Consider the following 67,570-nt stretch of genomic DNA (forward strand, 5'->3'; position numbering starts at 1 on the left):
GGAACAGTGAATGAGTGTTCCCATTTCTCCACATCCTCTCCAACACTTACAGTTTTCTCTTTAATAGTCGTCCCTTTAGTAGGTATGAAATGATATTTCATTGTGGTTTTGATTTGCATTTCCCTAACAGCTAGAGTTGTTGAACATCTTTTCATACACTTTTAGCCATTTGTATTTCCTTTTTGGAAAAATGTTCTATTCAAGTCTTTTGCCCGTTTTTAATTGGATGTTTGTTTTTTTATTGTTGAGTTGTAGGATTTCTTTATACATTCTGGATATTAAACCCTCATCGGATATGTGACTTCCAAATATTTTCTCCCATTGAGTAGGCTGCCTCTTCACCTTTTTGACAAACTCCTTTGCACAAAAGTATTTAATTTTGAGGAGGTCCTGTTTATTTTTTTCTTTTGTCACTTGTGCTTTGGGTGTCAAGGTTTAGAAACCTCCACCTACCACAAGATCTTGAAGGTGCTTCCCTACATTTTCTTCTAGGAGTTTTATGGTCCTGTCTCTTGTATTTAGGTCTTTAATCCATTTTGAGTTAATTTTTGGATAAGGTGTGAGATAGGGGTCCTCCTTCATTTTTGGGGTATGGAAATCCTGTTCTCCCAGCACCATTTGTTGAAGAGACTGTTCTATCCCAGTTGAGTGGACTTGGTTGCCTTGTCGAAAATCAATTGGACCATAAATGTGCAGCTCTATTTCTGAACTCATAGTTTGGTTCCATTGATCATTACTTCTATCTTTATGCAAGTACCATGCTGTTTTGACCACTGTGGCTTTGTAATATGCTTTAAAGTCAGGCAGTGTGAGTCTTCCAACTTCATTCTTCTTTTTCAAGATGTTTTTGGCTATTCCGGGTCCCCTGCCCTTCAAGATAAATTTGATGATTGGCTTTTCCATTTCTTCAAAGTAGGCCATTGGAATTTTGATTGGGATTGCATTGAATCTGTAAATCAATTTGGATAGAATTGACATCTTATATTCTTCCAATCCATGAACATGGAGTGTCCTTACATTTATTTAGGGCTTCTTTGATTTCTTTTAGCAATGTTTTGTAGTTTTCTGAATACAAGTCCTTTACATCCTTGGCTAAATTTATTCCTAGATATTTGATTCTCTTAATTGCTATTGTAAATGGATTTTTTCTTGATTCCCTCCTGAGTTTGCTCATTAATAGTGTATAGAAACACTATGGATTTTTGTATGTTGATCTTGTATCCTGTCACTTGGCTGAACTCATTTATTTAGTCTAGTAGCTTTGTGGTAGATTTTTTGGGACTTTATAAATACAGGCTCATGTCATCTTAAATAGTGAAAGTTTTACTTCTTCCTTTCCTATTTAAATGCCCTTTATTTCTTTTTCTTGCCTAATTGCTCTAGCTAGGACTTCTAGCATGATGTTGAATAAGAGTGGTGACAGTGGGCATCTTTGTCTTGTTCCTGATTTTAGAGGGAAAGCTTTCAGTCTCTCACCATTGAGTATGATGTTAGCTGTGGGTTTTTCATACATGCCCTTTATTCTGTTGAGGAAGTTTCCTTCTATTCCTATCTTTCAAAGTGTTTTTATTAAGGAAGAATGCTGGATTTTGTCAAATGCTTTTTCTGCATCAATCAATATGATCGTGTAGCTTTTCCCCTTTGATTTGTTAACGTGTTGTATTACATTAATTGATTTTCTTGTATTGAAACACCTTTGCATACCTGGAATAAAACCCACTTGATCATGGTGTATAGTTCTTTTAATGTGCTGTTGGATTCGATGTGCAAGTATTTCATTTAGGATTTTTGCATCTATGTTCATTAGAAAGACTGGTCTGAAATTTTCTTTTCTTGTAGTATCTTTATCTGGCTTTGGTATTAGGGTGATATTGACTTCTTAGAATGAGTTAGGGAGTGTTCCTTCCTCTTCAATTTTTTTGGAAGCATTTGAGCAGGATTGATATTAATTCTTTTTATATATATATATATTGTGGGACTTGATTTGGGTCAAATTCTTAGTACACAGCAACAATTAATTCCAAATACAATTTAAAAAATTAAAAAGTGAGTGTTTCCCCCACTGATATTAATTCTTCATGGAATGATTGGTAGAATTCACCTGTGAAACCATCTGGTCCTGGCCTTTTATTTATTGGGAGATTTTTGGTGACTAATTCAATCTCTTTACTTGTGATTGGCTTGTTGAGGTCTTCTGTTTCTTCCATAGACAGTGTAGGTTGTTCATGTGTTTCCAGAAAGTTGTCTGTTTCATCTAAGTTGTTGAATTTGTTGGCATATAGATATTCATGGTATCCTCTTGTGATCTTTTTTATTTCTGTGTAATGCCTCCCCCATTTCTGATTTTATTTATTTGCATCTTCTCTCTTTTTTACTTTGTCAGTCTAGCTAAGGGTTTGTCAATTTTATTGATCTCAAAGAACCACCTTTTGGTTTTGTTGATTCTCTCTTTTTTGTCAATTTCATTTCTTTATGCTCTGATGTTTGTTATTTCTTTCCCTCTGCTCACTTTGGGATTAGTTTGCTGTTCTTTCTCCAGGTGTTCAGTTAGTTCTTTGATTTTAGTGCTTGCTTTCTTTTTAAAGTGTTTAGTGCTATCAATTTCCCTTTCAGCACTGCCTTTGCTGCATCCTCTAGGTTTTGATATGTTGTTTACTCATTTTCATTTTTCTTAAGATATTTACCAATTTCTCTTGCAATTTATTCTTTGACTCACTGATTGAGTATTTTTAAACCTCCATATATCTGTGAATTTCCCCATTCTCTGCCTGTTATTGATTTCTAGCTTCATTCCATTATGATCAGAGAAAGTGCTTTGTATAATTTCAATCTTTTTAAATTTTTGAGGCTTATTTTGTTACCCAACATGTGGTCTATCCTAGAAAATGATCCATGAGCACTTGAGAAGAATGCATATGCTGCTCTTTTGGGGCGCAATGTTCTGTAAATGTCTGTTATTTCTAGTTCATGTATCATTTTATTCAAGTTCTCTGTTTCCTCATTGATCCTCTCTCTCTAGATGCTGTATCTACTGATGAGAATGGTCTATTGAAGTCTCCAACTATTATTGTATTAACATCTATTTCTTCCTTCAGTTTTGCCAGTGTGTGCCTCATGCATTTTGGGGCATCCTGATTAGGTGCATAAATATTTATGATTGTTATTTCTTCTTGGTGGATTGCCCCTTTTATTAATATCTGATATCCTTCCTTGTCTCTTATAACATTTTTGCATTTCAAGTTTGTTTTGTCTAAAATTAGTATAGCTACTCTAGCTCTTTTTTGGTCACTATTTGTGTGGAATATTGTTTTCTAGCCTTTCACTTCCAACCTACTTGTATCCTTGCGTCTAAGGTGAGTCTTTTGTAGACCCCATACAGATGGATCATGTATATTTTTTATCCATTCTGCCAATATGTGTCTTTTGATTGGAGAATTTAACCCATTAACATTCAGTGCAGTTACTGTTAAGGTAGTGTTTACTTCAACCATTTTATCCTTTGGCTTTTATAGGTCATTCTATTTTTGTCTCTCTTTTTATCCTTTCAATTACCCTTTCTGATAATCTACAAACTCCTCCAAGCCTCTCTCTCCTATCTTTTCAGCCTGCAGAACTCCCTTTAGTATTTCTTATAGGGCAAGACTCTTGTTAAAAAACTCTATCAGTTCTTGTTTATTTGTGAATATTTTAAACACTCCCTCATTTTTGAAGGACAGTTTTGCCAGGTAAAGAATTCTTGGCTGGCAGTTTTTCTCTTTTCCTACTTTAAATATACCATACTGCTGCCTTCTCACCTCCATGGTTTCTGATGAGAAACTGGCAATTAATCTTATTGTGGTTCCCTTTTATGTGATGGATAGCTTTTCTTCTACTGCTTTCAGAATTCTCTCTTATCTTTGGCAGTTGACATTCAGATTAGTAATGTGTCTTGGAATGGGTCTATTAAGGTTTATTCTGTTTGAAGTACATTGTGCTTCTTGGACTTGAATCCTTATATCTTTCATAAGAGTTCAGGAAATTTGGGGCCATTATTTCCTCAAATATTCCTTCTGCCCTTTTTCCCTTCTCTTCCTCTGCTGGGACACTCATGATGTGTATGTTTGTGTGCTTCATGTCATCATTCAATTTTCTGAGTCTCTGCTCAAATTTTTCCATTCTTCTCTATCTGCTGGTGACATCCAATGTCACCAGCCAGCAGTTGGATCAGAACCATGCTGCATCCTCCTCTGTACCTGGCGGGGAGGTCTCCCCTGACTCTCAGTAGCCCGCTGGGCAGGAACCCGGCTGACCAGAAGCTGTGACCCCAAGGGTGGGGAATGGGTGCCAGGAGCTGCGGCTGAGCAAGTCACTCTCTGCAGTCTCTCCATCTCTTCGTCCCGCTCGTCTCTGAGTGCTGCAGGTGCTCCCCTGGTCTCCCGGGCCCCAGGACAGCTGCTTTGGACAGTTTCTGCCTGTCCTCTAGGTGTTTTTGGTGGAGGAGTGAGCTCTGCCACTCCTCATTCCACCATCTTCCCAGAAGTTCTGGTGCCCTTCTGCTTCTTTTCTTGCCTTTAAAAAATATGAATGCATCAAAAGCTATTCAGTATAGCTCAGAGTGGATGAGGACAAGCAACAGCCAAAACTCTAACCTCTGCAAGTGGAAGTATAAATTGGTGCAATATTGGGGTATTCTCCAAAGATGGCTCCATTGACTCCCCCCTTCCTGTCTGTGCACACTGTGCCCATTAGGAAGTGAAGTCTGTTTCCCTCCCCTTAAGTCTCTGCTGACCTTGTGAGAATGAATAGACCAAGAGAATGAAGTAAAAGTGATCCTGTGCCAGTTCTGGGCCTGGTTTTTAAGAGGCCTAGCAGCTTCTACTTTCACTCTTCGGGAGTCAGTTGACCGGTATGAGGTTTGGCTGCCCTGGTGCCACCACACTATGAGGAAGCCCAAGCAGTCATGCAGAGAGGTGGATGCCTGGTCAACCCATAACTGTTCCAGTCAAATGAGAAATGATGCCTTTTCAGCAGGTGTTTATTGACCATCTCCTGAGTGCAAAAAAAATGGCCAGTCACTGATCGCACGTATGTGCCTGCGCATTAAAAAAAAAGAAAAGACATTGGGAGAACAGTGATGTATCAGTCAGTTATTGCTAAATAATGCTGACTAACAAACAACCCCAGAGCCAAATTGCTTACAACCACCACCTTTTATGTTCTCGCTCACAGGTCTGAAAAGGCAGTTAACTCTCAGTTGGTTTGTGAAGGTTCTCCAAGTCCTGTTTGGGAGATCCAAGTGAAGTCAGAGGTGTCATCCCTTAACTGACCTGTTTCTTTACTCTAATTGCTGCAAGTGGAAGTATAAATTGGTATGACACTGGGGTAGTCTCCAAAGATGGAGAGGTCAAACCAAGCCTCAAAGCACATTTAAGACCTCTGCTCTGATGTTTGCTGATATCCCATTGGCCAGAGCAAGTAACACGGCCCAACCTAATATCAGTGATGGAACACTGGGCTCCACCTGCTCAAGGTCAGTGCCCCAGGAGAAAGTGAAGAATTGAGAGCCATAAACATCCCACCTCCAGCGGTCTAAGACCCACCCAAGGCCTGTGGGGAATCCCTCGTAGCCTTGCTGCCCAGGTCACCAGAGATGGACCCCCCCCCGCCATTGTGGCCTGGGAATTCCCTGGGCAGCAGCAGGTGGGGGCACTTTCCCCAAGCCACACAGCTGGACGGGCCTGGATTTTGACACTGGAGACCCATAGAAGAGAGCCCTGGTTTTCAGGAGGGCTAGACTTACCTTTCCCGGTCTGTGGGACCAGAAGGTGATGAAGATGGCGAGAGCAAGCCCTAACTTCTGTGGGTTCCTGTACACACCACACTGCCTTTGCCCATACTTGGGTCTTCTTCCTGGGGCAACCCCAGAATCATCCACTTCTTCCCAGACCCTCAGGTGACCCCAGAATCCATGTCCTCCTGGACCCTCAGGTGACCCCAGAATCCATAACCTTCCAGACCCTCATGTGACCCCAGAATCTACAACCTTCTGGAACCTCAGGTGACCCCAGAATCTGTATCCTCGTGGACCCTCAGATGACCCCAGAATCCACAACCTTCTGGACCTTTAGGTGACCCCAGCATCCACAACCTTATGAAATCTCAGGTGCGACCCCAAATCTACACCCCCCGTGGACCCTCAGGTGACCCCCAAATCCATGTCCTCCAGAACCTCAGGGCGGCCCCAGAACCACGTCTCCAGAACCTCAGGCATGACCTGATTTGGAAACAGGCTCTTGGCATACATAACCAGTTAAAGATCTCGAGATGAACTCTGCCTGGATGAGGGTGGGATCTAGACCCCATGACTGGTATCTGTAGCAGGAGGCAGTTTGGACGCACAGACACGGAGAGGATGGCCAGGGAAGCTGAGGCAGTGACTGGGTTACGCTGCCGCAAGCCAGGGTGCGTCCGGGGCCCAGAGGCAGGAGGAGGGAAGGGGGTTCTGCAGCCTGCCCACAGCTTGAACTGGATTGTGGCCTCCAGAACTGTAGGGGAATAAGTTCCTGTTGTTTTGAGCCCCTAGTTTGTGGTGCTCGGTTTCGGCAGTGCCAGGACACCGGGGCAGCTGGGTGAGGGATTGAGTTGGGGTTCTGGGGATTTGAACCCGGGTTTACTACCTCGGGGTGGATGTAGGTGTCCCGAGTCCCTTGATGCTAAACCCCCCTAAGAAAGGAGCACTCTGTGCAGAGCTCCCCTCCCTCTTCAGATAGCCCCGGGCTGTCTCAGGGAGCTCAGGGGCCACAGAAGGGCTGGGCCTGGCTCGGGGGACTCGGACGCCCCAGCTGACAAAGCAAGGGTCCGAGCAGCGGTGCCCAGGGGTGGAGGGGCGTCCGGCAGGGCCCTGACCCCACTGCTCAGGCCTCCTGTGCTTGGCAGCAGGACAGCCAGCCACGGACGGCGGGACCATGGGGTTGTGCCGGGTTTTCCTTTGCAATTCCGGGCACGGTCCTGTTAGCCGTGGCGGAGGCCCACAGCGCTGTCTGCCAGCAAGCAGGTGGGCCGGGGCCAGCGTCACTGGGCCGTCCTGGTGACCCAAGAGAGAGATGTATTTAGATGCCAGATTCTAAATACATCCCCTGAGACCATGTGGCCGTGTCGGCAAAACTTGAGAAACAGCCTTTTAATTCCTTGCGTCCATTCATGGATTCTATCAAATATTTATGGATCATAATAAAATTCCTGCAATCAAGGGAAGTGCAGTTGGCAAGGGGACCCTTTCAGAGTGTCCCTCCCCGAGCAGAGGGAGACAGTGGGGCACGCTGCAGAGTGGGTTCCGAGAGAGGAGAAACCCCACAAGGCCTAAAGCAGGACTCAAGGGGAAATGCAGCAAATACGTCTTTAAAACAACACGTTAGCTGCGCCGGGAAGAACCGGACCTGTGTGGACGTCGTGGACATCCGGAGAGCCAGTAACCTGCTTCCCCTGCGCCGTCCACGTGACCGCGGCCACACGGCCACCCAGCCCGGGCCAGAATCCCGGTGGCTGGGACGACAGCCGAGAACCGGTCCCGTGTCACACGCACAGGCAAGCACACACATCCCACACACGTGTGCACACACCCTGGCATCCTCGTGTTGTGGATTTGTGGTGTGGTCTTGGTTCTGCACCCTCAGTTCCAGGTCTTGAACCTTTGGAACACACCCGCTACCCCCATTCCTCTCCGCCAGCACCCTCTTCCAGGCCGCCCTTCTGCCCACACACAAATCCTTTGCCAGAGAGCGGATTCCAATGTGGGGACTGGAAAACATAGGATCCTAATTACTAATGCAGGCGGCACGCAAAGTCACGGTAGCGCTGCATACTGATTTACAGAAATCAATTTATAAAATGATCCCCCGGTTAGAAAAACAACTAGAAGGACATTTGCCAAGTTGTTAACCATTGAGCTGTCTCTGGAGGTGAGGATCATAGGTGATCAATATCCTCATTATCCCATTCCTATCTTTCCAGAATTTTCTAGGAGGAGCCTCTTAGATTTATAATCAGAAAAAATATTATCAAAGCTTAGGCTTGAGCTACAGATCAGCTAGAATTGTCCCTTCCCCCCACCAAGAAGGTGCCGGCCTGCTCCTGGTGGTCTCTGTGTTTGCTTCAAATCAGGAGGCAGATGAGGAAAGCCAGGGCAGGCTGTGGCGGGTGTGAAGGCCAGTGGCCCCGGGAGAGGAGCAGTGAGATAGCCTCAAACTGTCCCAGGCTGGCTCTCACCCCGCCCGGCTGAACCCAGACCTTGGGGTGTGAGTTATCCCCGCAGAGCTCAGCCAGGCTTGCTCGAACCCCCTGGTGACAAAGGCTTCACCACCCACTGGCATTGCCCGTTCTTTTCTTTCTTTTAAATTGAAGTGCAATTCACCTAACATGAAATGAGCCATTTAGTGGCTAATAAATTGACGCTGGAGTGGCACTCAGTGCGTTCACATGCTGTGCAATCACCACCTCTCTCCAGCTCCAGAACATTTTCATCACCCCCAAATCCAACTCCATTTAGCAGCCGCTCCCCCTTCTCCCTCCCCCGGCCCCTGGCAACCACCCGTCTGCCCTCCGTCTCGATGGATTTGCCGGTTCTGGGCTTTCACATAAAGGTGCCTATGTGGCCGGCTCCTTCCACTCGACGTGCGGCTCCAGGCTTCCTCCCTGTCAGTGCATCAGAACTTCCTGATGGTCACCTTCGCTGGACGGTGGTGGCTTCCGGCAAGGCGTTAGCCACACAGCTGTGGACACTGGCTTCTGAGTCTCCCTGGGGGTGGAATACGCCCTGGGGGTCTCTCTCCCGGGACTGGACGCCCACCTGCCTGACTTCCCGTCAGCTTTGGCCCGCACTTCTGGGCCCACACTTCGGAGTCCCTGTGCCACCCCCTCTGCTATTGCAAGGCTGAGGACTCACATCCCAGGAAAACCGTCTTGCTGGAGGGTTCCCAACCTGTCCAAAGAGAAAGGGGACAGCCCCTTGGAGGGCCAAAGCTGCGCCCTGCAGTCCCGGCTTCCCTCTGGCGGCAGGACCCTCGGCTCACTGCTGTAGCCTGGGAGCCGGAGTGGGGGGAGCTCTCGGCCCCTCTCCACCTCCAAAGCGGCCCTGGGGGGTCACAGCTGTAATGGCCGACCCGAGGCACAGACCCCAACATCGAGCTGGGCCAGAGTGGCACTTTGCCTGGTGACGGGGGCTTGAGTGGAGAGGCTCTGACCTGAGCCCTTCCCTCCCCCTAGCGATGACGTTTCTCTCTGCTCCCCAGGGCTGCGCGGGGCCCTTCTCCCCTCCCGGGCTCCAGTGGCCAGTGGACAGCTGGGGGCCTCTCCCCTGTCCCCTGGTTTCCTGGCACCAGCGTGTCCCCTCCCCTGCCATCAGCCCTGGCAATTGACCTGAGACCCTGCGACCCTGGGGGGCTTCCCAACAGGCCTTTGCCTCCTCATTGCTGCCTTTTGGGGGCTAAGTGGAAAGTGGGGGAGGGGGGTGCAGGCAGGGGCTCTTCCACCTGCCCAGACCCCCGGGGAAGGCAGACCCGGGGCTGTGCCATCGCGGGTTTCAGTTGAGCAGGGGCTGGCAAGGACAGGGAAGGGGGGCCCACCGGGGCAAGGAGGTGGCCTCAGAATCTTCCCTATTTAGAATCCCCTCTGCCCCCCTCAGGGTGGCCTGGCACCCCCTACCCAACTCTCTGGGTCCATGTCCTTCCAGGGATAATGGCACAGCCGTGTGCCCAGAAGCCCCCCACCCCCAGCAGGTGCTCGCACACAGGGGTGGGGGCCTGAGGCTCCACTGCAGTCCCCCACACGTTCCGGCTCCAGATTCAGCCCTCACTCAGCCCGTGTCCGACCGTGTGGGAGCAGCTGGGGAGAAGGGGGCCCTGAGTGGGCACGTCAGGGGCTGGGGCTGGGAAGTGCCACCTTGGGGTTGGCCAGGCCGGGCCCCCCACCCCGTGCCCTGCACCTGGCCCGGGCTGCACTGGGGGCTCCTGAGAGTCCAAGAGGAACACGGGATTGTCCACGGTGGCCTTGCACTGTGGGGCCAGGCTCATGGCCCAGGTGGCCGCAGCTTCTTGGCACATGCTGGACGAGGCAGAGCCGTCCTGTCAGGGCTGGCGGCATGTGCAGGGGATCAAGGACGGGACAGAACCCCACTCCGGGCCCGCCCCCCCCAGAACTGGAAGCAGGGGGGGGCCCAACCGATCCCCGGGGCCGGTGCTCATCGCTGCCGTATTCCCAGGAGCCGAAGGTGGACCCAACCCAGTGTCCATCACGGATGACGGACCCACAGGAAGGTCTGTCCACACCGGGGAGAGTTCCTTAGCCGCACCAGGAACCACGCTCTGATGCACGCTCGACGGGCGAAATAAGCCACAGAAGACAGACACTGCCCGCGTCCACTGGTTTGAAACGTCTAGAACAGGCAAATCTGTAGAGACAGAAAGTGGATCAGAGGTTCCGGGGCAGGGGAGGGGGAAGGGAGCTGGTGCTCCGTGGGTCGGAGTTTCTGTTTGAGTGACGGAAACGCTCAGGTCGTGGACATTGGTGACAGCAGCACAACATTGCAAACATGATCCGTGCCACTGAATTACACACTTAAAACTGGGTAAAATGGCAGTTTTTATGGAACATGTATAGCTATGTTAGCTCAATAAAAAACAAAACAGCCAACCAAGAAAGCCGGGGAGGATGATCCCTCTGGAAGCCCTGAGGCCCCCCGTGTCCCCGCGGACGGAGCCCCCTTCCGCCAGTGTCCACCCAAAGCCTCACACGGAGGGGCCTGGCACCCCCAGAGCCGAGGTGGAGCTCCGTCCTCTAGTTCCCGAGCCCCTGTTCTGGACACTGGCCGATTATTTTGTGAAAACCTGCCCCTCGTCTTCGCCCCCAGATTCAGAGGTGTTGAACGCTGAGTGCCAGGCCCCCCCTTTTCCGTCGGCTGCACCCCAGGACCTCAGTGAGGAGTAAAACGCTCTGCCTGCCCTGGAGAGGCCAGGAGGGCAGGAGGAGAGAGGGGCTGATCTAACCCCTCCTCAGCGGCAAGAGCAGAAAACTAAAAAGAACCAGAAAAGGTGTGCTCCGACCCGTGACGACGGAGCCTGTTCTAACAAACGGCAGCCACGCTGCTCCCCGACGGGGAAAACTTGAGGCGCTGTCGCCCCTCCCGGCCGAGGAAATAGCCCGGCTCTCGCTCGGGGTCTTGTGTCCCGTCGCTTGTTGGGCGGAGGACGCCTGCTGATGGCCAGGGCCGCGCGAATGACCCCGGCCAGGGAAGTGACCACCCGGCCGGGCAGTCCTGGGCGATGGCCAAGCTGTTCCCCAGGAGCCGGTCGTTAGGGCCGGACAGCAGCTCGTGGACCAGCCTCAAGGTCGCGCCCTGGAGAGCTCGGGGAGATGCGTCACCCCGAGAAGAGGCCACCAGCTGCCCCAGCCAGTGGTCGGGAGAATGAGGTGGTCAGGGTGGGCATGGATGGTGGGGACCCAAGGCAGGGTGAATCCCGGAGGTGGCCCAGCCCTGCCTCGCCCAGAGGTGCGGGGGAGCTGCGGGAGGAGAGGGAGGGAGGGGGCGGCTGTGCAGATGGGAGGGGGCTGCAGCAAATGAGATGCAGAGTTGCGGGGCTCAGCCACCTCACCCCACTTCCGAGGGATCCGGCCATGGCTCTGGCCGTCGGGGGGCTGTGTGTGCAGCTTTGGCCTCTCTCTGTCGGGGGTGGGGTGAGGTAGAAGCAACAGCAGCCTGGCTGGGGGCTCCGGAAGCCCCCCGGCCATCCCCTGCCCCCTTCTGTGGCCTGAGGCTGTAGCACCCCTGCCCTCCCCAGTGGCTTCAGACTTGACCGGGGGCTCGTCCCCCTCTTCCCTGTGCTCCGGACGCTTGACCTGCCCAAGGTCTCCCCGAGGGAGGCGCATTTTGTGAACAAACTATCCTGAAGCAATGGGATCGTGTCCACCACAGGAGACCTTTCCTTTATTTTAATTTTAATTACGACTTCCGGGGGGCTGGGCTGCAGAGCTCACTCCGCTGTCACAGGTGTTGCCGTGGGGGGAAATGGTCCTGGAATGAGCAGGAGCCTCCCCGTCTGCAGCTCCCCGGAACCCAGCGGCCCCGCTGCACCCCACAGGCCCAGGGTGGGCAGAGGGGCCGAGGGGGCCGAGGTGCCCCTCCCAGGGGCCTCAATGCTTGGTCCTCCTGAGGCGTCGCGCCCACCTGGAGCCTTCTGGTTGCGATGCTCCTGCCGCCTCCTTGTCACCTGCTTCTCATCTTCATCGTGGACGGTGCGGGAGCAGGCCGCGTGTGCTGCCCTCGCTGGGGACCCTCCCGGGAGGGTGACGGTCACTGTGAGGGGGGCAGGGGGGAGGGGGGAGGGGAGAGGCCGCTGCTCGGGGCCCCCACAGGCAGTGTCTTTGCTGGGAAGGGGGAGGCTGGGGTGGGACGAGGACGTGGCCCCGCTCAGGTCCCCCTGGGTTTCCCTGGCTCCTCCTGGCTTCACAGCGACCCCGACTCCCGTCGGCCCCTTGCCTGTCGGAGGGCCTGGGCTGAGCCGCCAGACCCGTCCTCCCTGGGCCCGGCAGCCGCCGCCCGCATGCCACGGGCTTCCACTTCCTAAGTGGTGCATCCGATCTCCCTCCTGGGAAGGGGGTCGTGGGGGACACAGAGCACCGGGCCAGGCAGCTGTGAGAAGATGAGCTCTCAAACCCGGGGGCACGGGGCGGTGGTGTCCTGGCAGTGCATGGCCCCGAGTGGCACCCTCTTCCTCCACTGTCCCCACGGGGACAAACACCCACAGAGACAAGCACGTATGGCTCCCACGAAGGAGCTGAACACAAAAGGCCACATCTCCCTCACCTAGCGGGGAACGTTCTTCCTGCATCTTAGAAAACAGGGCGATGTGGCCAGGAGGACTCAGGCTGCTTTCCTTTTGGGGGGGTCTTTCAGAGAGCTGTGGTGCTAAGTCCTGGGGCCTGCCTGCCTCCCCGTCTGTGGAGCCAGCCTGGCCTGCAGACAGACTTCCCCACAGAGAGGGGCCCAGCGCCCAGCGGCCAAGAGGCCAACAAGGAGACGGCCCACGGGTCCCTTGGCCAGGGTCTGAGAACAGAGCTGGGGCCTCGCGGGCCCGGCGGCCAGTCTCTCACGGCAACAAGCGAATCCGAGCGGATTCAAGGGCAAGAAGGAGCCGATGGAGCACGGCCGGCCCAGCCTCCTCCTGAAGCAGGCCCCGGGGAGCAGGGACGTGGGGCACACGGCAGGGACGGCAGGGACAGCAGGGACAGCAGGGGCAAGTGTCCGACAACCCTCACCTGCTGAGGGAAATCTTACCTTGAAGCATTCCAAGGAAGAGTGTGGCACTGCATTAACCGTTGTTCTAGTTTGCTAATGCTGCAGAATGCAAAACACCAGAGACGGATTGGCTTTTATAAAAAGGGGGTTTATTTGGCTACACAGTTACAGTCTTAAGGCCATAAAGTGTCCAAGGTAACACATCAGTGATCGGGTACCTTCACTGGAGGATGGCCAATGGCATCCGGAAAACCTCTGCTAGCTAGAAAGGCAGCTGGTGTCTGCTCCAAAGTTCTGGTTTCAAAATGGCTTTCTCCCAGGACGTTCCTCTCTAGCAAGCTTGCTCCTCCTCAAAACGTCACTCACGGCTGCACTGAGTTCCTTCTCTTTGAGTCAGCTCATTTATATGGCTCCACTGATCAAGGCCCACCCTGCATGGGCAGGGCCATGCCTCCATGGGAACATCTCATCAGAATCATCACCCACAGCTGGGTGGGGCACATTCCAAGCAAATCTAACCAGCACCAAAACTGCCCACAAGACTACATCAAAGATAATGGCGTTTGGGGGACACAATACATTCAAACTGGCACAACCGTAAACTACAAGACTTGTCTATTTTCAAATATCTTAGCTTTTTTTTTTTTTTATTTAGAAAAGAGCAGAGCAATTGTAGAACAGAAGAGCTTTTCATCCAACCATTTGTTAGATATAAACCGAGCGAGCGTGGAAGCTGGAGGATGAGTAAACTCAGTACAGGGTGAAGACAGCAGATGCTCGTACACGGTCTCTCCCTCCGTGGCCCTCCGCGGGCAGCTTGGGGAGTCTGCGTCTCCTCCCGCTGTCCGGGCCGCGGCCACCCTTTCACTAACTCCAGGCCGCTAGCTCCCTTCCAGGCGGGCACCCTCCGCCCGGGCACCTCCGTCAAACAAACCCCCACGGTGAGGCCACGTGAGCCGGGAGAGGTGGGCGAGCGCCCGGCCACGGATCCCAGGAACTGGGGTGAACCAAGTGCGAGACGGAGGCAATTTCTCCATCCGGTCCTTGGTCAGCTTTCCTGCCGGGGTTGCAATGGATGATGGGTGACCAGGAAAAAACTCCCAAGGGCGACTGCTGCTTATTTATTTTTGTTTTATTTTTGCAACATTTTTATTGTGATAAAATACATGTAACTCAACATTTGCCATTTTAGCCATTTTGAGCATACAGTTCAGTGGCATAAATTACATTCAGTTTGTTGTGCCACCAAAATTTTTCATCCCCACCCCCCAAACAGAAACTCTGCTCCAATTAAGCAAAACCTCCTCATTCCCCTTTCCCCCAGCCCCTGGGAACCTCTACTTTCTGTCTTTATGGATCTGCTTATTCTAGACAGTTCATACAAGTGGACTCCTGCAATGTTTGTCTTCTGTGTCTGGCTGGTTTCATGTGGTATAACGACTTCGAGTTTCATCCATGTTGTGGCGTGTGTCTGAAATGCACTCTTCATGGCTGGATTCCACTGTGCGGCCAGGCCACCGTTTGTTGATCCATTCATCCGTTTGCGGACACTCGGGTGGGCTCCCCTTCTGGCTGCTGTGAACCTCGGGGTGCAGCTGGGTGCCTGCCTGCAGTTCCTTTGGGCATATCCCTCGGAGCGGAATTGCTAGTTATGGTAACTCTAGGTTTCTCTCCGAGGAACAATCTGCTTTCACCAGCCCTCCAGGTGTTTCTGAAAGAAGTTCAAGTTTGGGAACAACTCTTGTCAGTTGTGTACCCTGTGTTTCTCTCGAGCAGGGAGAGCCAGAAGATTCTCCAAAGCCCACTCCCCAGTGCTCTCGGATGGAGAATTTCATTCAGAGCCGAGCACCAGGACAACATCTCCTCGCTCTTCCAGAGGGGCTCACGCGGCACCCCGTCTCCCAGGGGCAGCAGGTGCTGGTGCTCACCGAGGAGGTCACGTCTCGGGTGAGCCCTGGCCCTGGGGAGGCCCAGCTCCGTGGTCCCCAGGCCCGCAGCCCTCGGACGAGCTGGAGGTGCCACGCCTGCCGGCTGGGTGCAGGCCGCTCTATCGTCTTTAAAGGCTGAGCCGCAAAACACTGGCCGTGCCGGGCTGGGCTGCTGACCTCTCGGGGGCCTGCTGCCACGCGGAGCGGGTGGGAAAGGCCGCCGAGAACAGGGGCTCTGAGCCCATCCCGGGGGGGCAGGACTTGGAGGAGGGTCTCTAGGTGCGGGTCCCCAGAGGGCACTGGAGGAGTAGAGCCCCTTGGCCCAGTGGGGAGCACCGGGGCAGGACAGAGGCAGCTGTCAGGGCCCCTGTGGCCCCCGGGGCTGAGCCAGGGCCAGCAGGACACGGTGACAGACAGAAAGTTAGGCTCCATCTAGGGAGAAGTTCATTAGAGGAATTACAGAAAGAGCTGTGTGCTCCTTGTAGAAAACTGATTACACAGAGATGAAAACATTCCCAATCCTACTTCCCAGAATGGGTGGGGTTGGAATTCTGGGGCTGCCCTTGAAGTGGTGGGAAGCCCAGGGTGGGGGTGCTGAGGGGGCCGCAGCCCCGGGACGAGGCTCCCTCTGGCGAGAGAGGAAGTGGCTGTGTTGGCACGTGCGCCGCCCCGAACCCCAGCGGCTCCCTGCAGCCCCACTGTCCCCCACTGCGGGAGGCCCAGGCCTGCGCTGGCCCAGGAGGTGGGCCCTACCTGCCACCGAGCGGTCTCCCCAAGGGCGCGTCTGAAACGCTCACTTTAGGTTACTTCCAGACCTATTTCAGGGCACTTGTCTCTGAAAAGCTGCTTCAAACTAGACGGGGATTGGCGTTTACCACGTTCTTCTTGGGGTGCCCGTGCCTGTCGGCTGTGGCTCAGGGCCTGGGAGTGGGCACCCCCCACTCGGCAGTTGTGCTGCCCTCGGGGGGCTTCAGCCTGAACTCTGCCGTGTCCCAGGCTCAGGCCAAGGCGAGGCACCAAGTGCACCAGAGGAGGTCCGCAGAGAGGAAAACCTTTCCACCTGCAGGGGGACAAGAGGGCAGCTCAACCCCCGCACTGCCCTTCTCTCCAAGTCACCCTGCCTCATCCCTTGAGAAAAAGAGCTCAAGTGTATCATGTTAATCCCTTAAAAAATAACAGCAACCAAAAAAATAAAAGCCTCCTGCCCCTCAAAACACAGCAGCCAAAATCAGCACTCCGTGCATTTCCTGAAGAGTTAAATGGTGCCTCAATGGTTTCCTCCAACAGAATCGGGAGGGTGGCTAAGAAAAACAGGCGAGACCACAGCCGTCACCCGCCCTTCCGGCAGCTCCCCAGCTAATTGCCACCACACGTCCTGCTTCATGGGCAGAACATACAATCGTTCCTTGGCCTTTGCATTAAAGGAGAAAATTCTCCAACCTAAAGAGGGAACCACGTGATAAAGCAATTCAGTGTGTAGGACATACTGTTAAAAGAAGCTGCCAGCCTAGCACTGTACTGAAGTAATGGGCTAACCAGAAAATGATGCAGGTAGGATAAATCTGTCCCATCTCCACCCCGTTACAGGAAGGCTAACCATTCCCAACAGCAAAACCACTCGGCCTCGGGTACCAAGAGGTCCTACCTGCTGTATCCTACACACCCTGTGAGATTTCGATGCTTTACAGTCTTTCAGGTAAGAAAGAATTTTAAGTTCTAGTAGATGGAACTGTGGAATTTGTTTCCCAAGGGACAAAAGCCAATTCTAAATGAAAATGACAAATGCATTTATATATGGTACAAATTAAATGTACAGCCTGAGTAGGCAATGAATCAATGAAAAAAAAAAGAAAGAGTAACAACATGTTTAATTTCTTAATTCAGTTGAAAAATGCTAACAGCAATCAGATTTGGTACAGGGTGTGGTGGGTAAGCACAATTACCCGTGGTTTAGAGGCAGGCATGCGCGCGCGCACACACACACACACACACACACACACACACACACACACACACACCTGCCCTCCCTCTCCCCCCCTCCCCGATGTAGGATGCACCTGCACCAGGTGTAACAGCCTCACCTCAAAGGAAGGATAAAAAGCCACACATCTAAGTTACATCTTGGTGAAGAATGTAACTCTAGGGGTGAGAAGTCGAAGCAGGGCCTTTAAGCACTGAGCTTAAAAAGGCTCCATTTTTCCAAATTAAAGACTTTCCCTAGTCAGACACTGGGGAAGGACAAGCAGAGCTGGTCGTGCCTCAAAGTCCATATTTTTGGGGCTTCACAAAATCCAGAATGAAAAGGCCCAACGTGGGCCCAAGGACATTATAACCTGGGTAAGAACTAAACTGTACATCAGGAAAATCTGGCAAAGAACTATCCCTGTTTACCTTCAATAAGGAATACATTACAAATACAAAGTCAGGCTTCTGTGTAACGCACTCTTCCCCAACGGCCGTGCACCTGGACTGGGACGGCTACGGAGGACACCTGCAAGGTGGAGTATTTGGGTTTTCAGCCGCGAGTGGCAGAGACACATTTCAGACAAGTGCCCTGGCCCTCCCCCCGCTCCCCGCATGCTGGAGGGAGCCAGTCGCGTTGTGGCAGGGGGCACGGCTCTCGTGGTGTCTTCACGCCACCTCCATTATGAAAACCACAAGCACACAACAGGAATTAGCAAAGAGCACGCTTTTCCATCACCAACTGACCCATTTTCCTTAGCTGAGCTGTAGGAAACATCTCGAAGTCTTCTCTCCACGTAGCCCACTGTTGGCTGTTGAGGAGACAAACAGATTCTTCCTCTTCTCTTTTCCCCAAAGCAAACTGTGTTTAGGGCAGGTCTGCAGAACTCACTCCTCCGGGGCAGGGAGTGGCGCCCCAGACGGAGAGAAGCTGAGGAGGTGGGTTCCCTGCCCTTCTCCTGGGCAGGCGCCCATGGGAATGGGATGTCCTCCAGGACCTGGGGTATCCCTGGGTCTCTGTCGCAGCTCCCACAGCTGGCCGCCCCAGGCCCGCCTGGCACATAACGGCCACAGCGGGGGCTGGTGCCTTGGAGACGGTGCTTGCCCGACCCCACCACCTCATTCCTCTTGGTAGGAGCAACCGAAAAGGCAGGGAGCAAGGAGGTCTACACAGAAGCTCCAATATGAATCATACCTAGGAAGTGTTTGCCTTGTTCCCACCGAGCTTTGCTTTCAGGAATCAGACCTGCATAAAAACCCACCAGTTTAATTCCAGAGGTTTCCGATTTTAGCATTTATTGGGCGCCCACTGCAGCCAGGCCCCAATCTGGATCTCACAGCACATCTGATCACAGGAAACCTCACAACAGCCCTGGGAGGTAGGGGGCATTCTCGTTTCCCTTCCAGAAGGCCCCGGGGGGTCTGCCTGCAGTCAAGCAGCGAGGAAGGGAGTGGAGTCAGGGGCTGAATTCAGGCTTCTTGACTCCGGGTTCAGGCTGGCTCTTGGTTCACTCATTTTAGAAAATACAACAGGTTTGGTCCCAGTTCATGGCAGTGCATCAGTGCCAGGCCCCGGTTTCCCACCACCACCCGGATCTTTTCTGAAGTTTGGAAAGATCTGATACCGTCTGGAGCTGAGCACATAGTGCAAGTCTTCTGTTTGGTCAGTTAGGGCCCCTTTTCCTACAAATTCTCAGGTAGTAGGAGTTCTTCATAGAACTAAGGGCCCTGTTAACAATTTCAGTTTCTCTCCTGTCCTCTCCTCTCTTGTCTCTCCGGCCTTGGCCTCGGGCCTGCCAGGGAGGCTCCAACAGCGCCCACTGGGGGCAGAGGGAGAGGGGCTCCTGCAGTGCAACAGGTGAGGGAAAGCGGGACCATGGATAACCCTCTGGACGCTTAGTCAGCAAGCAGATGAGTCCACTTCCTTTTTCTCAACCGCGAACCCGCAGTTCTCCCTGTCTGGGGCGTAGCGGAGGCCAAAGCGGACCAGGCCAAGGCCTCCCAGGGGGCTGGTAAGGAAAGCACCTGCGCAGCCACCCGGGCCCACGGCCCTGCCGGGGCATCCGTGGAGGGGAAGGGACACCACAGGGCATTGCAGGACACCTTCGCTAACTGCCTTGGTTTCGGGTTGGGGAAACTGAGGCCCAAAGAGCAAAGTGAATTCCAAACATCTAGAACTACCAATCCCAAAGAAAGACGAAGACATACACCTTTGGCCGAAAGAAAATCTACTCCAGCCAAGTAGATTTGATTCCCCAAATCACTACAAGTGTGGACAAAGTTAACAAGCAGGCACCAAAATTAATTGCATTTTAACACAAAACATGAAATGGAGCCCCCTTTGGTAGTCAGGAAGCCCTAACTTGGGGGTCCACAACTGTCTACTTCCGACATCTTTCTCCATTACCACTCGCTGGCCAACTGCACCACTTCAGAGACAGAGCTCTAGAGAAAACTCTTGGAGTCCTCTGCTCCAAGATCCTGCCCGGGGTTAAGCCTGTTCTGCTGAGGCTCTTGGTTGTTCCAGAAAAGAAGCATCCTTGGACGGCACACCACAGACCCTTGGTCCCAGAGATTCTCATGATCATGTTTTGTCAAGGATCCAGGAGAGACTTGCTAGAGGTTTTAATTCAGAGTAAAGTCCAGTCCATTCCCTCCTTCCTCCTCTGCTGTGAATAACCAGCTCTTCTGGAGACGTCTGCAGCAGTCAGAGCGCATTCTAGACCCACGCGGCGACCAGGTTTCCCCTTGGGGCCGGCCACTTGAGAAGCGGGCCCCAGGCACAGGGAGGGAACTGGTCAGGGCACGTGGAGCAAGGCTGTCAGCTACAGTCACAGCTCCCCTTTCCCCTTCACGAGCTGCTTGACTCGTGACCTGAGAACAAGCATCTCCGCTCCCTCCTCTGGGCTGGAACCCTGGAAGGTGCAAAGGCAGGGAGAGTACATCATTTCTGCATTCGGGCTTCTGCCCTTAACTTTCACCCTTCCGAGGGATCTATCTTTCATGCCATTAGCTCCACTTCCATCCCCTTGCAAATTTACCTGCTGTGTGTCTTGGTTTGGAATGCAGAATTTGAGGTATTTGAGGTTGCTTTAATTCTATAAAAATGAAAAGGGAAGCTATGGAAATACTGAAACTTGTAACCACAATCCCTCATCACCTCGCTGAACAAATGTTTAAAGGTTAAGACAGAAAAGGCACACATCCTCCTGGCCAGGTAGGCAGGCGTTAGCTGCCAGCTCCGCTCCAGGTTCCCACCTGTCCCTGCCGTCCCTGTCACGTGTGAGAAGAGCCTCCGGGCAAGCTGGAGCCTGGGAAAGACGACAGCTCCAGCACCTGTCCCATGTGAGGCTGGGCTTTCTTGGACACAGGAGTAGCCACAAAATTTCCTAAAAAAAAATCACACAACTGTTCAACAGGAAGATGAAAGTAAAGGGACGGATGATTTAATTAGCAAACTAGATCATTTTCCTTCCTCCCAGGTATTTTTTCAAGTTCATTTGCTCTCAGGAGGAAAGGTTTTAAATGTCAAAAGTAACCACTCTCTCTTCCACGTGGAAAACAAGATCAGAAATAAAGTCCATTCTGGAAGAAACCCCAGAATTCTGAATCCAATCTGGAAGAAATTTAATTAACAAAACAAAAAGGGGAGAAGGGGTCCAGCGGGAGTCTATGGGGAGAGGCCTCTCCTCCCAGGGCCCCGGCACATGACAAGCCCTGCACCAGGAGACCCCGGCCCAGCAGAGGGGGACCCGCCCCACCCGACACCACATGGGCACATTCATTGCTATGTACAGACATTAAAAAACCAAGTGATGTCAGTTTGTGATAAAGCAGCTTCTCGCTCTCCAGGGCTGGCTTGGCACAGGACGCATGCAAAGCAAGGAGGTTTCAAGGACTTCACCAAACAGTTAATTTTGGCAAAAACAGAAAACAGAAAGCTAAAATGCATAAGCAGAATTAAAAGCCACTGAAGTGAAAACAATGTATTTCTCAACAGTATAGAATCTGACTACAGCTATAATCTTTTTTTTTTTTTTTTTTTTTTAAAGTCTCTGCCATCCTCTCCCCCAATTCAGGTCAAAGTTCACAGCAGCATAACACAAGGTCCTCCGGCAAGCCAATGCTCTCTGCTCAGGGGTTCACAGGCCAAGCTCAGTCCGTCCGAAGGACCATGGGCGGGTGCTCGCCGTCTTCATCCAATCGCAGGGCGCTGGCCTCGTCCTCCAGGCAGGCCCCGCCCACGGCTCCCAGCTCGCCCGGGCAGGCTGCGGAGAGACCAGCAGTGAGCCGGGCTGGGAGAGGGGCACACACACGGGCGGCTGGGCTGGGGAAACACCAGTCGGCGCTTATGAACTGCAGCCCATGCTAAGACATTCTGAGCTGTAACCTTTCTTCTGACTGACCAGATGGAGACATTTATTTTCCCAAACTGATAAAGGACAGACAGATGCCTGCCCAGGGAACAGAGCCTTCCTGAGGGACGGGCTGCAGCTTTTCCTTCGTGAACAAGGAGAATGAAAGCAATTCTCAAACGGGTTATGCAGCAAACAACGATCAGAGACACTCCGAGCGTCATTTAAATGAAAGGGCTGTTTAGAGCAATGGTGACAAGCCAAAGGTGCAGAGTCTGCAGCCTGCGTTCGAGGGGAAGCCTCGTGAAGGACGGCGGTGCCGGCATGGAATGGTCAGGGCCGAGATCACTCCGGCACCTAGGAGCCCAGTGTTCCCTGGCACCCGCCTGCAGGGGAGGAAGCACCACGGGTGCCGGGCCCGGGGCTCCGGCTCACAGCTGCAGCCCGACACCTGGAAGGGCACCTGGCGCAGAGCAGGTGTGTGGCCCTGGCTGCTGAGGGGCACTGAGGGTGGGAGGGCAAAAACCAGGACAAAGGCCCGGCACGTTTGGCTTCTGATGCGATTTCGGCTGGGACATGGTGAGCCTTGGGATGAATTAAGTTGCACCAAAGGAGCCTGAGCCATGAGGACCATTTTCTTCAAAAGTGAAAAAAATGAAATCAAGCCGTGAGAGGCCTTGAGAACACCCGTTTCCAAAGCTCGCCTGTGTTCTGGGTGGAAGCTGGGAGCGGGGCGGCTCTGGGCAGGGGCCGGCCTGGCGGAATTCACCCCCAGGGTGAGCCGCGGCCCTCACCAAGTCTGGTGGGAGACGGAGGCACGGCAGTACCTTTTGCTACTGCTGGGCTGTAGGTCTGAGTCACCAAGGGGCAGTCGTGAGACGCGGAGTCGAGGATCTCGTTGGTTGTCTCCATAGTGCCGTCCAGCCTGCAGCGGGGAGAGAAGCAGAACCAGGCTCAGTGTCTCCCATGGGAGGACCGGGGCCCACGTGTGCCCTGGCAGCAGACCCGCGGCAACGGGCGGCCCTTCGCTGGAGGCACACCCGCAGGTGCTTCCACAGGAGGGGCTTGGAAATAACCCCCCAGGCATCTTTTGCCCAGATTTTTACAGGGAAGGTCTGACTAAAAAAGACTTACCTAATGAGACAATTTTATTTCACATTTTAGGTTGATGATCATAAATAAAATTCCCTATAAAAAGACATCAACCCCACCTTCTCCCCAATTAGAACAGCATTATAGGATTGAGGAGGCCGATGGCCCATGCTCTCCCCCGTCTTGCCACAGGCAGGAACCTTGTAGCACCTGCCGCTTCTGTCATCCTGGCCCAGCCCATTAGACAGGAGCGCCGGCAGGCCGGTGGGGGAGAGCAGCAGCCGGCCGCCAGCAACAGCCTGTGCCTCCCTGTGCTGGCAGAACTGAACCTTGTCTGGGAAAGCGGAGCTCAGAAAGACAGCAGCAGTTGCCCTGGGTTCTCCTCCGTGCCTGACTCGCTGGGATGGGAAGAGATGAGTGAATGTGGTGTCCCAAAGGGCCAGCAGAGGGATGCAGGGGGCACAGGGAAGGCCCTGGCCCGGCCGGCAGACTCACTTGTGCTGCTTCATCAGGGTGCACTCGCCCCCCTCCTGGGGGTCCAGGTTGTACATGTACAGGTACCCGTCGGATGCGCCCACCAGTAACCGGGGAATCTTCTGAATTCTAGTGGGAGTAAAAGCCAGTCACACTCTGGGACCCCAACTTTCACAGAAAGTGCCTGATGAAACTAGCAGCTTCACCTCTGACTCAGCCAGGGAAGAGACCCCCACCCAAACGAGCACCCACTTAGCTCCGTGAGTCCGTGCTCACCATCCACGTCTAGGGGGATAAAGGCCTGCGCCACGTGCACTGGGCTTGGAGCTGCAGGCCGAGGGTGTGCCTGGTGACTCCACACCGAACCCCACGGGAGACGGCCACGGCCCACCAAGTGCCTGCTTCCTCTCTTCACCAAGGGGGCGACTTTCAGAAACCTTTTCAACTATGCTAGTCCGATAAAAAGGATGGAGAAGAACGTTTACAAGATTCCAGGCCATCTTTTCCCACGTGGTTCCACTTTGGACAGTCCCGACTGCTCTGCAGCTACGTCTGGGCTATCCTGAGGGCCTGGGCTCCGTGCAGGGGTTGTTTTTGTGGGCCAGAAATGCATCAGTTCTGGCAATCTCAGACGGCTCAGGCCTTTATCCCCCCAGACATGGATGATGAGCACGGACTCACGGAGCTAAGCGGGTGCTCGTTTGTATGGGGGTCTCTTCCCTGGCTGAGTCAAAGGTAAGTTTGCTAGTTTCATCAGGTTTTCATTAACAGTCTATTCACAACAAAAACAAAGAGGGAGAGTTTCTGGAATCAAACAGAATAGCACAGAGCACGTCCATGTCTCGTGGCAGCCCTGCTGCGCTTTATGGTCTCCTCCATGTCCACAAAACGCTTCCTTAAAGCAAAGTGCTGAGTGTGCCAGTTATTTCTGGGTCAGGAGGAGCAGGCCAGGGATCCCAAACCACCCCCTCTGGGGTCCTGGGGGCAGCCACGATGACACGGGGCAAAGGCAAGGTGAGGCAAGTGCCCCTCTCTACTCACGTCGCCAGTGAACAGATGTTTTTGTGGCCGCAGAAGGGCAGGCGGACGGTGGCAAAGGCTCTGCCCTGGTTGAACATCTCTGTCACCTGAGAGGGCAGGTAGCTGGTGGAGGCCATGAGCACTTTCCCGAAGTACCCGGTCCAGGTGGTGGGCTCCTCCTGAGGCCTGCGGGAAGGAGAGGTCATGCCGACACGGCAAGCCACATTCTTCACTGGGGGTCTCCCACAGGGGCCAAGATGGGCCTCGAGACTTCAAAGAGAAATTTACTATACTTCTTAAAAAAAAAAACAAAACACAACAGGTTGAAGGAAAACACCGATTCCTCAAGAGGCCTGGAAGCACATCACACAGCACGTCTTTTTGGGAAGGTGAGTGGAGAACGCCCGCGCAGCTTTCAGAAGCAAGAAGGAGCCAAGCGCCTGAGCAGCCACGTCGGACCGCGGCAAATGACGAAGCCCTCAACTCAGTAGCAGGTGTGAGAACACAGCCAGCCACATCTATGCCCCAGCCCTAGAGCTGTTTCTTTCCGAAAACTTGTTGTATACCTCATGAGGACAAATCTCATCCCGCAGCCCATTATTTCTTGTTGTTCGTCTTACACACATTTTGTAAGTTATCTTAAACACTTCTCTGAATAAGACAGACTATAAATAGACAATACTGATCCTAGTGGGATGTTCTTCTTTTCTAAAATTTGAGAAAAGATAAATGATTAATATAAACTGCTTCTAAAATGAAAAACTTCTCATCTCTTTTCTTATATACAGGCAGGTTTAAAGGAGACAACTATTCATTCCAATGGGTAGTCTAATCATAAATGCTTTTGTTGACAAGAAAAACATACAGGTGGGCATTTGTACTGACCAAAAGATATCCACCTTTAGCCTCAACTGCCTCAAGTTTCCCCACATTCTCTCTTGCATACTTCCCAAAGTAGAACATCATTTTAAACAGGAAAAAAAGAAACCGATTTTACTGCTGAGTCCAGATCTGGTGGCAAGCAGTGTCAAAAAGCAGGACAATTTCTGTGCGGACATTTCCATTCAGTCAGGATAACCAGGGACAAAGTGATTTTTAAAAAACACATTTTAAACCAACGTATTTTGGCAACTCACTTTTCTCTCACAGTCTCAAGTTTGAAGATGTGCACAGTCTCCGTGTTGCTGGATGCGGAGAGGAACAAGCCGTCCATGCTGAAGGCCAAGGAGCAGATGCTCACACACCTGGTGGAGAGAGGGTGAGTCACGGGGGCCTTCCGGGGCATGGCTGCGAGCTCCGCCCCAGGGACCTCAACCAGAGGGACGGGGAGAAGAATCCCATAATGGTGTGCTTGGGTCTACTGGTAGCTTTCCTGTTCCTTCCCATCCACCTACTCAAAACATTTCTTAAGACATGAAAATGTCTGAAAGTTAGTACTGAATAGGAACAATTCTTTAATATACCCATCAAAAGCCAATTTTCTTTGCAATTCCAAAAAATGAAAGGGAATCAGGACTTCATTAAACCATTTTTAGCTGAAATAGCATGGACTTACAGCCTTGAGGCTAGTAAAAGAAAATCCAATAATTTAAATTACAATTCTTAATATGCAAGAGGGTAAATCAGAAACCTTGATAATATTTAAGAATAAAGTAAAACTTCCAACATGCTAAATCTGCCTCTATAGTACATTTTAAAATGCCATGTAAAAATTCTAAAGCCATCAAGTTAATCCGAATTTACTCACAACCCTAGAAATGAAAGGTACTTTTAGGCCTGTCACAGTACGGAGTTTTAATCAATTCAGTAAAAATTTACGGAGTGTCAACAATGCACCCTGCACTGTCCCAAAGCTCGGGATAAATCAGACAGGCATGGCTCTCGCCTGGAGGAGCTTGTTCGGGTGGAGGTGCAGAAAGTCAATTGGCTATAAGCAAAAGAGTGATAAAAAATAAAGGTGGAAGGCACTAGAGAAGCAAGGAGCAGAGGATTTAACCATCTAACCATAAAGGAAAGGAAGGCTCAGCTCAGACTCAGGGGTTCTAACCGTTGACGGGTCACCAGGCAAGACAGCCAAGCACATGAGTGGCACGTGTGGGCCCAAGCGGAGAGAGAAGTCAGCTCTTCCAAGGAGCAGACCGAACGGCGAGGCTAGGAACAGGAATGATTGGGCAGAGGAACCAAAATATTGCAGGAAAAGAGAGGGCCCGACCTGGGAGGGCTGGTAAGCCGCGCTCAGGACACTGGACTGAGGGTTTTGATTACACTGACCCTTCAAAGGTTCAAGTGTGAAGAGTGGACTGAAGGGGCCACCAGCAGAACACAGGCGAGGACGAGGCTCCAGCAAGAGGCCAGAGGGTGACCGAGCTCAGGGCTACCAGTGGAGATGGGAAGGATGGTTGGCTCTGGGGACAACCAGCAGATCTTGGAAAGTAACTGGATGCAGGAAACAAGAGAAAGGAACTGATGCTGGGTCCCTCAGGCTCGGGCCCTGGGTGGACGGATGGTGATAAGCAGCTGGGGCGCCATCCAGGCCTGGGTGACTGGGAGGCACCCCTTGCCCCACGCACAGGGGAGACGTCTGGGCACGGCCCTCCCGGCCAGCCCTGTGCAGGAAGGGTGTGCGGGGAGGAGGAGAGGCTCCAGGGCAGAAGCTAGAGGAGGAGGAGGCAGCTGAGCAGGGGCGGCAGAAGAGAAAAGGCCAGGGAGGTGTGGCGTAAAGGTAATCAAGGGATGTTGCCTTTCAAGGGAGAGCCACAGCCATTTGCTGGGGCACTGGTCCTAGGTCCCCAGAGAGGGGAGACGAAGGGACACCCCTCAGGCTAACGGGAGTCGCTGAGCTGCAGCCCCAAGCCAGCTGGGGCGTGTGAAGGGGACTGCAGGGCTGGTGATGTGGGTCTGTCCAGCCCAGGCCCGCCGGGCCATCCTGCGTCCCTTCCCGTGCAGCCACAGACGAGCAAAACTCGAGTCTGCTTTTATAAACACTCCTTTCCCCTCTGTGACCTAACCATACCTCAATGGACAGCCCAGTCAGGCTGAAATCGAAAGGCTTGCGTGTTTAACTGGAATTTCCTCATTGTTTGGTGACAGATAATATATAACCAAAATCAAGATACAACCTTCAGGATCAATTCTGAAGATGTATATACTCTACCTCTTAACTCCTCTCCGGAATTCAAAGAGCTTTTGTCCCTCTGGAATGGAAAATACCCGAATCACGGTCCCCTGTGACAGGAGGGAAAAAAAGGATTTTAGCTAAGTAAAAAATAGACTCTTTCTATTTCTTTCACATCCAAATGAAATACGTGGTGCATTTTTCAGTGGCAGCTTTGCACGGGGCCGGGAAGGGTGTTTTGAGGCCCACTCCTCTGCTCCGAGTCTCCCAGTGGGCCTTCTGCACACTTTTTTTTTGACCAGGTAGTTTTTTTTATTGAAGTAAAATATACACAATATAAAACTCACCATCTCACCCACTTTAAAGCATACAGCTTCTCGGCTTCTAATGCATTCACACTGTTGTACAACCATTACCACCCTCTGATTTCAGAACATTTTCATCATCCCCCAAAGAAACTCCATATCCGTTAAGCAGCCACTCCTCTCTCCTCTCAGCCCCTGAGAACCTTTAATCTCTGTTTTGTTTCCATGGATTTGCCTATTCAGCACAGTTCATATAAATGGGATTTTACGTGACTTTCTGAATCAACCAGACAGATTTTAAAAAGAACCAAATAAAACTTTTAGAAATGAAAATGGATGCATTAAACAGCACATTATCGGACACAGTTGAAGGCAGAATCAATAACCAGAAAGACCAAACAGAAGTCAGAACACAATGCAGAGAGAGAGAAAAGTGTGGGAGGAGAGAAACATGGGAGGCTGAATGCAAAGACAGAAATGAGGTTAACTGGAGTTCCAGAGCAAGAAGACAGAGAGAATGGGGAGGGATGGTGTTTTAAAAGACAATGGCTGAGAGTATTCCAGAACATACATGGATTAAAGGGAGAATTCCATAGGATCATCCCAGCAGACATGAAAAAGCGCTTCACTTTTGCACACCACTCTTGTGCTTTTTGTCACTGGCACATTGGCACATTCCCCTTGTTCTATATTGTTTACTGCGTATTAAATCTTTTCCTTAAATTGGTCTACTTTTACCACTTATTCTAAACACTAATACCCATGAAGTCAAATGTGGAATATGAGTTCTATTTTTTTTCCTAAGTCATTTAAAGTTTAAACTATTAAAAATAAAACCAATTAATCATACACTACACATTGGGAACCACTACTTAACCTGTGTGATGAAATTTAAGTGCCCTGCTGAGGTTCTTTCCTGCCACTTTAAGTTATTGATCAAGAGAACTGATTAGCTGGAAAATGTCCTTAATTGCCTAAAAAGGAATTAATCCAAACTTACAAAATGGCAAGACCTATACTAAGAAAACTTTACTGAGACAAAAGAAAACATGAATAAATGGTGAGCTATAGCAAATCTTTTGAAGATGTCAGTTTCCCCCACTACTCACCCCTCCGCCCCAACCCCTAAGCGGGGGAGCTGGGACTTGAACATCTGGGAGAACAAGAGGATCGGCAAAAAAACAAAAATGCATAGGACTTTCAACTTCTTGATAGTAAAAGAATGTTATTAAGCTATAGTATGAAAATAGCACATAAAGTAGTAGACTGATAGAAGGTTCATACCATTAAATATAAAAATAAATGAATAAATAGGAAGAATTAAACAAAAAGAATCTTTTTTCAGAGAATGGGGTGACTTTTCACATAATGACAAAAGATGAACTACACAAAGACTACAAACTTCTGGCCATTGAAAAACAGGAAACTGAATTCAGTTTCTAGAAATATTTACAAAGGTCTACCCAAATTCTATCTTTAAAAATAACTGACATGTTTATAAATAGAGAGAAACCACAAACAACTTAAAACATAGCCCACCAAGGAAATGGTTAGATTACGGAAACTCACACCATGGGATGCCCTGCGCAGCCAGCACAAATCAGGCTGTAGATGTAACGGGATGAGAAAGCATCGTTTAAGGAGAGTGGATCTCTCTGAGTGTAAGGAACACCAACTATAAAGTATGGTATTACTTAGGAATTAGGGGGTAAAACATTTTATGCATATATATACAAAAATAACCAAAGCAGAAGTTTTGTTCTTCATGGCCTACACTTCTCGATTTATCTATAATTTTGACAACACACCTCCTGTGTCATTCTAATCAACAGCTGCCTCATCACAGTGTGACTGCCAGTCTGTGAACGCAATGGCCGAGGTGTGCAGCCCAGCATCTGGTACACAGCACCACTGGGGAGGCCACAGTGGGGCTAATTCCACAAACGCAGTGGATTCTGTTTAAAAGCAAACCAAATGTTTGCTCCTTATTGGCCCTGACATCCATAAAGTGCTTTGGCCTTTCCAAGACCTAATAAAAACATGATGGTAAGACTCTGCTTTCAACAAGGAGCAGCAGAACTGTGTGGCCATTTCGACTCCTGGAGGGGCGAGGAAAGGACAGGGTGGGTAATGTGGCTTGGAGTCCAATCCCTCTGTCACTGCCCAGCTGGGTGACCCTGGGCAGACTTCTCACCCTCTCTGAGCCTCTGATAAAAAATGGAGAAATGTTTGCCTTACAGAGCTGTGGAGGGGATCCAAGGTGAGCACGAACTGAAAGGAGCTCACACAGTCCATGATACAAATGGTGACTCGTGTCACACAGAGGCATGCTGCAAAGACCCCGAGGAAGGGAAAGTGGGCCGATCTGTACCGTGTCTGCCTGGGCTGGGTGGTTCGAAGGGGAGAGAGACCTGGGGAGGGGACTGTGCAGTGAGATGGCATCAAAGTAAAACGAGCCAGTGGGAAACTAAAGAGCATGATCGGAGCTCAGGAGAAATGCACAAAGACAGGAGGACAAGTTAGATCTCCAGGAGAAAGAGCAGAGGGCTGAACCTGTACGAGTAAGAGAGGAAGCGACATGGAGAAAGATGGAGCAGGGCAGGTGAGGAGCAAGGAGGCCACACCAGGCCAGGAGGCCCAAGTCAGAGGCCACCAAAGCAGCTTTCTCCTACATATGGGAGAGGGAGGGGTTAAAAAAGGCCATATCCTTTTAACCCAGAAATTCTTCTTAGTGGAATCTCTTAAGATAATAATCAGAGATGCACACACAAGATTTATATACGAGACTTAAAAACACACAAATTATTTACGATAGCAAAATGTTAAAAATGATAAAAATGTCCTAAAAGGTAATGTTTAAGTAAATAACAATAGAATACTGTACACCATTAAAAGTTTTTTAACTTAGGGAAATACAATATAATGTAGAGTTAAAAAAAATGATAAATGATGCATATAGCATGATCCCAATTTCGTTAAATGAACATAAAAGGAATGGCAGGAAATACACTGAAATGTATTTATATCAACTCTTTCTTATTCTTTTCAATATTTTCTAAGTTCTCTAACCATAAATGTGTTAGCTTCAGAGTTGGAAAAAAACACTGGGCAAGTGGCATGACTGGCAATGGCCTTTTCATAGCCTTTGTAAATGCCTATATTTTCTACGACAAACAATATTAGTTTTACTGTTAGAAAGGGCACAAAAAGTGTGTTTCTAACTCCTTCCAAGGCAGCACACTCTGGCCCGCGTGGACTTTCACTGGGCTCCTCTGTGATTTGGTGGCCACACACACTTGTTTGGTAACTTGGCTGTGTGAGGGGAGCAGAGAAGTCCGTGGAGCCTTAGAACTAGCTTCCCGCGGGGAGACAACAGAGCAGGCCTTACCTTCTCCGAGGCTGTGGCGAGTTTGGTACCACTTGCGTCGAAAGCCAAGGCCGCCAGAGGGCTGTCGTGAGCTGGGATCATGTTGGCAGCTCTCTGAAAAGGACGACAGCCCGCGTGAGAAGAAACTGCCAGGCGGCAGGAGACAGCCCCTGTGCTGCCATCTACTCAGGAGGCAGCAAATGCCAATTTGCTGTTACTAAAGTACCGGTTAATACAAACTGTGAATTCACTTGATTTAACGGGGTTGGGGTCCAAGGAAATGGTGCTCAAAACCTCAAGACAAAGCCAGGTAATTCAGCCATACAGTTTTCTGCAGTCCTGCCAACTCTCCCACTGCCTGAGCTCAACGCTGCGGGGTGGGAGGCCGAGTTTACCCGTCCCGCGCTGCCCTGAGAGGCGTGAGCGGGGACGACTGTGTAGGGAGCCCCCGGAACGAGGGTGGCAGGTGCCCTCCGTGCTGGCCTGAGGAGAAGCCTCACCAAGTTCATGGTGTCGAAGACCTGCACCTCCCCGATGGTGGCGCTGCCGGGGTACGCCAAGTAGCAGTTGTCGTTGCTGATGGACAGCGCGCACAGGCCTGTGGACACACGCGGGCGCGAGAGGCTGCTCAGGCCGAGGAGCCCCTTTTGGTCGTGAGACACAACTCAGCCCTGATTTAACCAAGACCCACAAATCAGAAATGGCTCGACACCGCCTGCTCACTGCATTTTGTCTTTCAAGTTCAAGACCCCAATCCGCCACCTTAGGTGATAGTGGAATTATAAACAGGTCAAGGACCTGAACTGTTGAGGGATCCCAGAGTTGGATGGGGCCACAGCAGTGACTTCGGATGGTCACCAGACCGGCCCGAGGAGGAAGGCAGTGTGGCCTAAGATCAGCGTGTTTCAAATCTGACTGCATCTGCAGAAGCTGTAAGGAGAGAAATCTCTCCCCTCTAGGCGGAATCGGAAACAGGGCTTCCCTCCTCCCAGGTGAATTTACCTGCGGGATTTGGGGGCGTCTCCCTGATCGTGTGTAGAACCTTCATGTCCCGGATGTTGTGGATGTACAGAGACTCCTCCAGGCACACGATCAACCTCTAGAAAAGAGAGGGGAGACACAGGCACTTGCAGCCAAGTCCCCCGACATGCACCCCCTTCCTTCCGGAGAGCCAGGCGGACGCTCGGCACGAGAACGCGGGCCACCGGCAGGGGCTCTCCTGTCCCACTGGGCGCGCTGCCCACCGACTCGGTGCTGTCTAAAGCCAGTTGGTCCCACGCTGTGTATGCCAGTGGTACTAGTCATACTAATTACGCGATTTAATTAAATATATCAACTGATAAACTATAGCTAAGAAAAGTGTGTGTTATTTATCTATGTTTTGGTTTCCCTCTCATCTCTCCCTCCCCCTAATGAAAACCAGGTTGAACACTTTGGAGAGATTTGGTAAGGCAGATTGTTTTAAAAAATTGCTGTTGAACGAGGCATGGGTAAGAGAAAAGTAAAAGTCTAGGGATTTAAAAATATACGTATATATAAATTTAGAAGGGTGCTGCACTCAGATTACTTTGCAACTGACCTGAAGTTCTCACTCCACTGAAAGAAAATGACCAGACTCGCAGGTGATGCTTTCTCGGGGGGAGAATTATGTGAGAGAGACCAGGAAAGCACCCGGTTCCCCAGGAGCTGCATGTGAATGTACCCCTAGGTTTTAATGGATAGTGGCCACTTCTAGTCTCCTGGGAGGCTTCTGCCATGGCGGCTTTATCCAGTGGCCACCGCAGCCCAGAAACCATGGGTCTCCGTAGTGGTCTATGTTCTTTATCTGGCTGCGTCGTGAGCCTTCCCTGCAGAGACACTTTGTTGTAAATAAAAAATGCTGAAGCATCTTAGGGCAGTGCTGTCAGGGGTAAGCAAAAGCCAAGAGATGGTTTCATACAATAAGCTCCAGGCCTAGTCCCCAGGCCCCTGCTCCACCCAAGAGGCGTGCTAGTTTGGGGGAAGGTACAAAAGGTAGTAGGTCCCTCATCTTAAATCAAAAGTTGAATTTATAGTTTAAAAGGGGAAGAAATTTTTTAAAATAACGTTTATAAAAGCAAAGAAAGGTGAGTGAGACACCATGCTGCAGCTCCGCAGACGAGTGGTGGATATGCAGAGAAACGGCCAGACTCGCCTCTTGAAGGATAAGCAACAGTAAGTCTGGCAAAGGGGAAGGGCCTTCCTCACGAAGGGAACGGTTTGAACCAAACTGCTGCAACAAGAAACACAGTGTGGCTGGAACGGAGACTCTGTCCTGGTCAGCAGGGTGAGGAAAGCCAGGTGGACGGCCCAGAGGGCAGAGGTGGCTGAATGGCAGGCCGGGACCACCTGCTCTATCCTGGAGGCACTGGGAAACTCTGGAACTGCCCCCAGAACTCAAAAGGCCAGGATGGAAATGCCAGCAGGTGGAAAAGCGCACAGGGCAGGGGGATTCCTACAGGACTGTCACTCACCTGCCTGTTCAACTTGACGGCCAGGATGGTGTTGGAGTAGCTGTAGTTGCAGATCTCGGTCCCCTTCTTAAAGTGGCAAACCTTTAGCTTCCTGGGCGCTTTGAGGCTCACAATAGCCACGAGGCTGCTCGAGAAGAGTCTCTCTACGATGCACACATCTTCTGTGTCGGCTGAAAGGAGAAGAAACGCAAGCATATTTATCCCCCTGACAATAGGCAAAATCTGCTCACAAAAACAAATCCATGCTTAAGTCACCTGAAAGCAGAGCCCCATGCGATCTTTGAACAGGCACGCTGTCACATGGCGGTGCCTGGGGATGACCCCACTGCTGCACGGATGTATAAAGAGGGGGAGCTGTGGAGCAGACACATGGGGGTAAACTCACCACGCCTCACCTGCTCTTAACATTCCACATGGCTGGCTCATGCCTCAGCTCACACGCCACCCTGGCACCCCATCAAAGGGAGGCCCTACCAGTTACTGGCTCTCGTATCATCCAAATCATTTCATCCCCGGCATGCACCTGGTAATTATCTTGTTTGTTCACTTCGCTCACTGTCTGCTCCTGATACACACTCGAGAAGGTTGTTCTACCAAGACAGAAACTTCATTTGTCCTGCTCACAGGTATACTGTGGCACTTAAAACAGTCCCTGACAGAGGACAGGCCCGCAAATGTTCTTTGAATGAACCACCTTTTCTGAGTTTCTGCACATGTTAAATGGGGGCGACAGCTACATTACTTCCTACAGTACTGTTAGGAAGAAATCACAGATACTCCCCCACCGTGCCCTGCCTCTCCCTTAAAGCAGGGACCACTGACTCAGAAGACCGGGTTAGAAAACACATGTACACAGCATCTTGCACAGGAAACAGCAGGTACAGATCTGAAGATCCGTAAGGAAAGAAGGAAAATGCAGCCCTCCACAGGCAGCTGTTCACATCTCCCACACGTACCCCAGTCTCGGCCCACTCCCCACCTTGTTCTATTAGTAGTTGCCTGGGCTGGGTTCAGATCCAGGGGCCAGGAGAATTCCAGAAGGTAGGAAAGCTCGGAGAGGCAAGGGTCTAGACTATGACTTCCACACGCAGCCTGCCCTTTTCTGTGCGAGAGGAAGCACAGGGTGCGGGGTTCAGGCATCCGCCCACCCGTGAATTCAAGTAAGGCCCTGCCTGGGCACCAGGACCAGGCGGGCCCAGGGCAGAGGTCAGCAGGCGGGTCAGCCGGTGGTTCTGCCCGTGCGGAGCCCGACCAAGGAAGCTCCCTGCAAGAAAATCCACACAGACAACCAACGGCACAACCACTTAAGAGGGCTTCTTTCAATAAGCTCTGTTGCTGGATTTAAATGATGTAACTTAACAACACCCATCAGTTAGTTTAGAAACTAAACTACTAGCTAAAACGGAATAAGATGTCTCATAAAGGATCCACTTTATGAGGACATAAGCTATTTCCAGGAAGACCTAGCGTCAATCGTTTTAATGTCTAACGAGGTACTGGCTTCCCCAGTGTCACCTCAAGTCACATCCCACGTGACATAACCCATACTCCTGGGAAAAAATTACAGGCAAGGACACCAGCTTTGCTGTTACTTAGGATGGAGCAGGCAGTAACATCAAGTACATGAGGCTGAGCGCTTTCTGGGATTTACTCACAGTCATTTTGACCGTGCCAGGTGCCCAGAACCATTCCCATTTCCCTTTCCTGCAGCAGCAGGCTCACCTTTCATAAAAAAGAGCAAAGGCAGGTGACTGCCGCAACTGGGGACATGCCAGATGGGAGGGGCCCAGGTAGGGGAGGCCGGGCAGCACACGGGGTGTTGCCGGCCCCTTCCTGACCCGACTCCCACCTGCGAGGCCCAGGTACGGGACCCTTCTCCGTTTTGATCGAATGATATGATCTCTAGGCTGCCATGTTCAAGCGCTTGTTGACAAGACAAGACTGATCCATAGCTAGAATGTCAATTTATGTGCAGGAAAAGCAACTTCCTTAAGGACCAGACACTTCTCTGACCTTAGGAAATAGACAAGGGTATTGTGACCACAGCGTGCTTGGCAAGCAGGGTCAGCAAGATGATCTGAATGGCTGGTGCCCTCCAGGCCGCCACGCTCAGCTCCCTGACAACAAGGTGGGCGGGGGGGGGGGGCGAGGCTCTTTCTCCGTCCCTACCCGATGTCTTACTCTTCAGGTGCCCCCTTCCCAGTTAACACACATTCTTCCTTCAAGGACTGCCACCTGTCAGGGGTTACACTTACTAAAGCTCACTCAGGCTGTGCCATCCTGGCCTGGCGGCGTTCCACCCTCTGTAGCAGTCGTCACAGCTACCATGAGTAACCCGTGCAGCTGCCATACAGCAGTGTCCCCAGCAAGGCCGAGCTTCACAAAGACAGGGGCTATGCCTCGCTTTTCACCGCTGTGTCTCCAGGTCTAACACTGCCCGGCACAGAACAGGAACTGAATGCACATGTGTTGGATGAACAAAAATGGACCTAATGATCAGATTTTTGGAACTCCTCAAAGTCTTCAAAACACTGGTTTTCAAAAACAACAGTCGCTTGAATTGGGTCATATTCAAAAAGGGGCTAATCTCATTCATTACATTTGGATTTAGCGGTGAAGTGCTATCACCTCCCTGCGCTGCGTCAGTGTGGTAAAGCTGTTCTTCATCAAGTTCGACTGTACGCACTCTCAGAGAAGCCTGGTCCTCTGCTCGGCCACCACATACCTTGGTGAGCACCACGGATACAATGGTGAGCGAGAGAGACTAGGCCCCTCAGAAAAATCAGAGGTTAAAAACCAGAGTCTAATCTTGATCTAGTTATAACCTTAATGGTGAAAAAAGAATTTACTTTCAGCTTTATTAATTCTAGGATTGAGCCACATTACAGGAGAACCTGGTATATGAAAAACTGATTTTAATGAAACAAGTACATTTTATTTAAACCCAATGGCCCCCAAATTAAATCAACAGTAAAAAAAAAAACAAAACTTAATTTCAAATATATTCTTCAAAGAATAGATTCTTACTGCTTTGCTTGATACAATTTTACGTACATACTTAATTCATTCCACACATAACACTGAGAAGCTAACGGGGGTGGTGTCCCAGGCATTGGGGGTGCACGCCCTGGTGAATAAGGCCATTGCAGAGCTCAGGCAGAAGAGACACGGCCCCTGTGTGGCCCTGAGATGGTGAAAGGTCAGGAGACTAAGTAGGAGAAGAGAAAAGCCATGAACATGTGTAACGAGGAAGCCTACAGAAGACGAAGCATCTGATGACACGGAGGTTATCTGGAGAACGGGACTAACTTTGGTGGGGGTTGGAGAGAGAATGCAGACTGGACGGGGCTGAAACACGACAGAGAGGAGAGAAGGAATGCAGGCACCTGCTGGAGAAGCTCTGGCCTGGAGAAAAGCAGAAAGGCAGGAAGGGCTGGGGGGACATGACCAGTCAAAGAAGTTTTTGTTTTGCAATACAGGAGCCACCAGGCATGTCGGTGGAGTGGCTGATAATGCAGCAGAGATGGGATAACTGGCGGAGCAAGCTGCTTAATAAACTGAAAGGCAATCAGATCCAGCAGGAGAGCTGGTTTTATATGACAGAATCCTTTCTTCCCTTTTTGAACATGAGGGAGATGAGAAGGTGGTTGGCCATTTAAAAGAGGACAGGTGAGGGAACTCCATGCTGATAGCATGTTTTCTCTCTAAAGCATGAGGAGTGGCTAGTAGTTTTGGAGGTATAGAGATGAGAGGTGTAAGGAGTGAAGATGGTATGAAAACGTCATCTCTGAGAGCAAATACAGTTACAAGGAAAACGAAGGATCAGTGGCAGGCTCTGACAAGTGCCCATTTGAGGTGTGTGGTAATAAATTCAAATCTAACCATCTGGAGAAAAACCTTATCAACTCAAAAGATGCAGAAAAAGTCTGACAAATTCAGCACTCTTTCATGTTGAAAGCTCCTAGAAACCTAGGAATGGGAAAAAACATCCTCAACTGATAAGGGGTAACAGCATCCTTAAGGGTGAAAATACTGAATGCTCTCCTCTAAGATTGGGAACAAGGCAAGGAGGTCCACTCTCCTCACTCCTAAGCAACACTGTGTTGGAAGTCCTACATACTGCAATAAGGCAAGAAATAGAAATAAAAGGCACAAAGATCAGAAAGGAAGAAGTAAAACTGTCTATTTTCAGTTGACAGGACTGTTTACATAGTAAATTATAAGGAATATACAAAGTAACTATTAAAACTAATAAATGAATTTGGCAAAGTCACAGGATACAAGGTTAATAAACAAAAATCAATTCTATTTTTATAGATCAGCAGCAAACAACTGAAAAATGAAGTGAAAAATACTCCATTTGCAATATCATCAAAAAATGAAATATTAAGAATAAATTTAACAAAAAATGTGGAAGACCTCCATACAGAAAACTGCAGAACATCACTAGAAGAAATGAAAGAAGCTCTAAATAAATGGAGAGATATACCATGTTCATGGATCAGAATAGCCAATATTGTTAAGATATCAATTCCCCTCAAATTCATCTCTAGATTCTAGTCCAATCATAATCCCAGCAAGCATCTTTGTAGACACTAACAAGCTGGCTTTAAAATTTGGAAATACAAAGGACCAAGGATATCCAAAGCTATCTTGAAAAAGAGCAAAGCTGAAGGACTTACACCACGTGACTTCAAGCCTTAAAGTAAAAAGCTACAGCACACCAGACAGTGTGGTATTGACACAGTGACAAATCAATCAGTGGAAGAGAATAAAGAACGCTGAGATAGACCCACATGCACACGACTGCTCTGAGGCACCGGAGCAATCCAGTGAAGGAAGAAAAAACTTTTTAACACATGGTGATGGAACATCTGTAATCCACAAGGAAAAAATTAACCTTGAACTAGCATCTCATACCACAACCGAAATTAATTCGAGATGGATCACTTATCTAAACATAAAACTGAAGCCATAAAACTTTCACAGAAAACACAGGAAAATATCTTCCTGATTTGGGGGTTTCTTGGGACACAGAAAGCAAAAACTATAAATGAGAAAAAACTGGTAAAGGAGACTTCATTAAAATAAAATACATTTGTTCAAAAGACACTATTAAGTAAATGGACAGACAAGTCACAGACTGGGAAGAAAATATTCACAGAACATATCTGACAAAGAACTGGTGTCCAGAATATCTAAAGGTCTCCTACAACTCAACAGTAAGACAAATAACCAAATTCTAAAAGGAGCAAAGGAGTTGAACAGACATTTCACAAAAGAAGATGTACAAACAGCCTAGAGGCTGAACGTCCTCAGTCATCACAGAAATTCACATTAAGGCCATAATGAAATATCACACACACCCAGCAGAACAGCTAAAATTAACCAGACAGACAAAGCCAAACCCTGATGGGGGTGTAGAGCAGCCGGAGCTCTCAGGCATCGCTGGTGAGGACCCAAAATGGCAAGGCCACTTAGGAGAAAGGCTGGGAGTTTCCTGTAAAGCTAACCCCTACCTATCCCACGTCCCAATGATTCTACTCCAAGGTATTTACCCAAGAGAAATAAAAGCATATGCCCACAAGAAGACTTGTAAAAGAATATTCATAGCAGCTTTTTTCATAACAGCTGAAAGCCGGGCAGAGCCCACAGATCCATCAAGGGCAGGATGGAGAAACTGTCATATAGCCATACAGTGGACAACTGAGACACACAACCATACGGATAAATCTCAAAAACATCATACTGAGCGAAAGGTCTTACTAAAAGAGCCCGCACTTCAAGATTCCATTTCTGTGAAGTTCCAGGCAAGACTGATCTCTAGTAGGAACTGCCCGAACACGGGTTGCCTCTTGCAGGGTTGGGGAGGGACCAGGGCTGATGAGGAGAGGGTGCCAGGGAACTTCCTGGAGGGGCGGTAAACCTTCACAGGGGCTTAGGCTAGAGATTTAGGCACCTGTGAAAACTCACAGTATGTTCACTTAAGATTTAACCGCAAATGGAGAAAAAATACTAAAATAGAGAACTCTGTAAGTTAGTAAGAGTCACACTGAAGTATTTAAGGAAACACGTACTTTGAAACGCACAAAAGATAAGAAGGATGAATGGAGGGCTATGTGATATAAGTATAATAAAATGTTAACAACAGCATCTGGGTAGTGGATACACGTTAATAATAAAATTCTCTCAACTCTTCTGTGTTTGAAAATTCCCATAATAAAATGTTGGAAAATGAAAAGGGAAAAAAATAATAGCTGGAATGAATTCAGTTGCTTAAAAGAGCTGCAGAAAAGGTAAAGAACTGATGGGTTAGGGTGTTTGCTTTTCCTTCCCACCCGACTATAAGCTTGAAATCATTTTTTTTTTTTTTAATTCAATGGAAAAAAGCATAGAAGCTTCTGGTTAGATTTTAAAAATGAGAGGGACGGTGAGGCAGAGGCAGGAAAGCTATTTTCAACTTCAAATAGTCATAAAAAGAGAGAAGAGTACAATGAACTCCCATATACCCAATACCTAGATTTAACAAATATATATATATATATATATATATATATATATACATATATATATAGTCATGTAGCTTTGCTGAAATTTCAAAGAGAAGTTTATAGTATTTTGACATTTTACTCCTAAATACTAAAGTATACCTTCTAAATAAATAAGGACATAGGAAAAATATCTTTTCCAGCTTATGAATAAAGTAGAAGATTCTTTGTATCAAAATAAATTCCAGGAGGAGATTATGTGTCAAGTATTTAATGTAAACCATGACATCAAAGTACTAGAAGAAACTGGAGAACGTGTATACAGCCCTGGAGTGGAAAAAGCCTTTATAGCACTCAGAAGCCTTCTAAGAAAATACATCTCAATATACAAAAGTTCAAGAGTTCAGAAGGGCAAAGAGAATCATAAACAAGGTCAAAAAGCAAATGACAATCCAGAAAAATATGTGCAATACACAAATGGCTAATTGTCTTTAAATTGGTAGGATAGAGACAAATATCCCAATAAAAAAATAGGCAAAAGAAGTTTTTTTTAAAAAAAGAGCATATATGAAGCCCGATACTGCAAAGGAGAGGCTAAACCTGCTTATAATTGTGCCTAAGAGTCTCCCCCTGAGTGCCTCTTTGTTGCTCAGATGTGGCCCTCTCTCTCTCTAACTGAGCCACCTCAGCAGGTGAAGTCACTGCCCTCCCCCATACGTGGGACCCGACTCCCAGGGGTGTAAATCTCCCTGGTAACGCAGGATGTGACTCCCAGGGATGAATGTAGACCTGGCATTGTGGGACTGAGAATATCTTCTTGACCAAAAGGGGGATGCAAAATGAGATGAAATAGTTTCAGTAGCTGAGAGATTTCAAATGGAGTCGAAAGGTCACTCTGGTGGACATTCTTATGCACTATACACCTCTTAGGTTTTAATGTATTGGAATAGCTAGAAGTAAATACCTGAAACTATCAAACGCCAACCCAGTAGTCTGGACTTCTGAAGACGACTGTATAACAATGTAGATTACAAGGAGTGACAGTGTGATTGTGAAAACCTTGTGGATCACACTCCCTTTATCTAGTGTGTGGATGGATGAGTAGAAAAATGGGGACAAAAACTAAATGAAAAATAGGGTGGGATGGGGGGATGATTTGGGTGTTCTTTTTTTACTTTTATTTTTTATTCTTATTCTGATTCTTTCTGATGTAAGGAAAATGTTCAAAAATAGATTGGGGTGATGAATGCATAAGTATATGATGGTACTGTGAACAGTTGATTGTACACCATGGATGATTGTATGATATATATTTCAATAAAACTGAATTTAATTTAAAAAAAAGAGAAAGCATATAACCATATGAAAGAGTTCAATTTCAGTTACTGTTTAAGAAATGGAAATAATTAAGGCAAATGGCCATATTTTAAATATTAAACTGTTTGATAATGCCTAGTGGTGGGGGTGTGGAAAACAGATACCCTCATATCCTGTTCACAGAAACACAAATTGGCATAATCCTTTTTAAGGGCAACCTGGCAATGTCTATCAGTTTCAAAATGTGCTTATCTGCTGATCCTACATTTCTAATTCTAGGAATTTATCTTCTAGCTACACTCACACCCAGGAACTCCACTCCTAGGTATCCAACTCAAGAGAAATGAAAACATATGTCCACACAAAAACTTGTACTTGAATGCTCCCACAACAGCATTCTTCATAATTGCCAAAAAAGAGAAATAATCCAAATGTCTTAACTGATGGATGGACAAACAAAACGTGGTATGCAAGCTTCTTTGGCAAGGAAAATAAATGAAGTTCTGATACATGCTACAACATGGATGAACATTAAAAACATTCTAAGGGAAGGAAGACAGACACAAAAAGCTACCATGTTATATCGTTCCATTTATCTGAAACGTCCAGGACAGCAAATCTATAGAGCCAGAAAGTAGATTAGTAGTTGCCTAGCACTGGCGGATTGGCGTGAAATGGGAGTGAACGCTAATGGGTTCGGAGTTTCTTCTGTGGAATGATAAAAATATTCTAAATTTAGATTATAGTAGGTTGGACAACTTCATAAACACACTAAAAACCACTGAATTGTACATTTCAAATGGGTAAATGTTATGATATATAAATTATATCCCCCAAAAGCTGTTTAAAAAAAAAAAAAAAAAAAACTTGGGTAGACTACTGCAGAAGTTTGAACTTTGGCTGGTAATACTAAGATCTTACTCAAGACGTCTATGACCGTAGGGAGATGTTAAACATCAAGCTAGGCCACCTCTGAGGAAACGGCAGGGGGTGGGGGACAGAGCTGAGGGCGTGGGCAACAGTCCACCGGGACACCCCGAGTCCGTGGATCCCTAACAGAGATACGGACGGGCTTCAAGTGGTCACAAGCCACTGAAATTACAGGCGAAATGTTGCTTTTCTGGGGGAAATACCTTCCATCAGCTTTTCAAAGGAATCAGTTACCAGAGAAAGTGTGAGGACCTTTACAACAGATGGCACACTGGTGACCCTGGAGTCAACACAAATTTTTGTTCACTGCTGAGTTTTGGTCACTGGATTGTATACTTAAAAATGGTTAAAATGGTTTTGTGGTTTATATTTTACCACAATAAGAAATGTATTTAAAAAAAAAAAAAAAAAAAAAAGAAGCAGCGATAACTACAACACAAAAGAATTCACTTCAGAGCTCCTTTAACTCCCAGCAACCAAACTGCTTAGCTCTTTTCAAGATACACCTTTCCAAAAGCAACTGATTTTTATATATTATTAGTGGCTTATGGTTTGTTATTTTTTCTACTGCATTGTTTCAAGAAGCTCTTTGAACATTTGTTTACTACATTTCATGCCCAATAAAACTTTTAAACATAAATATACCCAGAACCCGCCTAGCTACAGCAATCTCTTTCCATGAATTGAAGTGCAGACAGCTCAGCCTCCCAGGAAACAATGTACATGGTGAATCAGGCTGATACAAGGAGGACAGACGTTACAATCAAGAGAAGAACCAAAGAAACAAAGCAGCGCATTTGCAATTATTCAAGATGGCACTGTGCCAAGACAGCAGTGCCAGGAGGACCCATGGATGGCCACTAGGAGAGTCTGACTTCACCTGTCCACGGCCGTGCTTTGAGGGCTCACTCTAAGTGGCTTCTGCCAATTCAAGAAATTATTTACTTGAATAAGAAATAATATTGTTTTGCTTCTGTTGGCACTGTTTATAGTTGGCAGTGATAAAACTTTTCTAGTGGGAGAAAGGGAAGATTGAAGCCATAAATAACAGACACTATACACGCTGCACGGGGCCGTATGTCAGACAGATTCCCAGAGCAGTTCTAGAGCAAGGAAGAGATGTGAATTAAGAGCCCGATATTCCATTTCAACGGATTTAGGCAGAGAGGCTGCTAGGGTCTCTCCTATGCAACATCCATCACTGTAAATCTCACTTGAATTACTATCCTGACCAATGTAAGGTCTGTCAAATAGGAATGAGGCCAGAAGGCACCACTTCCCAAACCTTAGGATGCAGATGATGGTCTGGAAAGTCAATGTTGGTTAGTTTCTCAGCCAAGCAAGAAGGCTGATAAAAAGGTGTTAAATGTCTGTGAATGCACATCTGTAATCCAAATAGGCTCTAGTCACTTTTGCTGAGCTAAGAAACTGCTTATGTTGTTTCAGAACTCGATTCTTTCTGATGTACATTTTCTTAACTCAGAAACTTATAAAATGCAAAGAAAACACACAATTAGAATCCAAAAAGTCAATGCCTCCTTCTAAACTTCTGTGATATTTAAAAAAACAATATTCTATGTCCTTTATTTTGCCTAAGAGTGTGTAATATCAGAAGTATCTCAAGGAAGAGAGACCACATATTTGCACATTACATCCTCGAACAAACAAACAAAACACAGAGAGAAAGAGGGGGAAGAAAAACAAATGGGGCCTGCGTAAATGATGGGTATGGGGGGGGGGGACTCTTGCAATTTAGGAGTTTGAAATTACATCAAAATAAAAAGTAAAGAATCTTCAAATGGTGCCGGGCAATGGTTTATTTGTTTATTTTTAAAGGAAAGAACAAGTAGTTGTCAATCTTGTTTTCCCCAAGACCAGCTATGGCTCATTCTTTCTGTGATAGCAACAAAGACTGGGAACAAAGATCTAATTTTATGATAGACTGTTGGGAGTTAATGAGTAAACAAGCAAGACCGAGGCTGAACTGAATATGGAGACATGAAGTAATCGTCTTTGCTCTTGAACTACCTGTATGAATGTGCTAGAAAAGTCTTGACAGTCCTCTAGTAGCTAACCTGTTTTCTAGGAGACAACTACTTGGTAAAAGAGTATCAAAGACAAAAGATAATGTTTGAGGAACAAAAGAATTTATTAGTATCAAAACATTTTCTATGTCCATGTCACCCCTATTTTTAAGGGCCAAAGTTCACTAAGAAGAATGCAGAAACCTATGTACTGCCTTACCATGCTGGTCAGGAAATACCCACTTTAAAAGATGCTGTAAAGACATCACAGTTTGTTCTATCAAAAACCTTCAAAGAGAGAAGACTGTGGGAAGATGGCAGAGTAGTAAGCTCTAGGAGCCAGTCCCTTCACCCAAACAACCGCTGAACCGGCAGGGACTGTCTGTGTTTTGAAACTCTGGAGTCTGGGGGAGCACCACTGAGCAGCATCCGGGGTGGGGGGGAGGGGAGGAGGCAGTGGGAGGAGGAGGCTGGTAAACTGCCATAAACACCGGTGGGCTTCAACCTCGCTGCAGCGGCTGCCACCTCCCATCCCTCAGCCTCCAGGAGGGCAGCAGTGGGACCTGGAGCTCGGGCTTCCAGGAAGTCGCTTGGCTTGCTGGGTCCAGGGTGGACATGAAGACCGAGTTCCCCAACCTCCAGGGGCGTGAGGTCTGACCCCCGATCCCTGCCTTCCTTTGACCAGCTCCTTCAGGTAGCTGGGGGCTGGCCCTGGTTGGGCATCTCTGCTCCAACCTGCCTTGGCACAGGCAGAGGCACCTTTAAAACAGTGACCTCAAAACTACAGAAAACAGTGAAAGGGCTGCATTAACCCTGCAAATGCTGAACCAGAAAAAGGCAGCTTCAAATGCCACAGAAGAAGCTCCTGGTGCCCTGGCTGGCCCTGCTGCTACTCCTCCAAAACGGGTGTACCCAGCTCCCACTGGCTACAGACTTAACATACGTCTCATTCATGCATAAAAGCCCAGAGGAACCCTTTTCCCAGAAATGGGCTACCCTTCTTAGAAGATTCTCCCTGTCGGGAACAACCCCAGTGGGGCCAACTGAGAGGCAGCCAGCTTGGAGGGCTCCAGAGGCCCTGACTCTCCCCTGGGATAAGCCAGCACGCTGGTTCACACCAATGTTCTTACTGCGGCCACACCTTCCAGCCTCGTTAGAAAAGAGGCTTTTTTAGAAGCCTTGGTTAAGCATCAGAAGGCAAGTCTGAGGATAAATAAGGAGTAAAATCTAAGAAAGCCAGGCAGGGACTATGAGTCAGGGTCTCCCTGGAAAGGGTCTCAGGGCTTGCCTTTGGGGGCGGTGACTGCAAAGGGACTTGTTGGGAAGGGTCCCAACCCACTCTGCTGATGGGGGTGGGGGTGGAGGGAGCCCTGGAGCACCTGGAGGCTTTTGGGAAGAGCGGAGGAGCAAAGACCAAATGCCCGAGACCAGGGCGGGCCTGGGGGGAGCCTGAGAACTCCAGCATTTCCAGTGACCCACATAAAGAAAGACTTTTCTCCTGTATCTTCACCTTACGTGAACGGGGACCACGGCGACCGTTCGCTCACCACTGTGTCTGCAGCCTAACTTCTGACATACTTACTTGTCTATCATCTGTCTTCCTCCGCTGGGGTGCACGTGTCATGAGGGCAGGATTCAGTTGGCCCTGTGGCTCCAGCAGCCAGAGCAGGCCCTCAAGCAGAGCTCCCGGACGAGCAGAAACCAGGGTGAGAGGGAAATGGCCTTCCCACTGACTAGCCGAGCCTCCCCATCGTCCAAAGAGAGGAATGGGTAAAGTAGAATTCCCAAAGGAACACCAACCCATGGTGCAAGCAACACTGGGAATCCTGGAATACTCACGAAGGAAACACCGGAACTGTCAATAAAGAGAAAGCCCCGGTTGCCTTAAATTTTGTGCTCTACGTGTAGATAATTAAAATGGTGTCTCCCTGAACCCATATGCCATAATCATGTTACAAGGTTTATATTGCAAATACTGAACTCCTCAGTTGCCTCATACAAGGTTCTTACCCTTGTCAGGGCCATGGGTAGGCTTCAGGAAGTCTGCTCAAAATGTTGTTATGGGGGGAGAAAATATTTATAAACCAAATATCAGACAAAAATCAACAGTAAAAAATAAGCAAACCAAAAAGACATGGAGAGACATTTTGCCAAAGAGGATATACAGATGGCAAATAAGCATATGAGACAGGTTCAACATCATTAGCCATTAGGGAAAAGGAAATGAAAACCAGTGAGCTATCACTGCACACCTACCAGAACGGCTAAGATAAACAACAGTGATGATAGCAAATGCAGGCCAGGACGGAAAAGTGGCTCACGCTTAACACTGCTGGTGGGAATGGAAATGGTGCCACTACTCTGCAAAACAGTCTGACTATTTCTTTAAAAAGTAAACATGCAACTACCATAAACCCAGCAATTGTACTTCTGGGTGTTTATCCCAGAGAAATGAAGACTCACATCCACATCAAACCTGTATGTGAATGTTCGTAGTAGCTTTATTTATAACAGCCAAAACTGGAATCAGCCTGGATGTCCCTAAACAGTGAACTGTGAAATCTGGTACATATACCCCGCACAACAAGACTTGGCCATAAAAAGGAACAAACTGTCAACACATGCAAAATGTGGATGCATTTCCTGGGGGTGATGCAGAGTAAAAAAACCCAATCCCTAAAGGTTATATACGTCCATTTATGTAACATTTTTGAAATGACAAAATTTTAGAAACAGAGGAGGACAGACTAGTGGGTGCCAGTTTAGGGATGGGGGTTATGGGGTGGTGGGAGGGAGGCGGGTGTGGCTGTAGAAGGGCAACAGGAAGGACCCCTGTGGCATTGGGAGCATTCAATATCCTGACTCTAGTGGTGGACATGAGAATCTACATGGGCACCAAAACCATATAGTACTCAAGACACACCAGATGAAACCATGAAACTGACCAAGCCAGGTGGACTGAGTCCACGTCCATACCCCAGTTGTGATATCGTACCATTGTTTTGCAAAATGATACCGCTGTGGGGAACTGGAGGGAAGTGAAGCACACGTGTCTTTGCAATGATCTCAGTTGAAAGAACAGTTGTGTGCACGGAGCATCCGAAGCCTGCCCTCCTAGCCCGCGGTGGAGGGTCTGTACCACCACTATAATTCAGCAAGGACCAGGTATACATTTTATTCCTGTTTTTTTTCAAGAGAGAAACCAAGGCCAGAGGTGAAGTAATCCATCTCCAGTCCCACGAGTGTCAGAGCAAGAAGCCAAAGAACACGGTCCTTGTGCTCGTCCAGTTGCCTTGACAGGCAGGTGAACTGCAGGCCATGAAATGACAAGTGAAGGAAGCACATAATTTCCGCAGGGGCTGTATACTTCCCAATTTCTGGAAACCCCTCATAACAGAAAACTAAATGGTTTAAATGGCATTAAAAAGGGGGATAAATTATAGAATAATACATATGATACCGTGATTTAAAAGGACAATCCATAAAACAAAGCTATTTCCATATGGATATTTACCTGTATGCAAGTGCACAGAAAAAGGCCTGGAAGAATATATACAAATTGTTAACAGCCGTCACCCCCTGGTGAGATGAACATGAAAGATGAGTGTTGGTCAAGGGGTATTTAAACTTGAACCAGTATTTGAATTTAAGAATACATTCAAATTCAAGTATAAATTGTCTATTTTTTTTTTTAAGAAGGGAAAAAATAAAGCAAACACTTACTGCATTCATAGATCTGTTCCAGCTTATCCACAGAAGAAAGGGAGAAAAATTTATAACCGGACTTACTACCAACAGCTAGGGACCTGCAAAAAAAGCCAAATTCAGAAATAAGAGCTGATTATGTGTAGACAGTGGTAATGCACAAACCTGCTCCCACATTACCAAATAGTAACCACCATTTTCTACCACAAATTAACAGAGAAATAATTTCACATAGATTGTACCATCTGCATGGCAACCAAGTGGCAAAGAGGAAACAAGTGGCAGAGAAAGATGCCACAGCCCAGCCAGGAACACATGCATGTCAGTAGAGACTGACAAAGTGTTCTCACGTAAAACCTACAGAACTTTCAAGATGAGCTGGAGATGGAAGTGAAAGTAATCACCCTAAATTAGTAATCCTTTCAAAACCAATCGGGATTCCTGAGATGGTCTGATACGCGAATCTGGGAGGAAAGGCAAGTAAGCTAGCACTCCGATTCTAAACAAAGACGCTTGCAGCCCGGGAAGGATGACAGTAAGGCCTTTCACAATTATAGCTCAGTCCCTCGGGCTGGGTGTGTCTGCGCAGAGGGGGATGGACCCCACACAGCCCACGAAGCTGCTGGGGAACCTGGACTCAGAAGAGCCTGCAGTTAGCCAGGAAGGAAAAGGCGAAGGCCCCGGTTTGATGGCCGCATGTTTAGGGTTCTGTAGTCTTCACCCAACACCCCTGCTGGGGCCAAGAGGCCAGAGGCACCTCAGGAGCTGTCTCGATCCCCCTAGCCTGGGGGGGGGGGGGAGATCTGAGACTAAAGGAAGTCAAGACTTTCTTGATCAGAAGATCACTACTCTCAGAACGTCGGAATCCAAGAAAATAAAAACAAGAAGCAAGCAATGCAGAAAGCACCAGAAAGGATGAGAGAAGGAAGCAGGAAGCAGTGGGATATAAGACTCAAGTACTACATCATTTTTGCTTTTAAGATCTGGAAAAAATGAAAACAAGGGGAGGCAGAAGATAAACCCCAAGACAAGGAACAACGCCGATGGACTCATGGAGTATTTATACTCCGAGGTCAAAGGAGAGCTAACTTAATGGCCGTTGTATCTACTGAAAACTTGACATTTCCACCCTTTCATTCACACACGGAGAAGAAATATATTCTAAGAAGGGAGTTGCTATAGGCATGGTTAATTGTTGTAATTACATTGGGTATATCCATTTAATTATACCAATGAGTATAGCATGCATTGGTACCTGTAAGCATTTTGAAAAGTAATAAGAGAACCAACAAAAATACAAGAATATCCAGGAAGAATTAAAATAAAACCAAATCTCAGCAATCCCAAACCTTGGGAAATTGGTGTCCATGAAAACCTGTTATCCAGGTAGCTAAAGGGGTTGCTATTTTGAGCACCAAACCACCCCCCACACACACTATTTTGGATGAAAATTTATTCTTAAACTATATTCTTTCCTGTGTTCTTAAAACAAGAGGAAGGCAAATTCTAACATTATCATGAAACAACTTATTATACTGTCATAACACGGTGGTCCTCTCGGACTCCAACAAGGGGCAAAGGCTTTTGCCTGTTGGCTGAGTTTCTAAACTTATCCTCCCACCTTCTGTCTTGCTGATGGTTGTCACTTTTCCTTGTGACCATTCTACCCTTACTAACAGCCCCTTCTCCTCTCCCTTTCCAGTTTCGCATTGACTTGGAAACCAAACCACCAAGCTCATAGCATTAGGAATCAAATAAACTTAGGGCCTCTCTCCCAAGGGCAAAACGAAAGAGCTTTAGTACCTGATCCCCGAGGGGCAGACGCCCAGGTTCTCAGCTGTGCTCCCAACAGGTAGGAGCTATCAACTCCGGGCTTTGTCAACCAAGCTGCCATGCTCTTCAGAACCTGGTTTGGGATTATTAAATGCCTCAACTGGAATTTTAATCCTAGTTTCCAAAAACTGATTGTATATCCCTATCAGTAAAAAATGTAAGCACATACCCCCAATATTTTTGGATGTGGACATACAGGGTAGTATGAGTATATACTTTTATCAAAGGGAGCAATTTTACAAGGATGATATTAAATATAAATCGGTTTGATATTTTCATCTCAAACACCAATGCACAGGTCTTGCACGCCCCTCTTAGGAGACTCCAGTTTTAATCACATCTCATGATTATCTTGACAGGCATATTAGTGGGAAAGGGAGAGCAACATATATGAGATTTGCCCTCATAAATCATCTTATTCCCCAATAAATGTTTATAAATGTGGTAAGTTTCTTTTCTAAGAGACGTAAGTGAAAGTATAGTAAGATTTTGTATTGACAAAGGAAAACATGAGCAAACTGTAACAGAAAAAGGTCGATTTAACTCAATCACGGTTCCACCCTGCACAGAGGCCTAGTTCTGCCCTCTCTGGAGACAAGGTACAGGTCTTCTGCCAACACTTCCTAAACACACTTTCAACCAACCCTCTGTATGTCACCACACACCCTTTTCCCACTTCTAGAGCTTCTCTAGACTGCCAATTCCTGAGCCCTCTGGGGATTCCGCAGTTTAAACCAGGTTGGTTCTCTGCCACACACAATTTAGGATTTGGGTCTGCCAAGATCCCCAGGCCCCGGCCCTCCCTGTGGATGCCTCACCTGGGCGGCCCTGAGGCCTCTCACACTCAGTAACCGTCAGAGCAGAAGTCATCTTTCCCCCTAACCTGGAGCCCCTCTCATTTTTCACCCATAATGTTATCAATGCTCACCCAAAACCTAAGCCAGAAACTTGGGAGTCATCTTGACTTGTCCCTTGAATTCATCCTGCACATCCCATGGGTCGCACCAAGTCCTGATGTCTAATCAGTCCCCTCCTTTCCACTGGCCACCGCAGTGGGGCAATATCCTCCTAAGTGGCGTCTGCCCTGCTCAAAGGTATCCCCTGCACAGCAGGCAGAGTGACTAAAACTTCAAGGTTGAAGGAGACTTAAAAGCCATCTTCTCCCAAACCCCTCAATTTACAGATGAGAAAAAAGGAGAAGAGACCTTCCCAAAGTTGAAGAAAGCAATACATTCAAACAAGGTTTTCCTTACTGCCTCATACTCATTAGTTTTTCTGGACACTAATAACATTAATTCTGCAAAAAGAAGCCTTGGAAAACCAAGAGTCTCTCTTTAGACCCTTTAGGAAATGTAGTTTGAAACAGGCATTGCCAAATCACTGACTTCCCACAAACTGAGTGGTGTCTACTGGGAGAATCAAGTTTCTGATATTTCCATTTGAGATTCAACCAATACACTGCCCCTTAATAATTTGTTAACTTAAATGTCAAAAAGCCAAAAATTCCCCCCAGATAAGCCTTTGGAGATGTTTCTTTCAAAAACTGGGATTGGGATAAGCACAGATACCCCGGTCACCATTGCGATGGCCTGGGCCAGCTGTTCTGTGTGTTCTCTGCTCTAGTTGAGAGACACAAATAAAACTGTAGATGGCAGAAAGCAAATAGAACTTATTCACACTTTATGGAAAGAATCATGAAAAATACCACAATATTTGAAATCACACTGCCAGTACATGAAGAAAGGCAGGACAGATAAAGTTAGGTGTGCAATGCCTTTTCTGATGTTAGTGTTTGAAAGGCAAAAGAAAAAGTGAAATTCCTATATAGTATGCTCACATACTCAATGGCTTCCAAATTTTTCTTTGAATACAGTGAATGTGGATTCTAGATCAAGATTCCTTGTCTAGCTTAAAATTGTGATCCTATAGTAAAAGAAATTCTAGAGATGGGGAAGGAGAGAAGGGTGTAAACCATAAAGCCTTACTACTGGAACTGTTGTATTTCTTTCAAGTTTAAAACAGATTATGCTGTTCTTCTAATCTAATAATCTTATTTTCATTAAATCCCAACAATTCCTTACAATTTATATTCAAACTACATAAAGTCCTCTTTGGCAAGTCAGAATCATGACACAGAGATCTTCCCTCAAACTAATAATTTCAGGATTCATGGGGGACGGGGAAGCACATGATTTCCAAGTGTGAAAAGGTCTTTTTTCAGGCCAACCGAGGGGCACTCCTCTATGATACAGGAAACCTGGCCTATTTGAAACAGCAGAAAAAGAGAATGCTTTCCTATATTTGATTTCCTTCTGATAGAAATAACACCTAAGTAGTAGTAAAAACACGAAAGAGTAGTTTTGGAAAATGTTTTGGAAATTCTCTAATTTATACAAGCATAAAAAACGATAATACTACTCTTTTTTACCCATTTAAAAATACTAGGGGCTTAAAAATCAAATTATAGTTGTTTGAAATTCCTGATATTAATGTAATACAGTCTATCCCAATTATAACAATCTCCAACAGGTTGTCTGAATTGTTTTCGTTGTACTGGCTTTTGGCCATATAAAACACTACCGTATTTGATAGTTTTAATCTTTAAAGATTACTGTCATGATTATGATCTTGGAATCCACTGCCCTTAGACTTCGCACTAAAAGAGAACGCAGAAGTCCTAGATTCTAGTCCTGTCCCCACTCTACTCTGACCAACTATAAGATGCAGGCACAGCTCTGAAGCTTTCTGAACGTCGGTTTCCTCATCTGTGATTGGATTAGGAGATCTGCTCCCTTCCAACTCTCAGTCGTGCTCCACCGGGCTACTGTCTTCCCCGAGATTCTCAACTTTGGGAAGGTGCTGCATACCACCAACTTGCGTTGGCCATTCTACAATTAACTGATTCCATGCTGCCAGTTCAAAGGCAACCCAACCACCAACTGGTCTATATGAAGCCAAGGAGCTGCTCATCCTCCTCTTTCATCACTTCCTCTTACTCACTTCCCAAGATGGCTCTCCTCCCTCCCTGTCCCACAACTCATCCTTCCTTCTCAGCAAACCTCATCTATCAACAATCCTCACGGGTCATCAGAGGCAGCCTCGCAAGAACCGGCTTCGAACCCATCTCGTTTTGGGCAAGCAGCGTTCCAGATCCAGGGGCTGGCACCAAGGTCCTCTCTTTCCCTAAGGAGGGGCCAATCCCCCGAAGCACCAAGACTCCTCGCGCACTGCTTTGTAACATCCCCCTCGGCTCAGCGTCTCCCTGGGTCGCAGACCAGGGTTATTGCTAAGTGTGTCTCTTGCTAGGAGAAGACATCAAAGTTACCTGTCAAAAAGAACAGCGAGAAAAGGAGAAAAGGACATAGAAGCGGGGGAAGGGGCCCTAAGATGAGGAGGAAAGGAGCAGGGCCCGAAGAGGAGAGCGCGGGGGACACAGGGGAGGGGAGGCGGCCAGAAGGAAGCCACCTGCTCCCACCTCTCCAGGGGCGGCCAAGACGAGGCAAGCCGCAAAGCTCTGCCCCAACTTTGCAAGAAGTGAAGTCTGGAAAAAGAAATCCTCCCCGTAAGCGGATAAAACGTATACACGTGTCTCCACCACTCCCCTCGCCCAGCGCTCGCAGGGTCCCGGGCGCGGGTCCCGAGGCAGCGCGCCCCTCAGCCCGCCACGGCCCCGCGGGGAGGCCGGGCCTCCCACCCGCCCCGGCTCGCCCACCCGGCCCCGACCCCGGCCCCGGCCTCCGAACCCTGACCCCCGACCCCCGACCCCGGCCTTACGTGTTGTCCTGGTTGAAGTTGGCGAAGAGCAGCTGGCCGGAGCCGGCCTCGCCGCTCTGACTGGCCAGGTTCATGGCTGGGGTGCGCGGCGCGCGGATCGGGGCGGCCCGGCCGGGGGCGCACGCGCGGGAGGGCGGGGTGGGCCGCGCTCAGGGTCGGCGCCGGGCCCGGATCACCGCCTCGGTCGCCGCCTCTCGCTGCTCGGGGCTCATCCACCGCCTCATCCCGACCCCGCTCTTGTTTATTCTCCAGAGCCGGGGCTGCCTGTGCGCCTGCGCGGTCCCGTCCCCTCCGCGCCCGGCTCCCCAGTGCGCACGCGTGCTGCGGAGGTCCCGCCCCCGTCACCTCTGGCCTTGTCCAGGATTCCTGTCGAACACGCACGCGTGCGCACGCGCCGGGCACAGCTTGCAGGCGTGTTGGAGGGCCGCGCGTGCGCATGGGGAGGAGAGGCGGGCGCCTGCGCTCTGGGTACCTCTTGGGGTTTAGCCACACTAAAACATCCCTGAGTGGGGGCAGATATTTTAAAAAGTAGACCATTCCAAAGCCGGGGATACAATAAGAGCGGATAATGAGGTCATCTATACTAGATTTAGGGGACAGGGATTGCGCAGTCAGAGAAGGCTTCCTGGAGGAGAGGCCACCTGAATTTGGGTAGTAGGTAGCCAGCCTAAGGGGGTGGAAGCCAAGGTCTGTGGAGGACACCGCGACCTCCGAACACACTGGGGCGCAGAGTGGGTCCGCGGACACACAGGGTGCGGCCGGAGACACAGGAGGGGCCACACCTTGCTGGGTGTTGTCGAGGCACATTAAGCAATTAACTGAGCATTATCCTAAGAGCAATGGTCTGCTGTTGAAGATACTTAACACATGGGAAATCATCGAGGAAAGAAGGGGCTTTTCAATAAAAGGTGCCGGCTCACCTGCTACCATATGGGTGAAAAAGTCAATCTTAATCTCCTACCTCACACCACACTAGATGGACCGTAGACCTAAACGTGACAGGTAAAACAACAAAGCTTTCAGAAGAAAGCACAGGAGCATGCCTTCATGGCATTGGATAAGCAAAGCTTCTTCGAAAGTACTAACCACAAAATAGAAGATTGGGTTTCGTCAAAATCAAGAACATCTGCTCATCAAAAGAGACAGAATGGGAGAAGGAATTTGCAATACTTACATTTGACGATGGCTTATATTCAGAATAGTCTAAGAACTTCTGCAATTCAATATGGACAACTTGGACATCATTTTCTTAAAATGTGCAAAATATGTGAACACAAGCACTCTGCAGAAGAGGATATCAAATGGCCAATATAGCTCTTTAAAAAGCAGTCATTATTAATACTCATCAAGGAGATGGAAATTGAGAGCATAATGAGATACTGCTAAGCACCCACCTAGTTGGTTAAAATTAAAACAACTGACAATACCCAGTGTGGGCAACAATGTAGAGCAACTGGAACATTGATGCATTGTGGGTAAAAGTGTACATTGTTACAACCACCTTGGGAAACTATGTGGCAATATCTACTACAGTTAAACAGACTTACTACCTATGACTCAGCCATTTCACTTCTAGGTGTACACTCGACAGAAATTAGTGCATATTTCCACCAAAGGCACATGTAATAATGTTCATAGCTGCTTTGTTCATAATAACCCCAAACTGGAAACAACCCAAACATCCATCCACCAAAAATGAACAAGTAAATTGTGGTATAGTCATGCTGCACCACAAAGAAAAGAATACACACAACATAGACGAATCTCACGGACATAATGTTGAGTGAACAAAGTTAGACACTGAAGAGCACATACTATATGGATCCGTTTATATGAATTTCAAAAACAGGCAGTGTGGTGGTGAACTCAGGCGGGGTTATTTATTGGGAGGGAGTATGGGGGAGCCAGCTGGGGAGCTGGAGCTGTCCTATATCTTGATTGCAGTGGTTATATGGACATTGTGGTAGATTGAATTATGCACCCCAACTTAGGCATGTTCTTAAACCAAGTCCCCATTCCTGTGGGTATGAAGCAGTTGTAAATAGGACCTCTTGAAGATGGTACTTTTAGTCAAGGTGTGGCTCAACTGAATCAGGGTGGGTCTTAATCCATCTTACTGGAAGACTTATAAAGAGAAGAAACCAGAATCTACAAGTCAGAGAAGGCCACAGGGAGAAGCCAGAAGTCAGAGGAAACTGGAAGGGCCTATGGGAAGAGAGGACATCACCATGTGACAGAAGGCAGAGATACAAGTGAAGGAAACCCAAGGACTGCCAGCAGCCACCACGAGAATGCTACAGACTCCAGAAAAAAGTAAAGTCTGGATGATACCTTGATTTTGGACTTTAGCCTCTGTGCCGGTTTGAATGTATTATATACCCCAAAACACCATTCTCTTTGATGTAATCTTGTGTGGGCAGACGTATCAGTGTTGATTAGATTGTAATTCTTTCAGTGTTTCCATGGAGATGCGTCCCACCCAACTGTGGGTGATGACTCTGATTGGATAATTTCCATGGAGGTGTTACCCCACCCATTCAGTGTGGGTCTAAATTAAATCACTGGAGCCATATAAATGAGCTGACAAACAGAAGGAACTCAATGCAGCTGTGAATGACATTTTGAAGAGGGGCTACAGCCAAGAGGGACACTTTGAAGAATGCACAGAAGCTGAGAGAATAGCTGCAGATGAGAGACCGTTTGGAAGATGGCCGTTGAAAGCAGACTTTTGCTCCAGAGAAGCTAAGAGAGGACAAAAACCCCAAGAGCAACTAAGAGTGACATTTTTGAGGAACTGCAGCCTAGAGAGGAACGTCCTGGGAGAAAGCCATTTTGAAACCAGAACTTTTGGAGCAGATGCCAGCCACATGCCTCCCCAGCTAACAGAGGTTTTCTGGACGACATTGGCCATCCTCCAGTGAAGGTACCCAATTGCTGTATTACCTTGGACACTTTATGGCCTTAAGACTGTAACTGTGTAACCAAATAAACCCCCTTTTATAAAAGCCAATCCATCTCTGGTGTTTTGCATTCCGGCAGCATTAGCAAACTAGAACAGTCTCCAAAACCACGAGACAATCAATTCCCATTGTTTAAGCCAACTCATTGTATGGTATTTGTCATGGCAGTCTAGCAAACTAAGACAGACATATACACAGTGTATGTGTAAAAGTGTGTCAAGCTTTATTTAAGATTTGTGCAGCTTACTCTGAAAAGTTATAACTTCATAAAACAGAAAGAAAAAAATGGATTCGAAGGGGACAGATTGGTCCTGGGACACCTGTGAAGAAGCTGTTGCGAGCATCCAAGGGGAAGATGGTTCCAGTAGACTAGACAAGGGTAGTGACAACAGAGATGGCAAGAAATGGGAAAATTTGAGAAATTTTTAGAACGTAACATCCATATTACTTAGTGATTGACTGAATTTGGAGGTGAGGGAGGAGAGAAGCTGAGCCTTTCTTAGGAATCCACTTGAATCCTTTCGATGGGAATGGCATCATCAATAGTGATTTACTCACTCACTTAAAACATGTCCAGGGGAATACTAAAGAATCCTGAGATCCAACTTCTTGCCCTCATGTTCAGAATAATTTCACTGGAGGGTCAATATTCACACATTGATTCAACACACCTGTTTTCAGTGTATACTGTAGACATTGTCCCAGGCATTGAATCCTGCTGAGCATCTTCAGTTCACAAATGGGAGAGCCCAACAGCATTCCTTCAGCACACTTTCGGTGACTGCCTTTTAGATGCCCGGCACAGAGGATTCAGCAATGGACGAAGTGGAGACACGCCCTGTTCTTTGGAGCTTTCAGCCTACGGAGGGGCAGGCCTCCATCAAACCACCCCACACAAAAATGGATCATTACAGACCATGTTGAGTGCTGTGAAGGAGAAATTCAGAACTAGTTGGGGGAAGGGTTATGAGGAAGGTAGTCAGAGAGGGCTTCTTGGAGGAAGTGGCCTGGCACCAGGCCAAACACAGAGGTAGGGTAGAGATGGAGAGTTCTCTCAAAATGCTTCCATCAATTTGGTCATCTTGTTGCCCCTTCAGATCTCTTTCCAGATTCCATCTTCTGTCAGTGCCACTGGCAATTTCCCAGTCTCCTACTACAGACTTCTTGGAGTCCTTCATCCTGTCCCATTTGCTCCTGTGCTCAGAATCTCAGAGGACAGAGGACAGACATGCCACATGTGCTGTATTTATTCCTAAAGAGAACTTTTACCTGAAACCCTAGGCTTCCGTACGCACCCAGGGGAGATGGGCTGGATAACAAGAAACAGACCTAATGAGCTGTTTCCCCTTTCACTCTCCACCTTCTCCCTGGGTTGCTCCTCATCCACGCCTCAGTCTAACTGAAAACTTTCAAAAGGAGTTCCCCCTTGCCAAGGATTGTTAACGTTTTTCACAAAAGCACTCAATCCTTCAAGTGACTACAGCCAGAATGGTTGCATAAATGCAAATTTATCAGGTTAAACGTTTCCAATAACTTCTTGTATTGGTCAAGGTCCCAGCAGAAAAGAGCTGGTTCAGGCAATGGAACAACTGAAGAGAGTCTAGTGAGCTCTCAAACCTCAATGTGCATCAGAGTCACCTGGTGAGCTGATGGAGTAGGTCTGGGGTAGGGCCTGAGAATTTGCATTGTATCAAGTTCCAAGGTGATGGTGGGGATGATCTGGGGACCACACTTTGGGTTACAGGGACCAAGAAAGTATGTTGAGGCACCTTGGGGTTAGTAATGAAAGCTCTAACTACTCCTGGGCCTGAAGGGACAAGGAGAGGGACAATGTTATCTGAACCTAATGAGAGCTCTATCCATGAAAGGGGCCACTCAGCGGGAGCTGTGGCTGTAAAGGAACACAGCTACAGCTGAAACTGTGGCCCAGGGGGCAGGGAACTAGGGATCCAATGCTTTCCAGTCTCTTGCTGATGACTCACATTGACTGAACCAACCAGAATCCAGAGGACAGGTAAGCCTGGGTAATGAGGTCCATGGTGGCCAGTCTGGGGCAGGGTTGGGGCAGAAAAGGCAGGGAAGAGCAGAGAATGGATCTGAAGAGGCAAACAAAGTATCACAAATAGAGTCCACCCCTTTGGCCTCTGCATTCATCTTTGTGCTTTGCATGAAAAAATTCATGTCGCCATCGTAAAGGAAACACAAATTACAGCCAGCCATCAAGTGCTGTCATACTCCCACCTTGAACCTAAATTGTAACATTAGCCACCATTAGTGCATTTCATATAATTTGTAGGTCATGGAGATTAACATCAAGTTTAGCTGCTAACAGTCTCTGCTTCTAGACTTGAATACAAAGCCTAAGATGATAATCATAGCTTCCTTCTTTCCCCCACCCACTCCTTACTCTCTGCCCCTCTGCTAGCGCCTTGGCTGGTTGGGGTTTTTACATGGGGAGAGGCGTGTGACCACAGCCTTCATTTCTTCAGGAACAATGTCTTCAGTGGCCCTGTCTTTATCAGTCGCCACAGCTTCCCATGGGTCATTATTATTGAACTGAGGCATGTGTATTAGTTAGGGTTCTCTAGGGAAACAGAATCAACAAGAGATATCTCTCTATATAAGATTTATAGAAGTGTCTCACGCAACTGTGGGTATACACAAGTCCAAATTCCCTAGGGCAGGCAACAAACTGGCAATTCCAATGAAGGTGTTTGATGAACTCCTCAGGCAGCAAACTGGCAACTTTGATGAACGTGTTTGATGAACTCCTTGGGAAACACACTGGCAACTTCAAAGAAATCCTCAGGAAACGCTTTGCTGGTTAGCTGAAGAAGTGAAGATCCTCTATCTGTCTCGCTTAAAAGTCTTCAACTGATTGGATTAAATCCAGCTGATTGCATTCTCTCATTGTGGAAGACACGCCCTTCATTGACGTCATCAGTCACAGCTGCAGTCAACTGATGATTTACTAAACCAGCAGTATAGGTTAGGCCAGTGCTTGCTTGACCAGATACACCCAGGTACCATCACCTGGCCAAGTTGACACATGAACCTAACCAACCCAGCACTTAAAGAGGTGCCCAAGGGAATGTGTGGGTTCTAGATGTAGACCTCCTTGTTGCCATTTTGAGCAGCCACCCAATTTTCCTGTGTCAGTCAGAATCAATTATTCCAGCCAATATAGTAACTCCTTCCTGGCCAGGGGGTATTCTCAGTTTCCAATTTCCCAGAACCACGACCCCATTGCCTGGGGTAAAAGGGAACCCTTTGAGTACTAGGATGTCGAAATTCACTGAGCCCTAGGTTGTGGGGATAGAAAACAGAAATTTCCTAACTGGGTTATTAGATGTAACAGTGCAAGGACACACTATCCAATTTCCTCCTAGCATTCGGCATGTACTGCATGTTGTAGGACAACAACGCCAACCTCACAGGGTGTGGGCTCTCAGACGGTGCCTTTTGCCGTCTATCTGGGTTACAGGGTACACGAGGAGGGCGCTCAATTCTGTGGGCAGCAGCCCGCTGTTGAATTTCCTTCACCCTGATTTGAAGCAACGTTGTACAGGTTACCAGAGAATCCCTCCTGAAAATCACCTTTCCTGAAAAATCCTGTGGTAGATTGAATTATGCACCCCAGCCAGGACGTGCTGTTAGTCTCAGCGCACATTCCTGTAGGTGTGAAACCATTTGCAAATAGTATCTTTGAATATGTTAAGGTGAGTCAGGGTGTGGACTCATTTGTGAATAGGGTCTTTAAAAATTTTATTTAAGTATTGCCCAACAGAATCAAAAAGGATCTTAATGGTATTACTGGAGGCCTTACAGAGAGAAAGCCACCGGGCGAAGCCAGAAGCCAGTGGAAGCTGAAAGAGCGTACACGGGGAGAGAGATGGCCGTGTGACATGTGGCAGAGATGTAAGCCTGGAACCCAAGGATTGCGGCAAGTCATCACCAGAACACTACTGACCCTGGAAGAAAGCATGGCCTGTTGACACCTTGATTTGGGACCTCTAGCTTCCAAAGCCATGAGCCAATCCATGCCTGTTGTTTAAGTCAACCCATTGTATGGTGTCTGCACAGCTGCCTTCCAAACCAAGACTATTACCTCCCCTTAAAAACTACCACCACTACCCTTCTACATAGTCCCTGTCCCTTTCCTTAGTATACATTTCTATATAGCACTTGTCACCTTCCAATATACCATATAATGCCCTACCATCACCCTAGAATATCACCTCCATAAAGGCAGGAATTTTTACCCATATTATCCATTCTCTGTCTCCATTATCTACAATAGTGTCTGAATAACTGAATTAGGGACCTCCATAGTTCTGGTGGCTAGAATGAGCTGGTGCAGAGAGCTCTGCCTGTTTTATTTCACTGCTTTATCATCTGGGTGACATTGGGAACTGCAGAAGAGTTTTGGTGGCGAGCAGGCTGAATTTCTGCCAGAGAGCTTGACCTGCTCATGACTCAGGAACGCACCCTTGTGTCCCAGATCACCTGGGACAGCATGAGCTGACGTGCCTGGTGGCTGAGCAGGAGGGATGCTCGTGAGCGTCCATCATCACTGCTGGATCCCCCTAGGTGATTGGATGTTCGCCAGTCTCAGAGAACAGCTTCCCGCCTTCCCTCAACCTCAGAGCAGAACCATTATCACCTGCTGTTGCGTAGAACATTCCTCACATATTCTTCTTATGAGAAACATCCAAAGCTGAGTAATCCTCCCACAGGAAAGCGCCTAAATAAACTCATGGGACAAACAGATGGCATGGAGGGGGGAGCTAATGGCTGGGGGGCACCTGACATGAGATTAGACAGGGGGTAGGGGTTGGATGTGCAGAACAGTGAAATCAGACAGGCATATTGGGGCACAAATCCTGGCTCAGGTTCTCTAGAGGTGTGCAAGACACTGAGCACCAGTTTCCTCAATCACAACATGGACTGAAAGAAACTCACCTCCTGCAAGCTTTTAAGGGTAAATGGAGGAAAGGCAGCACTTATGGAATGGTGGAGTTAGGATCTCCAAAAATCTGCTCTCCAAAAAAGCAATGGGATCATGGATGAAAATTGTCAAAATCCACTTTTCCAGAACACTGGAAATTAACTGAAGGCTTGCACCAATCTGAGGATCCTTTATTCACGTCAAACAGCTGAATCCTGGTAAGGATAGGGAGCCTTGTGGCATTTTAAGTTGCCCTAATCCCATCTCTCTCTCCCAGATCCATGGTGGCCTTGGAAACCAGCAGCCTTGCAACCATCGTAGCTGTGAAAACAAGCAGCCTACCAGCCACAGGAAAGAGCAGAATGGGTTTGGAGCTCCTCCAAAGCCCCATCCCTGGAGAACTGTCAGTATTTGAGCTGTGTGGCAGCTTGCTAAAAAGTTCCATTCTTGTTGTGTTTATTTGACCTAATGCAGAGCTTGCCGGTGTCTGTGCATTTATCCCAAATAATAAGTGGCAATTGTCTATACTACAGTTGCCTGAGGGAGCTTTACCAGTTGAGGCTAACAAGAGGAAAAACTGGGGGAAGGGATGTCCATAGGGGGCTTTGAAAACCTCCTGACATACTTCTGGGAACCTAGAAGTCTACATATATGCTCAGGACCAGCCTAACAAGGCCCCCAAATCTCTCACCTCTGGCTGACCTTGAGGCTCTGGGCAGGCAGAAAGTGAAGGGTTGCCCAACACATGCACAGAGCCCCCCAGCGGGGTCTGGGAGGCATATGGGTTCAGGGAATTTAAGGAACTGTCAGTCCAGTCATTCACCAAGCAAAGCTGTCAGTGGTCACATAATAAAGGATACAGACTTGTCAGAATTAGTCCAGAAAAGTCACTAAACAAACAGCAACACCAACAACCACAAACTCTGGGGTGGGGAGGGGGAATGTGATATCCAGAGTTGCCATATTAAGTTATCTAAAATGTCTAGTTTTCCATAAAAAAATCTATGAGACACACAAATAGGAATGTATGGCCCATAAATAGGGGAAAAAAGCAGTCAATGGAGACTGTCCTTGGGAAAGCCCAGATGTTGGATTTACTAGACAAAGCCTTTAAATCAGCTGTTATAAATATGTTCAAAGAACTAAAGGAAACCACATCTAAAGAATGAAAGGAAAATAGGAGATCCATGTCTCACGAAGTAAAGAATATCAATAAAAGGACAGAAATAGTTAAAAAGAGATCCAAACAGAAATTCTGGGCTTGAAAAGCACAATAACCCAAATGAAAAATTCACTAGAGGGCCTCAGCAGCAGATTTGAAATGGCAGAAGAAAGAATTAGCTACTCAAAAATAGGTCAATTGTGAATATCCAGTCCGAGAAACAGATAGAAAAAAAATGGTGAAAAATGAACAGAGCCTTAGAGACCTATGGATGCTATCGAGCATACCAACATACCTGTAAAGAGAGTCCCAGCAGGAGAGCACAGAGGAAATGGGGCAGAAAGAATATTTGAACAAATTAAGGATGAAAACTTCCCAAATTTGAGGAAAAACACTAATGTGCATATTCAAGGCACTTGATGAACTCCAAGTAGGGTAAATACAAAGAGATCCACAACTAGACACATAATCATCAAACTGTTGAAAGACAGTCAAAGAATCATGCAAACAGTAAGAGAAAAGAGACATGTCACATACAATGGATCCTGAATAAAATCAGTAGTTGAGTTCTTACAGAAAATATGGAGACTGGGATGACATATTCAAATGGCTGAAAAAAAATGACTGCCAACAAAAAGTTCTATATCCAGCAAAACTATCTTTCAAGAAAGAAAAAAGTAAGAAAGAATGGAAGGAAGGAAGGAAGGAAGGAAAAGAAATCAAGACATTACCTGATAAACAAAAGCTGAGTGAACTCATTTGTTACCAGACTTGCCCTACAAGAAATACTGAAGGTCATCAGGCCAACTTAAAACGACAAGACAGTAACTCCAATCTGCACTAAGAAATAAAGAGAACAGGCAAAGGCACTACATAGTTAAATATGAAGAGAGTATACATGTATTTTGGGTAACTGTTCTCTTTCTATCTTATTTAAAAAACAACTGCATAAAGTAATAATTAGAAAACTGTCAATGGGATTATAATGAATTTAAAAATGTAATTTTTACAAAGATCTTTTAAAGTTTCTTTCAATAATGTTTTGTAGTTTTCAGTGTACAAGTCTTGCACATCTTTTGTTTAATTTAGTCCCATGTATTTTCTTAATGATGCTATTGTAAAAATGGAATTGTTTTCTTTCTTTCATTTTCAGATTGTTCATTGCTAGCGTCTAGACATACAATAGATTTTTGTTAATTGATCGTGTATCCTGCAACCTTGCTGAATTTATTTATTAGCGCTAACATTTTTTTGTGTGGGGATTCCTTAAGATTTTCTATATATGGGATCATGTCATCTGCAAATATAGATAGTCTTACTTCTTCCTTTCAGTCTCTGCCTTATATTTCTGTTTCTTGCCTAATTGCCCTGGCTAAAACCTCCAGTACAAGTGGCAAGAGAAGAAATCCTTATCTTGATCCTGAGCATTCTGTTAGTAGTTAAGTTTTTAGAAATAGAGATATAATTCACGTAACATAAAATCTACTCTTTCAAAAACACAATTCAAGGTTTTTAGTACATTCATAAGGTTGTGCAACCATAATTACTATCTAATCCCAGAATATTTTTATCACTTCCCCCCCCCCCAAAGAAATCACAAATCTATTGGCTATCAGTCTCCATTCCCCCCTTACCGCTGTCCCTGTCTCTATGGATTTTCCTATTCTGGCCATTTCATATAAATGGTATCATACACTATGTGCCCATTTGAGTCTGGCTTCTTTTACGAAGCATTAACGTTTCTGAGGTTCATTCACGTTGTAGTATGTATCAGTACATTGTTCCTTTAGATGGCTGGATAATACTCATTGTATGCAGAAACCACATTTTGTGGACCCATGGGTTTTTGGGTTATTTACACACCTTTTGGCTATTATGAATAATGCTGCTATGAAATTCATGTACAAGATTTTTAGTTCTCTTGGAATACACCTAGGAGTGGAATTTCTGGGCCATTTGGTAACTCAATGTTTAGCTTTTTGAGGAACTTCCAAAAGCATTCAGCTTTTCACCGTTAAATGTGAGGTGAGTTTGTGGGTTTTTCATAGATGCCCTTCTAGTTTGTTGAGTGCTTTTTTTATCATGAAAGGAAGTTGGATTTTGTCCAAAGCTTTTTCTGTGTGTGGGTTTTGTACTTTATTCTGTTAATGGGGTGTACTGTATTACAATGACTGATTTTCATAGCTGAATCAAGCTTGCATTCCTGGGATAAATCCCACCTGGTCGTGGTGTACAATCCTTTTTATATGCAGCTGGATTTGGTTTCTTAGTATTCTACTGAGGACTTTTGCATCTATGTTTATGAGCGATATTGACCTGTAGTTTTCTTTTCTTATGACATCTTTTGTCTGGTTTTGGAATCAGGATAATACCATTCTTATAGAATGAGTTGGGAAGTGTTCCCCTCCTTTTCTGTTTTTTTGTTTTTTTGTTTTTTTGTTTTTTTTTGGAAGAGTTTGTGAAGTATTGGTGTTAACTCTTCTTTAAATGTTTGGTGAAATTCACCAGTGAAGTCACCTGGCCCTGAGTTTTTCTTTATGGGAAGGTTTCTGATTACTAATTCAATCTCTTTACTTGCTATAGGTCTATTCAGATTTTCTAACTCTCCTTGAGTCAGTATTGGTAGTTTGTGTCTTCCTAGGAATTTTCAATTTCATCTAGGTTATCTAATTTGTTAGCATAGATTTGTTCATAGTCTTCCTTTGTAATCTTTTTTATTTCTGTAAGGTCAGTAATGATTTCTTCCCTTTCATTACTGATTTTAGTAGCATTTCTTCTCTCTTTACCTTTTAGTCCATCTGTCTTAAGTTTAGTCCATTTTGCTGTTTTTCCAAATAAACAACTTTTGTTTTATTGATTTTCTCTGTTGCTTTTCTATTCTCTGTTTCATTTATTTCCACTGCAGTATTTATTATTTCCTACCATCTGCTTCCTTTGGCTTTAGTTTGTTCTTCTTTTCTTCTCTCTTAAGGTGGAAAGTTTGGTTATTGATTTAGTAATCTTTCTTCTTTTTTAATATAAGCACCTACAGCTATAATTTCCCCCGTGAGAACTGCTTTAGCTGCATCCCACAGGCTCGGGGTGCTGTGTTTTTGTTTCCATTCATTTCAAAATATTTTCTAATTTCCATTGTGATTTCTTCTTTGACCCATTGGTTTTTTAGGTGTGTACTGTTTCATTTCTGAAATATCCTTCAGTTATGGATTTTTTTTATTTCATTCCCTTTTGGTCTGAGAATGTGCTTTGTGTGATTTTAATCCTTTCAAACTTATTGAGACTTGTTTTATTATCTAGCATTTTCTCCATCCTGGGGAGTGTTCTGTGTGCACTGGAGAAGAATGCTTTCTCTGGTGTTGGTTGGCGTGTTCTACTGATGAATATTGGATCTAGTTTTGTTCACATTTTTGTTCAGATATTCTATTTCCTTGTTGATCTTCTGCCTAGTTGGTATATCCATTATTTGAAAGCAGGGTATTAAAGTCTTCAATCATTATTGATGGATTGTCTATTCCTGCCTCAGTTTTGTCAGTTATTGCTCCATATATTTTCATGTTCTGTTGTGCATTCATCACTGTTATATCTAATGGTGGATTGATCCTTTCATTATTAGGAAATGTCCCTTTTTGTCTCCAGTAAGCTTATTTGTTTGAAGGCAATTTTTTCAGTGTTAGTATATAAGCCACTCCAGACTTTTTATGATTGTTGTTTATATGGTATATCTTTCCACTTTTTATTTTCAACCAAGTTGTACCTTTGAATTAAAAGTGTGTCTCTTATAGACAGCATATAGTTGGATCTTATTTTTTTTAAATCCATTCTGACTATCTCTGCCTTGCAATTGGATTGTTTAATATGTTCACATTTAATGTGATTATTGATATGATTGTAATTAGATCTGTCATTTCGATTTTTGTTTTCTATATGTCTTGAGTGTTTTTTGTTCTCTTCCTCCTTTATTGTCTTCTTTTGTATTAAGTGAATTTTTAGTGTAACATTTTAATTCCTTTAATGGTTTTAAAATTATATACACATATATAATTTAAAGAATATAATTAAATTTATATCAATTAAATAATTTAAATATATAATATATATAGTTATTTTCTTAGAGGTCAATCAAGGGCCTATAACATACATCTTATCAGAATCTGTTTCTGATTTATATTGACTTAGTTCCAGTGAACTATAAAAGCTCTATTCTTATATAGCTCCATTCCCTTGCCATCTTTTTTTGTTGTACACATGAAGTCTATATATTTTAGAAAACAAACAATACATTGTTATAATTATTACTTTATATAATTTTAGGTCTTTTAAAGAAACCAGGAGAGGAAGAGCAAGTATATATTTATAGGCTTTTTATATTAACCTTCTTATTTACCCTGTCTGGATCTCTTCATTTCTTCCTGTGGATTTGAGTTACCATTTGGTGTCATTTCCATATTCCAATAGCTTTGTTCCACCTGCCTCGTTTGTGCTGTTATCATCAAGTAAATCACAATTCTGTATATTTTAGGCCCAACAAAGCAATTATAGACATATTGCTGTACGCAATTGCATTCTAAATCAGTCAAGAGACGATGGGGAAGAAATATGCAATTACACTGTTTTTTTGTTCCTACCTACATATTTATCTTTACCAGCACTCTTTGTTTTTTTCACGGGACTTCAAATGTCAGTCTGATGTCACTTGCTTTCAACATGAAGAATGTCCTTTAGTACTTCTTGTAAGGCAGGTCTACTAGCAATGATTTTTTTCCATTTTTCTTTATCTGGAAATGACTTCATTTTTCCTTCATTTATGAAAGATAGTTTTACAGACCAAGATTCCAGATCATAGGGTTCCTTTGTATGCGATGAGTTGTTTTTCCCTTGCTCCTTCCAAGATTCTCTCTGTCTTTCGACATCTGGATTATGCCCCAGCCTTCTACACTGCAGGGATGACTGTGCTGTCATCTTAGCCCGGCTTCCTTGGAGTCACCTCTGGTCAGAGCAGCTCATTGTCAGTCAATGTTTGATCTGAGTTCTGTTAAGTCCCTTTCCCAGTGGGTG

General features: G+C 47.1%; 1 protein-coding gene across 2 annotated transcripts; it reads right to left on the minus strand.

Annotated features, from left to right (window-relative positions):
* Positions 1 to 20,581: 20,581 nt before the first annotated feature.
* Positions 20,582 to 53,703, minus strand: WIPI2 (WD repeat domain, phosphoinositide interacting 2). Of its 2 annotated transcripts, XM_037814390.1 has the most exons (12): positions 53,449 to 53,703; positions 47,860 to 47,942; positions 33,378 to 33,547; positions 31,888 to 31,984; positions 31,386 to 31,483; positions 30,907 to 30,999; positions 27,253 to 27,323; positions 25,235 to 25,342; positions 24,120 to 24,284; positions 23,100 to 23,207; positions 22,340 to 22,437; positions 20,582 to 21,425 (listed from the first exon to the last, which is right to left on the minus strand). In XM_037814390.1, the coding sequence occupies exons 1-12, from the start codon at positions 53,520 to 53,522 to the stop codon at positions 21,313 to 21,315; spliced, it is 1,278 nt and encodes a 425-aa protein (XP_037670318.1). In that variant the 5' UTR covers positions 53,523 to 53,703; the 3' UTR covers positions 20,582 to 21,312. The 2 variants fall into 2 exon arrangements, with proteins under 2 accessions (XP_037670318.1, XP_037670319.1); XM_037814391.1 differs by lacking the exon at positions 47,860 to 47,942 and having other exon boundaries at positions 53,449 to 53,700.
* Positions 53,704 to 67,570: the final 13,867 nt, after the last annotated feature.

The sequence above is a fragment of the Choloepus didactylus genome, chromosome 21 (genome assembly GCF_015220235.1).
Source record: "Choloepus didactylus isolate mChoDid1 chromosome 21, mChoDid1.pri, whole genome shotgun sequence".
Lineage (NCBI taxonomy): Eukaryota > Metazoa > Chordata > Mammalia > Pilosa > Megalonychidae > Choloepus > Choloepus didactylus.

What these genes read in the sequence shown, in the direction of transcription:
- WIPI2 (XM_037814390.1), bottom strand. Translation starts at nt 53,522, where the DNA reads ATGAACCTGGCCAGTCAGAGCGGCGAGGCCGGCTCCGGCCAGCTGCTC. An exon ending in TCGCCACAGCCTCGGAGAAG is followed by an intron (nt 27,324 to 30,906) that starts GTAAGGCCTGCT and finishes CTCCTGTCACAG; the next exon opens with GGGACCGTGATTCGGGTATT. An exon ending in TTCCGGAGAGGAGTTAAGAG is followed by an intron (nt 25,343 to 27,252) that starts GTAGAGTATATA and finishes TCTCTCCACCAG; the next exon opens with GTGTGTGAGCATCTGCTCCT.